The sequence below is a fragment of the Schistocerca gregaria genome, chromosome 8 (genome assembly GCF_023897955.1).
Source record: "Schistocerca gregaria isolate iqSchGreg1 chromosome 8, iqSchGreg1.2, whole genome shotgun sequence".
In the NCBI taxonomy this organism is placed as follows: Eukaryota; Metazoa; Arthropoda; class Insecta; order Orthoptera; family Acrididae; genus Schistocerca; species Schistocerca gregaria.
The window spans coordinates 43,483,659-43,555,747 of NC_064927.1; positions in this window are offsets into that span (position 1 = coordinate 43,483,659).

Genomic DNA, 72,089 nt, shown 5'->3' on the forward strand with positions numbered 1-72,089 from the left:
AACAATATTTAATATTTACAATGAGAACAGCATGTTTGAATGACACTGAAAAGAAAACAAGAGGTTATTAGTCATCAAGGAATTCAGAATACTCATCCATGATATAGAAACATTAATTTAATACTTAAGTTTTATTTCTGACTTAAATTTTTTTGTCATCCATAATTCCCTTGATCTAAATTGACAGTGTGTTATACAGCTTTACTCCATAATGGCTCAACCTGTTTTGAGTTTTTGTTTTTATTTTTCTACATGCAGATTCTTCCTGATGTGTGTTGTACTTTGTAAATCTGAATTCATATGTCAATTACTTGTGTGTGTACTTCTATCAGACATACTTTTGAATATGAACAACAATGGTACTGTAAGTATTATTAACTGCATGAATAAGGGCTTGCAGTGTGTTTGTGGAGAGCTGTATTTAATAATTTTAATGACATTCTCCTGTCATTTCAAAGTATCTGGAAGTGAGGTTTTTTGACACCTCAGAACATTCTTCTATAAGATGCAGCAGACTGGAAATAAGCAAAATACACTAGCGGTGTACATTGTTTGCAACAAATTCCATAAATTATGCTCGGTGCAAAACATGCAGAATTGAGTTTTTTGGATATGTAAATGCTATGGCTTTTCCAGCTGAAGACATGGTCAGTGTGCATGCCCAATAATTCTGTAAACTTTACTTTCTCTATTTCATGGTCACTCAATAAAAACTGGAGGATATACTTCTCATTTCCTTTACTGTACTGTAGGTAATTTATTTTATTTAAATTAAATGTTAACTTATTAGGAAGAAACTGCTGCAGCACGCATTTCACAACTTTTTCAGCAGTAATAAATAAGGATTTTCCATCATCACCAAAGTATGGTTGTATGGTCTGCAAATAACATCATTTTTGACAAACCGTTTGGGCTTTTAATGTCAATTATATAGATCAGAAATTATAGGTGGGGCCATGAACAGTACCCTACAGGACACCTGTTGCCACCCTCTTAGCATCTGATAGCCACTTTATTTTTTGCCTGTTTTGAGACCCTGTGAGTTCCAAAACCTGTGTTCTATGTTGTAGATAGGATTAAGTTAGTTCCTTGCCAATATCTTTGATGCTATAGCTTCCAGTTTCTAATGGAGTATTTAGTGGTTCACTGTATCAAAGGCATTGATAAGATCTTGGTTGATTCCTACAACACTTTTGTTATGGTCTAAATTCCTTCTGGCTCCTTCATGAGACTTGTATGGCTCCTGTGTTATAACCTGTATGAAAGATGTGTTGATTACAATTCAGAAGATTGGAGGTGTCGAGATAGCTTATGATCCTGATTTTCATCAACTTCCTAAAGATTTATGAAAGAGATTGAAGGAGGGACATACGTCTGCAGTTTTCTACCTAGCATGAATACCCATTTTTGAACAGAGTTCTAACCTTAGAAATTTTCATCCTCTGTGTGAACACACCTTCACTGAATGAGAAATTGGCAGTATGTACCAGTGGCTACAAAATTTGTGGAGCAACTTTTTTATTTGTGACACTTGCACTTTATCCATTTCTGCAGACATTTTTGGCCTCAGACTATTAATTACTTCCACATTTCATATTCATTAGTGGAACTTATTCTCCTACTGATGCCTACTTTGGTGCTGTTATTTTCTTTTGTTTGTTAAAGTTCATAATAGTTTCTCAAGTACACTTAGAAAGTAGTTAATAATGTAATTGAGCAATGCTTCTTTTTTTAGTTGATTGTTATCTCCAGATATAAGTATAGTCTCCTGTTCCTTACTGCTTTTCCCAGTTCTCTTTAACAATTTACCATGTTCTGCTTGATTCATTGTCTGACTCCCTTACCAATCTATAATTATGTAATATGTATGCTACATTAATTATCCTTTTTATACACTTAAATTTGCAGTTTCATACTTTTTTTTCCTTTTTAGTGTCAGAAAAATTTTTCACTTCAGTGTAGAAATTTCTCAGTGTGTGTTTGTAAGTGTATGTGAGTTGACTTTCATGAATCTTTATAGACAGCACATTTCCAGATCTATCATGGAAAGAGAGAACATTTCATTTGTATTTGTTTGTGACAATACGTATGCCGAGGATTGGTCAGTCACTGTGGTAGTAAACTGGTGGCAGTTTTCAGGGGAGAAAATTCTTTTGTACCTATGATGTACTATTGTTGTATTTACGGGAAGTGTGAAAACTGTAATGAGTGCATTGTGGTCAGATAAGCCTAGGTCAATGTTCCTTACTTCTATATCTGAGGTTTCTAGATTTGAAGATGTATTGTCTATGAAACTTTTTGAAGAGTTTGTTAGCATAGCTGGGATATTTACACACATGCCGGAAAAGTTTTGCATCATACCAGTTCCAAGAACTCCTGAAGATAGATGTTGACTGTGGATATTGTATTACAGGCACAGTCCCTTTGACTGTTAAGAGATGTCACTAAACCCACCCAAAGATGTATACAACCATGCATGAGCAGCACCTCTTAGACGGAGGGGCTCCGACAGCCAATAAGTTCGAGTCATTCCACCTGGAAGGAGGTAGACAGCTCATGTTGTCTGAAGTTCAGCCATGCCTAGATGGCCAATACTGTGGTTTGATCACATCCACTTAGTTACTTTGTGCTAGGAAGGGCTCTCAACAGGGGAAGTGTCCAGGCATCTCGAAGTGAACCAAAGTGATAGTGTTCAAATATAGAGGACATACAGAGATACAGGAACTACTGATGACAATCCCCGCTCAAGCCACCCAAGGGCTACTACTGCAGTGGATGACTGCTAGCTATGGCTTGTGGCTCATAGGAACCCTGACAGCAATGCCAGAATAATGCTTTTTGTGCAGCCACAGGATGTTGTGTTATGACTCAAACTGTGCACAACAGGCTGCATGATGGGCAACTCCACTCCTGACATCCATGGTGAGGTTAATTTTTGCAACCATGACAACATGCAGTGTCTTACAGATGGGTCCGACAACATGCTGAACAGGCCACTCAGGATTGGCATCACATTCTCTTCACTAATGAGTATCATATATGCCTTCAACCACACAATCATTGGAGACGTGTTTAGAGGCAACACGGTGAAGCTGAACACCTAAGACACACTGTCCAGCAGGTGTAGTTTCACTATGTCGGGCTGATGTATGTTGCTGCTGGTCATGGAAGGCATCATAATGGCTGTATGATACATGAATGCCATTCTCCAACCAATAGTGCAATGATATCCTCAGCATATTCGTGAGGCATTAATTGTTGTGGACGAGAATTCATACCCCCATGAATGACTTCCTTCAGGATAATTATATTGTTTAACTAGAGTGGCCAGCATGCTCTCCAGACAGAATCCATCAAACTTGTCTGGGATGGATTGAAAATGGCTGTTTATGGATAACATGACCCGCCAACCACTCTTGGGGATCTATGCCAAATCGCCGTTGAGGACTGTGACAATCTGGACCAACAGTGCCTTGATGAACTTGTGGATGGTATGCCATGACAAATACAGGCATGCATCAATGCAAGTGGATGTGCTATTGGGTATTAGAGGTACCAGTGTATACAGAAATATGGACCCCCACCTGTGAAGGTATCACTGTATAGTGGTAAAACATGCAGAGTGTGGTTTTTATGAGCAATAAAAAGGGCATAAATGTTGTTTATGTTGATTTCTATTCCAATTTTCTGTACAGGTTCTCTACTCTCCAACTCTAGGGAATGAGGTTATGCAAAACTTTTTTGATGTGTGTATTAGGATAAAAGTTGAAACTACATAGAAAATTAAGGAACGGAATTTTAATTGCACTGTGTACCAACATATTGACATTATAAAGTCCCAAGATACAATTATTGACTTTTTCTCACCACATAAGATGCTCAGTCTAATTTATAAAAATGTCTGGATCACAGATCTTGTTTCTAGAACACTTTCACAGCTGCCACACTTTCTATACCAAGAAGTCTCTTCCATACAGCCTAGTCATCCATGGCTGTTGCATCAGTAGTGATGAGCAGTTCCTCTGAAAATATGCTGAGGATCTCACTGAGGCCTTCACAGACTGTTATTACCTTCCCAGCTTTGTACAACAACACATCCCCGTGCCTTATTGCTCCAGTCACCCACCACCTCGCAAAGATACAGCATTCCACTCATGACATGGTAGTACAATCAGGACTGGAGCAACCATATCATATTCTCCTTCTCCCCTGCAGGTCCGGGGTTTAGAGTAGGCCCGAGGTATTCCTGCCTGTCGTACAAGGTGACTAAAAGGAGTTTCACATGTTTCAGCCCTTATGTGATGGCCTCCTGTAGGGTTTGACTTCCATTCTTCAAACTTTTCCGAAAGAATGAGCCAATTGGAGAAGGGAGCCTTAAAAGGTCCATTGTGTCCTTCGTGAATTAAGATCTTTAGACCCGTGACCACACAGGCATTGTGCTGCTGATGCCTGCACTGTTAACTCCCTGCATATGCCAAGGGGTAGATGCCCATCCTCCTGGGGCACCGGGACTCCCAGCAAAGGCCATCCTATCAGGTGGCGCCTGTTGGGAGGGCTCCTGGTCAGAGTGGGCGGCATCAGGGTGGATGACAAACGATGAAGCGCAGTCCATCATCTCTTGCTGGTGGTGAAACACCAGCAGTTTCTAAGCTATCACAAGCACAATTCAACACACAAAAGTACAAGTAAGAGCTTAAATGTGGTCCAGGGTATCACATTTCACAGAGACATTCTTTTGCAGTCCGAAATTGAGCTGCATGCCAATTTAGAGTGTCGAGCTGTAAATTTCATCCAGCATGTCCACCGGGGTCGGAAGGATAATGAGGTTGCCAGCGGTGCCTTCATATTGGCCTTTGAGGGTGATACATTGTTCAAGAAGGTCAAGGTGATGGTCTACTGGTGTGATGTAAAGACCTGTATCCATCCCCCAACTCGGTGCTTTAAGTGCTGGAAGTTCAGCAATATGTTTTCCCGCACTACTTCCAGTGTCACAAGCCAAGATTGTGGTTGCCCACCACATCACAATACTCCATGTGCACTGCCTTCCACGTGTGTCAACTGCAGAGAGCACCATTCACCTTGCTCACCTGACAGCAGGATTCTCCAGAACGAAAGGAGAACCATGGAGTACAAGACCCTGGACTGAATGACCTACACTGAGGCTAAGAGAAAATTTGAACACATGCATCCTGTGTGTATGACATAGTCTTGCACCACCCCTACAACAGTTCTGACACCATGAGCTCTGCCAAACCAGGTCACCTCTCAGAGCTGGTAGACTCACCTGCCCCCTTGATGTTGGAGAGCATTTCCATCCCTGTTGATCCTGCACCACCTACTTGAGGAGCAACACGCCCCCCCCCCCCCCCCCGCCCCCACCGCCACCATCATTGCGCAACAATCAAGGCTGGAGCTGGAGAAGCGTAAGTGTTCTTCAGCTTCTCTCCCTAGGAGGTGGTCCCTTGGGTCACTCCATTCCTAGGTATCTTCTAGTGGGAAACATGCTGGCCAGGGTAGTTGACTTACACCTTCTAGAGCACGTTGGGTGGCAGGGGATACATGCGGACGTGCATTGTCCTGTTGGAACAGCAAGTTCCCTTGCTGGTCTAGGAATGGTAGATCGATGGGTTTGATGACGGTTTGGATGTACCGTGCACTATTCAGTGTTCCCTCGACGATCACCAGAGGTGTACAGCCAGTGTAAGAGATTGCTCCCCACACCATGATGCTGGGTGTTGGCCCTGTGTGCCTCGGTCGTATGCAGTCCTGATTGTGGCGCTCACCTGCACGGCACCAAACACGCATACGACCATCATTGGCACCATGGCAGAAGCAACTCTCATCGCTGAAGACGACACGTCTCCATTCACGCCTGTCGCGACACCTCTGGAGGCGGGCAGCACGATGTTGGGGCGTGAGCGGAAGACGGCCTAACGGTGTGCGGGACCGTAGCCCAGCTTCATGGAGACGGTTGCGAATGGTCCTCGCCGATACCCCAGGAGCAACAATGTCCCTAATTTGATGGAAGTGGTGGTGCGGTCCCCTACGGCACTGCGTAGGATCCTACGGTCTTGGCATGCATCCGTGCATCGCTGCGGTCCGGTCCCAGGTTGACGGGCATGTGCACCTTCTGCCGACCACTGGAGACAACATCAATGTACTGTGGAGACCTCATGCCCCACGTGTTGAGCAATTTGGCGGTATGTCCACCCGGCCTCCCGCATGCCCACTATATGCCCTCGCTCAACGTCCGTCAACTGCACATACGGTTCACATCCATGCTGTCACGGCATGCTACCAGTGTTAAAGACTGCAATGGAGCTCCGTATGCCACGGCAAACTGGTTGACACTGACGGCGGCGATGCACAAATGCTGCGCAGCTAGCGCCATTCGACGGCTAACACCACGGTTCCTGGTGTGTCCACTGTGCCGTGCGTGTGATCATTGCTTGTACAGCCCTCTCGAAGTGTCCGGAGCAAGTATGGTGCGTCCTACACACCGGTGTCAATGTGTTCTTTTTTCCATTTCCAGGAGTGTAGATCTCGCCAGACCCTCTCACATGATGGATATAAACTATTCAGGCAATAAATCAGTGGAAGCAGGTGACTGTGAGCCGTACAGTGCTTCACTGAATTTTCCGTGCCTTCCCAGTCTCACGATGTCATCGTCCAGTGGAACTGTGGTGGTTTTATCCACTGCCTGGCTGAGCTACAGCAACTGTTGAGGTTTAAACCTGCTATCTGCATTGCCCTCCAGGAAACCTTGTTCCCTGCCCCCCGTCACTATAAGGCATATTACAGCAACCACAGTGACTATAATCGATTGACAGGTGGAGTTTGCGTTTATGTTCTAAACTCAGTCTGCAGTGAACATGTGCCCCTTCAAAACTCTCTTGAAGCTGTGGCTGTCAGAATAAAGATGATGCACGAAATAACTGTCTGCAATGTGTATCTTCATCTAGATGGTGCAGTACCCCTGAATGTATTAGCTGCACTAATTATTAAACTGCCTAAACCTTTCCTTCCTCGGGAGATTTTAATGCCCATAACCCCTTGTGGGGTGGTACCATAGTTACTGGGCGAGGCAGAGTTGTCGAAATTTACTGTTGCAATTTGACCTCTGACTCTTAAATACTGGGGCCACCACATGCTTCAGTGTGGCTCATGGGAGTTACTCAGCCATTGACGTATCAATCTGCAGCCCAGGACATCTCCCATCTATCCACTGAAGGGCACATGACTACCTGTGTGGTAGTGAGCAGTTCCCCATCTTCCTGGCAGTGCCCCAGCATCAGGCACACAGATGCCTGCCCAGATGGGCTTTGAACAAGGCTAACTGGGTAACTTTCACCTTAGCTGTCACCGTTGAATCTCCCCCATATTGTAACATCGATGTGATGGTTGAGCAGATGACTAGCACAATTGTTTCTGTCACAGGAAACGGAATCCCTCGCTCTTTAGGGTGCCCAAGGAGTAAGGCAGTCACTTGGTGGTCGCCGCAAATCATTCAGGCAATCGAGGAGTGTCTGCAGGCTTTACAGCCCGTAAGTGGCACCCTTCCCTGGAGCACATCATAGTCTTTAAATGGCTCCGTGCCAGTGTTCGCTACCTTATCGAACAACAGAAGGAGTGGTGTTGGGAGAGATAAGTCTCCACCATTGGAGGCCACATGTCTTCCAAAGTCTGGAAAAAGATGAAATGTCTCTTTGGGTACCAAGCCCCAATGGCTGTCCCTGGTGTTACCATAAATGGCGAGTTATGTACCGACACAAATGTGATTGCCGGGCACTTTGCCGGGCACTGCATTGGATAATCACCCCCCAAGGTTTCGCACACTGGAATGGTGGCTGAAAGGTAATGTACTCTAATGCACTACATGCTGTGGTGAATCCTATAATGCCCCATTTACAAAGTGGAAGCTCTTCAGTGCTCTTGCACATTGCACCGACACAGTTCCTGGGCCTGACCGCACCCACAGCCAGGTGATTAAACATATCTCATCTGACTGAAAGTGACATATAATCATCATCTTCAACCGGCTATGGTGAGATTGTCTAAAAACTCACTTGATGTTGACAGCTATCACCCCATCTGCCTCACCAATGTTCCTAAAAAGCAATGCCACAAGAGTGAGAATAAAACGGATGAAATGTGTAACACAAAACAGAAAGAAAGGAAAAGCCACAAGAATGAAGGGCACACTATGAACACTAAAAGGAACAAAAGAGGACAAGAAAACAACAGAAGAGAGTAAAACATGAAAGCAGATTACAGTGGCTGGCAACCACGAGGATAGAAAGGCAAAGCCAGTGACTCTGCAACACATTAAAATCTCAACCGTACAGCACTAGGCTGGAGGACACAGAGGGTCAAAGGATACACTAAACCCTACATATAAGTATAAAACCCACTCTCACGGATAAAATGTAAAACTAAAACTGCTGTGGAGTCACTGTGTCCAACACCGAAGGCAGGTTGGTGGGAAAGTTGACAGTCGGTCACAGAGCGGCTAAATGTGAGTAGTCCAGGAAGAGGTGGACAACTGTCATTTGGAAGCCACAGCGACACTTAGGTGGCTTCTCGCAACAGAGTAGTTAACCATGCATTAGCCTCATATAGTCAATGCAGAGCCGGCAGAGGATGACTGATTCCCTGGGAGAGGCCTGCCTGGAAGACTTCCACACATTCATAGCCTCCTTAATGACATGCAGTTTGTTGCGTGTGCTGTTATGCCATTCCATCTCCCAAAGCCAGAAAACCCCATGGTGTAAGACAGAATGTAGGTCAGCTTCAGAGAATGCCTATCTCCAGAAGCAGTTTCCACATCGCCTGTTTGGGAGCCATTCCGTGGTTTTTCAGTGGACCCCAGGACACGTCATTATCCCTGGCCATGAACTTGCTGATAGGCACATGTGAGAAAACGCAAATCACCAAAATGTAAGTAGTTACTCTTTTTAAAAAAAATTTTGAATTTAACTGTTTAATAATATAAAACTAACACAACTGTATCGTTATAAATCCCACTGATGATACCTTAGAACAGGAGAATGTGAAAAGTGTATGGGATAAATAAAGTAACTAGCAGCAGGATAAGGCAGCTTTATTTACAAAACAAATTTTTATATGCTTGCTGCAGAGGATGGCCACACAAACAGACTTGTTATTCATGCCATGCCAGGCATTTCCACATGGCCCATACCAGAAATTCAGAAGATTCATCTGAACATCCATAAAACCATACAACGCACAAAAGTCAACAACATATGCAAATGTAACAATCTGGTACTTAAATATTCAATGTAAAAATTAAAAACAGTTCAACCACCACGCAAAAACCAATGCATTCTTCTCAGAAAATATGGTTAAAATACGAGATAAAATCCCTAAGACTCTAAAAAACAAGAGTTAAATTATGAGTTGTATAAGACATATTTACAACTCGCAGACACCATAAATCATATGAAAGTTTTCTCCCATCTGGTCAACAGGGTCGAAAAGCTTCAAAACTGGTGCACAAAGAATAGAAACAGTTAATAGAAGAAAGATCAACCTACTCAAAAATCTCCAGTTACAACATATTACCTTTACTCACACACACAAATTCTACCCAAGATTAGTGAACCTTACGGACACACAGTTAAACAGTAAAGAAAGACAGCTGTTGGAGAAAGGATGAAAATACAATGTAAATTTAGAAAAAGGTGAAGGTTCCTTAGGAAATCTAATTATAGAAGCATAAAGTGTTTTGACAAGGGATGATAGGAATGAAAATAGCAGTGTCAGCATTGGATTAACTAGAGAACCAGTAAAAAAATAAATCCAGAATATAATAACCAGCATCAAAATGCAACAACACAAAAACAACAAAAACTCAGATCTGCAACACTAGGATAAATTAGGAAAAAACTACAAAAACAAAATGTTATCTTTTTAAAATAATAATTCCAATCCCAAAGAAAGCAGGTGTTGACAGATGAGAAAATTACCAATAAATCAGTTTAATATGTGACAGCTGCAAAATACTAACACGAAAGTTTTACAGACGAATGGAAAAACTAGTAGAAGCCGACCTCGGGGAAGATCAGTTTGGATTCCGTAGAAATACTGGAACACATGAGGCAATACTGACCTTACGACTTATCTTAGAAGAAAGATTAAGGAAAGGCAAACCTATGTTTCTAGCATTTGTAGACTTAGAGAAACTTTTGACAATGTTGATTGGAATACTCTCTTTCAAATTCTAAAGGTGGCAGGGGTAAAATACAGGGAGTGAAAGGTTATTTGCAATTTGTACAGAAACCAGATGGCAGTCATAAGAGTCGAGGGGCATAAAAGGGAAGCAGTGGTTGGGAAGGGAGTGAGACAGGGTTGTAGCCTCTCACTGATGTTATTCAATCTGTATGTTGAGCAAGAAGTAAAGGAAACAAAAGAAAAATTCAGAGTAGGTATTAAAATCCATGGAAAAGTAATAAAAACTTTGAGGTACGCCGATGACATTGTAATTCTGTCAGAGTCAGCGAAGGACTTGGAAGAGCAGTTGAATGGAATGGACAGTGTCCTGAAACGAGGATATAAGATGAACATCAACAAAAGCAAAATGAGGATAAAGGAATGTAATCGAATAAAGTCGGGTGATGCTGAGGGAATTAGATTAGGAAATGAGACACTTAAAGTAGTAAATGAGTTTTGCTATTTGGGGAGCAAAATAACTGATGATGGTTGAAGTAGAGAGGATATAAAATGTAGACTGGCAATTGCAAGGAAAGCATTTATAAAGAAGAGAAATTTGTTAACATCAAGTATAGATTTAAGTGTCAGGAACTCTTTCCCGAAAGTATTTGTATAAAGTGTAGCCATGTATGGAAGTGAAACATGGATGATAACTAGTTTGGACAAGAAGAGAATAGAAGCTTTCGAAATGTGGTGCTACAGAAGAATGCAGAAGATTAGATGGGTAGATCACATAACTAATGAGGAGGTATTGAATAGGATTGGGGAGAAGAGAAGTTTGTGGCACAACTTGACTAGAAGAAGGGATCCGTTGGTAGGACATGTTCTGAGGCATCAAGGGATCACCAATGTAGTATTGGAGGGCAGCGTGGAGGGTAAAAATCATAGAGGGAGACCAAGAGAAGAATACACTCAGCAGATTCAGAAGGATGTAGGTTGCAGTAGGTACTGGGAGATGGAGAAGCTTGCACAGGATAGAGTAGCATGGAGAGCTGCATCAAACCAGTCTCAGGACTGAAGACCACAACAACAACAACAACAACAACATTTTAAAAGGAGACAAGGGGGCCACAATATTACTGATACACCAAGAACAATACATTGACAAAACACAAGAAATCATTTTACAAAATAGCATTACAAATTTAAAATCAGACATGACATTCAGATTAAAGACAAAAGTAAAAAAAAAAAAAAAAAAAAAAAAAAAAAAAAAAAAAAAAAAAAAAAAAAAAACCCTGAAAAATATTGACATCATACTGGATAACATAGAGAAAAGAAAGTTGTCATAGATCAGTCCCACTGCGCTGGTTCTCCGAAGCCAACCAAAAATCCACAAACTGAATCTTCTGTGAGGCCAATACTGGATTTTAGAAAATCCCCCCACATTAAAACTTGCAGGATACATGTTAAAATTTCTGTCTGAAAATTTCAAATTACAAGAAGACAGAACTATTAAAAACACTACACAGCAAATACAACGAACAAAAGATATAACCCTCCTTTCATTTGTTATAGAAAACATGTATTGCAATATACCAGTACCAGAAATGGTTCAAATGGCTCTGAGCACTATGGGACTTAACATCTGAAGTCATCAATCCCCTAGATCTTAGAGCTACTTTAACCTAACTAACCTAAGGACAACACACACACAGTCATGCCTGAGGCAGGATTCGAAACTGCAACCTTAGTGGCTGCGTGGTTCCTGACTGATGCGCCTAGAATTGCTTGGTCACACCGGCCAGGAGTACCAGAAGTAATAGAAATTATACATAAGTACCTGAAAACTTATAGTCACCTTCCTGATGAACAGATTAAGGAAATATGCACAGTAATAAAGCTCATAACACAACAAAATTACTTCAAATTGAGTAATGAATTTTATTTAGAAGAAGATGGATTACCAATTGGGTCCCCAGTTTCAGAAGCCTTAGCAGATATTTTTGTAAACCACATTTAACAGATCATTTTCACAAAAATATTTGCAAAAGAATACAACATATTATAGTGGTTCAGATACATGGATGACATCCTTTGCTTAACAGTTGTACCACAAAGAAAAATTGAAAAACTACATACTGACATCAGCAAGATCCATAAAAATATAAAATTCACAATTGAAAGAGAACAGAACAACCAAATTAACTTCCTGGATATAACAATAAAAAAAACAGAACCATAAGCATATATTTGAAATTTACCGTAAACCCACAGCAACAGACAATATGATTCCTCAATCCTCTAACCACCCGCTCACACAAAAGCAAACAGCACTTCAACACATGCTCCACAGACTCAACACAGTACCACTTGCCAAAGAAGGCTACCAAAAAGAATTGGACATAATGATGCAGGAGGCACAAAATAATGGTTACAACAGTAACACAGTAACCAAGCTTAACAACAAAATTAAAAGTAAAATAAAAGCAGAAAGCTCCAAACCACAGACAACAACACAACAGAACCAAACACAAACATGCAGTCTCATAACAACTGCACAGGATAATCAGAAAAAGTTGAAAGAAAACAGTAGATGATACACAATGACATACAAACGCAAACTCACCTATCAAATCACCAACATTTTCAAGAGATAAGGAATAAACATAGCAGACACAATATACAGTTCTATTCAAAAATACACCCCAAAACTGACAAATAACAGAGACATATACCAGAAAGCAGGTATATACCAGCTACAGTGTAACACTTGTGAAGGCAGTTACATAGAGCAAACAGGGGAACATTTGATGTCAGATACAAAAAACACATGAGAGTTTGGAAATATGGGACAAACCACATCACATTTGCAGAATGCCTAAGAGAAAATGACCACAAACCAACCACTAGAGACAATGACATAAAGTAATTAGAATCGACAGTAAAACAACACCTCCTAATAATGCAAGAAAATTACCACATACAGAAAACCAAAGCAGAAGTGAAAATCCTGTTGAATGACCAAGTACATATGCCAAGCCATTCATTATTTAAAATAATAGAATACCATCTGCAAAAAGGATTAATAGAATAATACAGTCCAATATAATAATAATAGAATCCAAAAAATCCATGAACCCCTCCACAGAATATTGAAAGGAAAAGTCAAATCAGCTGTCGCTGTCACCAAAGTTTTCAACCACTCAGTAATAGCTTGTACTCCCGCCTCCACTGCCCCCCCCCCCCCCCAAATTAAGACTCATCAGCTCTGTCCCCCTCCCTCCCTCTCTCTCAATCATACTCACACGCAGTATAAACATTAGAAATAGAAGTTAGTCTCAAACATATACTTCGTTACATTTGCAACAAATAGGTAAACTTCTCAAAGAAGATGAAACAAATAATGTAGTTGCAATATTTACGTTGAGAAAAACAGTGTACGACGAAATAGTTGTATCGAGTGACAAAAGAACAATAGTCGACCACAAAAAGGTGAGAAATATGGTGAATGGTGTATGGTGTATGGAAGGTGAGAACACAAAGATGTGATTATATGGCAGTGATAAAAGTGGTAGTGTGACCTTCAGACCAGATGTGAGGATAAGCAAATTAGCAAATCATAAGTAATTACTTTTTTTTACAAAGTGAACTGTTTAATAATCTAAAAGTAACAAAATTGTATCATTATATATCCCACTGATGATGCCTTAGAACAGGAGAAGGCGAAACACATATGGGATAAATAAAGTAACTAGCAGAAGGAAAAGGAAGCTTTATTTACAAACCAAAAATATATATCACAGTGCCCTGGAATGGGGAATGTATTAAGCACTATCTTTTACATCCCTTCCACAATAATATTCCACTGACCACTGAACCTAGATATTATCACTACTACACAACCCCTGCTCGCTGCCCTTTACCTCGTGGTTCATGCCCCTGTAATAGACATAGATGCAAGACTTGTCCCATACATCCTCCCTCCACCACCTACTCCAGTCCACTCACAATTGTCACTTGTCCAATCAAAGACAATGCTACCTGTGAAACCAGTCATGTGATCTAAAAGCTAAGCTGCAACCACTGAGCTATATTTTATGTCGACACGGCAACTGACGAAATGTATGTTCACATGAATGACAACCAAAACCCTGTGATGAAGAAACAGTTGGGCCAATCAATTGCTGAGCATGTTGCGCAGCATGATATTTGTCATTTCAGTGACTGCGTCACAGCCTGTGCCTTCTGGATTCTTCCCACCAACACCAACTTTTCTGAATTGCACTAGTGGGAACTCTCCCTACAGTATAGCCTACATTTAAGTAACCCTCAACCTTCATTAGTCACTGTCTACCACCAAACTATACCATTCCTTGTTCCCATTCCAGAACACAATTCCAGTAATGCACCCACAGTTTTTATAGCTACCTCCTTTTCTGATGGCCCTCCCGCCCCCCCTGCCGACATCTGTCTAATCTCCTGACTCCAACTAGCTGCCGTACCCTCTCCCCGCTTTGTCCATGTAACCGTCCACAAGCAGCACATAACTGTCCCCCTACCCTGCTATCTCTCCCTGCCCCATTCTCCTCCTTCCCCACCACCTGTTTGCTTCTCCCACCATGTGCTTCTGCTTGCAGTCTGGTCTTGGGTGCCAGAGCTTGTGTGCTTTTGTGTTTGTTTTCCTTGCTCTGATGAAGATTTGTTATGATTATTAATATGCAGCCAATATGCAAGGTATCAACATTCTATTAAGGAATGGGATTATCATTGTCTACCGTCAAAGAAAAGCTCTACAGTTGGGTGCATTTCCTTGAAGAAGCTTCTGGCTTTGAAACATTTAAAACACTGTGGGCTGAATCTTATTTCTGTTATCTCTCTCTGAAAATAATGCTAATAATCAAGAACATATATTTAAGATTATTTCTATTTCCTTTCATCTGCGATCAGATTCTACAAATTTCCAAAAATTTACTTCTTTTCAGTTTTAATATCTATTGAGCAATAGTGACTGTTTACTAGCACTGAAGTTAACTAAAACAAAACAATAGTTGTTAGCAACACTATCCCACAAGGATTTTAGTGCATGATCTTTCACACAGCACTGAAGATGAGTTCCCACTGTCGTATTTGTAGTCCTCTACTGTTTCATGTTTCAGGTTCAGAACCCACTAAATTATTCAGATGTTCATCATCATGATGATGGTTCAAGTAAGGTTAAACCATGTAATGGATAGAATGGGAACTTCATTGCAGAAGACAATAGAAAATATACCATAGATGTTATGTTACATCAATAGTTGTGATACAAGCCGTTCAGAAGCTGTACAGTTTCAGAGGATCAGCACCTGAAATTGCTGTTGATAGTTCCGTCCTTAAAATGGATAGCCAGAAGTTTCTTTTATAAGGTCAAAATTATGAGCTCACCAATCTTTAATCATGTCTTTAAGATCCTATTGGGGATGACCAGATCTCTTACAGTTTCTAATGATGTATGCAGACAGGTACTTAGTATGGACATCCGTGGAGCACAATACTTATTATGTCTTCAGAAAGTAAATGTGCACACAATACAGATGAAGTGATCAAAAGTTGTTTCACATACAGTTAAGTAAAACAAGGAAAAGAATCGTTGTTGTAAACACAAATATCATTAAATAAAACTGAAACACACACATAATGATATTTATTACTCATAATTGTAAAATAAGTTCTCTCAGCCTGACTTAAATGAATGGAGAGGCAACACAAATAATTCCCAAGAGTGGTCTAGAATGCAGCCTAGCTAAACTGAAGCCATACCTGAAGAAGATTAACAGCAGAATCAAGAGAGTAAAGTGAATGTAGGCCGTAAACAGATTTGTTCTATGGTATTAATGAACTGTGTTAATTTATTATTGTTTACAAAACCTGTGAGCCAGAAGGCTAAGTTTTATTGGCTGTGGATAATGTCATTATATTTTGTTTGTAGCAGTATGTTACTTCGCATGAGCAGCGTCTATTCAAAAGTTCAATTCTAATTTATGCCTATGCATTGGAAATCAAGGGCTTATTATTATTATGGGACCCAACTTGCTTATTAAAATGTAGTTACTGAAAAATCTGTAATTTTTAATTCAGGACTCTTGCTCATTAGTACTGGTGTCAATAGAAATTACAAAAATCAGATGATCAAAAGTGTATCAACAGATCCTGGAAATTCACAGCAATATGTCCATAACTGGCACTACAAATCTGGATAAAGTTAAACTAACAATTATCAATATCTTTTAATGCATATAACAAAGAAAGTTGCTGTGACTTACCAAATGAGGAAGTGCTGGTAGATAGACACAATAAAAAATACACAAACACACACACAAATTCCAAACTTTCACAACCCAAAGTTGAAGCAACCTTGGGTTGCGAAAGCTTGAAATTTGTGTGTGTATTTGTGTATTATTTATTGCGTCTGTCTACCAGTGTTTTATCATTTGGTGAGTCACAGCATCTTTGTTTTTTATGTATATTTTTACCATGTGGAATGTTTCCCTCTATTATATTGGATATCTGTTAAGATAGTTAAGTTTACTGAAAAGAGGAAAAATAGCCCTTTAATTTGAAAGTGATCTTTCCTTCAAAATATACCTATTAACTCGTAAGACTTTGCATAAAGTATGAACTTAATCATCAGAATTTTGTAAATAAAGTTACCAAAAGTCTTATGTGGATCTTAATATATGATACTGGTGTGGTGCCACTGCTCCACACTTCTCTCCAGTGCTAAACTAGTGATCCGTTAACATCTTAGACTGCATCCTGTCCACTAATCCTTTCTTTTAGTCAGCTTGTGTAGGAAATTTCTTTTCTCTCCAAGTCCATTCACCCATCTTATGTTCAGCATACATCTGTAGCACCACATTTCAGAAGCTTCTATTCTCATCCTGTCTAAGCTGTTTGATATCCATGTTTCACTTCGTATATACCAACAATCAATACAAATGTTTCCAGAAAAATCTTTGTAACACCTAAATCTACAAACATGTTGTGAATATTGCAGTTCCATGTTGTGAATATTTCAGTTGTCTTTATTTCTGTGTCTAAGAAAATTAGAGAGAAATTTCCCCTCTCTTTTTTTTCGGGCATGTTCATAGCTGTGTTTTCACACAAACCTGTTTCAGCATTTTCTGTACTATCTGCATCTACATGTCTGAAGATAGCAAAAAAAAGTGCTGAAAAATGTCTCACTGAAAACAAAGCTACAAAGGTGTCTTGCATAAAGTGCAATTACTCTACAACCTAAGTTTATATTCAATGCTCCAAAATTTCTCTTCTTCAGAAACACTTTCCTCTCCATTGTCTGCCTAGATTTTATATCATCTCTACCTTGAACATCATTAGCGATTTTGCTGCCCAAATAGCAAAAATCATCATCTTTAAGTGTCTCATTCATTAATCTAATTCCCTCACATCACCTGATTTAATTTGACTACATTCCATTATCTTCTTTTGCTTTTGTTTATGTTCATATCATATCTTCCTTTCAAGAACTGTCCATTCCGTGCAACTGCTCTTGCAGGTCCTTTGCTGTCTCTGACAGAATTACAATGTTGTCAGCAAACCTCAATGTTTTTATTTCTTCTCCATGTATTTTAATTCCTATTCTGAACTTTTCTTTTGTTTCTTTTACTGGTTGCCCAATATACAGTTTGAATAACGTCACGTATAGGCTACAACCCTGTGTCACTTGCTCCCCAACCACTTCTTCCCTTTCATGCCCCTCAACTGTTATAGCTGCCTTCTGGTTCTGTAAAAATTTTAAATAGTGTTTCACTCCCTGTATTTGATCCCTGCTTCATAATTTGAAGGAGAGTATTCCAGTCAACATTGTCAAAAGCTTTCTCTAAGTCTACAAATGGTAGAAACATAGGTTTGCCTTTCCTTAATGCATCTTCTAAGATAAGTTGTAGGGTCAGTATTGTCACATGTGGTCCTACATTACTCCAGAATCCAAAGTTATCTTCTATGAAGTCAGTATCTGCTGCTTTTTGGTCCTTTTATAAAGAATTTGTGTTTGTATTCTGCAACGACAAATTCCTAAACTGACAGTTTGGGAATATTCACACTTCTCAGCACCTTATTTCTTTGGAATTGAAATTAATACATTCTTAGTGAAATTTGTGGATATTTCACCAGTTTCGTACATCTAGCACAGCAAATGGAATAATTTTGTCATTGTTGTCTCTCCCAATGCTATCGGTAGTTTTGACAGAATGTTGTCTACCCCTGGGTACTTGTTTCCTTGTTTCAGTGTGAGTCTTCAGTGCTCAGTCAAATGCTTCTCACAGTATATCTCCCTTGTTATCTTCATCTGTCTCTTCTACTATTTGTATGATGTTGCCCTCAGTTATATCTCCCTTGTATAGATCCCCTATACACCGATGAGCCAAAACATTATGACCACTGCCCACTGTGATGTCGGATGCCACCTGATAGCGTTACAGGCATATGACACTCTAAAAACAGTAAGTAAGTGGGAAGCAGATGCATATGGGGATCACCCTAATGAAGATACAGGTCCTCACAGCTTTACTTCTGCCAGTATCTCGTCTCCTATCTTCCAAACTTTACAGAAGCCCTCCTGTGAACCTTGCAGAACTAGCACTCCTGAAAGAAAGGATACTGCGGAGATATGGCTTAGCCACAGCCTGGAGGATGTTTCCAGAACAGTTTTAATCTGCCAGGAAGTTTCATATCAATGCACACTCCGCTGCAGAGTGAAAATCTCATTCAGGAAACCAACAAAATGATTGTATTGTGAGGGGGCTTTGTGCAGCTTCTGTCCCATAAAGCACTTAGGATTATGGATGAAATGGGATGACTGTTGCTTTGTAGTAACCATACCAACACAGTGTAATAGAGTGAGAGGAGCTTGCTGGAGCTTCTTTCAGAAATAATTCACATAGGGTTTTGGATGAAGTGTGATGATTGTGGCTTTGTAGTAACTATACCAACAGGATGATAGTATTGTGAGGGGAGTTTTCTCAAGCTCCTTTCAGAAATAATTCACATATGACTATGAATGAAATGCAATGATTGTGGCTTTTTAGTAACTGTACTAAAACTCGTGGTATTGGTCGGAAAGCTTTTTACAGTTTCTTTTGGAAATAATTCACATAGGACTACGAATGAAATGAGATGATTGTGTCTCATTAGTAATTATACTGGAAAAGTGATAGTATTGTGAGGGGAGCTTTCTGCGGCTTCTTTCAGGAATAAATCACATAGGCTTATGGATGAAATGCTAGGATTGTGGCTTTGTAATAGCTATACCAACAGATTGATACTTGAGTGAGAGGAGCTTGCTGCACCTTCTTTCAGAAATAATACACATATGGTTATGGATTAAATGCAATGGTTGTATCTCTTCAGTAACTATAACAACACAGTGATAGTATTGTGAGGGAATCTTCCTGCAGCTTCTTTAAGAAATAAATCTCATAGTGTTATGGGTGAGATGCCCTGTATGTGGTTTTGTTGTAGCTATAGCAACAAAATGATTCTACAGTGAGAGTACCTTTGTGCAGCGTCTTTCAGAAATAATTCACATAGGGTTATGCATAAAATGCTATGGATATGACTTTGTAGTTACTATACCGACAAGATGATAGTATTGTGAGCTTTCTGCAGCTTCTTTCAGAAATAATTCACATACCATTATGAGTGTAGTGCAATGATTGTCACTTTTTAATAACTATACCAACACTTTGGTTCTAGAGTGAATGGAACTTTTTGCAGATTCTTTCAGAAATATTTCACAGCATGCTATGAATCAAATGCAATAATTGTGGCTTTGTAGTAACTACACCATCAAGGTTTATAGTATTTTGAGGGGAGCGTTCTGTGGCTTCTTTCAGAAATAATTCACATGATGTTACAAATTAAATGCAATGATTGTTGCTTTGTAGTAGCTATATGAACAGATTGATTGTTAAGGAAGAGGATCTTACTGCAGATTCTTTCAGAAATAATTCACAAAGTGTTATGAATGAAATGTGATGATTCTGGCTTTATGGTAACTACACCAAGAAAGTAATTGTAGTGTGAGAGGAGCTTTCTGCAGCTTCATCCAGAAATAATTCACATAGTGTTATGGCTGAAATGAGACGACTGTGGCTTTGTAGTAACTAACCGTGAAAGTGATTGTAGTGTGAGAGGAGCTTTCTGGAGCTTCTTCCAGAAATAATTATCATAGTGTTAAAGATGAAATGCGATGATTGTGGCTTTTTTGTAACTATACCAATAAAGGGATAGTAATTTGAGAGGAGCTTTTGTCAGCTTCTTTCAGAAATAATCTTCATAGGGTTATCGATAGAATGCAATGCTTGTTGCTTGTTGCGGACCTTTCCTACAAGAGAGTGCAAGAATTCAAATAGCTAGGGGCACTTTCCACTGTGAACTCATCATGTGATGTAGAGATCAATGCCAGAATACAAGCAGGAAACTGATCTTTCCACAGCCTAGCACAACTGCTTTGGTAGAAATATCTCTCCAGACAGTTCAAGATTCAACCGTACAAAACCTTTATCCAGCCTCTTGTTCTATATGGCTGTGAGACATGGAGTATCCGGAAACAGGGCTTCCATAAGCTCCTTGTTTTTGAGAGAAAAGTGCTTCGGAAGATTTTTGGTACAGTTCTGGATGCAGATACTGGGGAATGGAGGATCAGATACAACGAAGAGCTTGAGGAACTATACCAGCGGCCCAACATAGCAGGTACCCTGAAAGCCAAACAAATGCAGTGGGCCGACATTGTAGCTTGGATGGAGGATCACACCTACAGGAAAGAGACTGCCAGGGAGACCCAAGAACAATTGGAGGGGTGGACCCCATGAAGATTTAATCCAAGTGTCAATAGATGTGGACGAATGGCAGATAGCAGCATTGGACAGTATACAGTGGAGGAGGAAACTTGTAGATGTGTGTGGTCTACTGGGCCTGATCACGTAGTAGTAGTAGTAGTAGTATTGCTTTGTGTAAAATTTCAAACAAAGTAACAGTACTGAGAGAGGTGCTTTTGCAGCTTCCTTCAGAAATAGATCACAACTGAACCAACAATGTGATAGTAATGTGAGGGAATCTTTCTGCAGCTTCTTTCAGAAATAATTTCCACAGGGTTATGGATGAAATGCGATGAATGTGGCCTTGTAGAAACTGTACCAACAAAGTGACAGTACTGTGAGCAGAGCTACAAGCAATTCGTTTCAGCAATAATTAACGTATGGTAGTGGATGAAATCGGAAGATTCTGGCCTTGTGGTAACTATACCATGAAAGTGATAGCAGTGTGGTAGGAGCTCCCTGCAGTTCCTTTCAGAAATAATACTCATAGGGTAATGGATGAAATGTGATGATTCTGTCTTTGTAGTAACTGTAGGATCAAAGTGTAGTAGTGTGAGTGGAGCTTTCTGCAGCTCCTCTCAGAAATATTTCAGGTAGTGTAATGGATAATATGCAATGATTCTGGCTTTTTTGGAATCATACCAACAATGTGAAGCTGCTGTGGTATGAGCGTTCTGCTGATTCTCTTGAAAAAAAAAAAAAAATTCACATATGGAAATGCATAAAATGCGATGATTCTGGCTTTGTAGTAATCATACCAACAAAGTGATGCAAATGTGGGAAGAGCTTTCTGCAGCTTCTTTCAGAAATAATTCTCACAGTGTAATGGGTGGAATGCGATGATTCTAGCTTTGTAGTAAAGATACCAACAAAAGTGTGTCTGCTGTGGGAGGAGCTTTCTGCAGCTTCTTTCAGAATTAATTCACATAGGGTAAAGGATTAAACTGCAATGATAATTTCTGTGTAGTACTCAAGTCAACAATGTGACACAAATGTGGGATTAGCTTTCTGTAGCATCATTCAGAAATAATTCGCATAGGGTTATTCATGAAATTCAATGACTCTGGCTTTGTAGTAATCGTACCAACAAAGTGATGCGAATGTGGGAGGAGCTTTCTGCAGCTTCTTTCAGAATTAATTCACATAGGGTAAAGGATTAAACTGCAATGATAATTTCTGTGTAGTACTCAAGTCAACAATGTGACACAAATGTGGGATTAGCTTTCTGCAGCATCATTCAGAAATAATTCGCATAGGGTTATTCATGAAATTCAATGACTCTGGCTTCGTAGCAATCGTACCAACAAAGTGATGCGAATGTGGGAGGAGCTTTCTGCAACTTCTTTCAGAAGTAATTCGCATGGTGTAATTGATGAAATGTATTGATTCTGGCTTTGTAGTGTTACGCAAGTGTGGGAGGAGCTCTTTGTAGCATAATTTAGAAATAATTCTCATAGGGTAATGGATGAAATGAAATGATTCTGGCATTGTTGTAATCATAGCAACAAAGTGACACAATTGCGGCAGGACCTTTCTGCAGCTCCTTTCAGAAATAATTCACATAGGGTAATCAAAGAAATGCAATGATTCTCACTTTGTAGTAATCATACCAAGAAACAATGCAAATGTGAGAGGCGTTTTCTGGAGCTTCTTCCGGAAAAAATTCAAATAGGGTAACAGATGAAATGTTGTAATTGAGGATTTGTATTAATCATACCAACAGAGTGACGCCGTTCTGGGTGGAACATTTTGCAGCTTTTTTCAGAAGTAATTCACATAGTGTAATAGATAAAAATTGATGATTCTGACTTTGTAGTAATGACACCAACAAAGTAACGCAAATATGGGTGGAGCTTTCTGTAGCTTCTTTCAGAGAAAATGCACGTAGTGTAATGGATGAAATGTTTTGATTCTGGTTTTGGAGTAATCATACCAACAATGTGACGCTGCAGTGGGAGGTTCTTTTGGCACTGCCTGTGAGAAATAATTCACATAGTCTTATGGATGAAATGAGATGATTATGGCTTCGTAGTAATCATACCAACAAAGACACGGTGCTGTGGGAGGAGATTTCTGCAACTTCTTTCAGAAATAATTCACATAGCATGATGGATGAAATGGGATGTTTCTCACTTTGCAGTAATCATACGAACAATGTGACGCTGCAGCCTGAGGAGGTTTCTGCAGCTTCTTTTAGAAATAGATCAGATACGGTTATGGATGAAATGTGACAATTCTGGCTTTGTTGTAATGATACCAACAAACAGATGCTGCTGCCAGAGGAGCTTTCTGCAGCTTCTTTCATAAAATAACCACATACAGTAATGGATGAAATTGGATGATTTTGGCTTTGTAATAATCATACGGAGAAAAAGACGCAGCTGTGGGAGACGCTTTCTGTAACTTCTTTGAGAAATAATTCACATAGGGTAATGGATGAAATGCGATGATTCTGGCATTGTAGTAATCATAGCAACAAAGAGATGCTGCTGCAGGAGGAGATTTCTGCAGCATCATTCAGAAATAATTCACTTAGGGTAATAGATGAAATAGGATGATTCTAGCTTTGTAGTAATCATAACAACAGAGAGGTGGTGAGGTGGGAGAAGCCTTCTGCAGCTTCTTTCAGAAATAATTCACATAGGATAAGGGATGAAATGTGATGATTCTGGCTTTGTGGTAATCATACCAACAAATAGACACTGCTGCCGGAGGAGGGACAGCAGCTTCTTTCAGAAATAATTCGCATAGGGTACTGGAAGAAATGCGTGATTCTGGCTTTGTAGTAATCATATGAACAAAAAGATGCTGCTGTGCTAGGAGCTTTTCTGCAGCTCCTTTCAGAAATAATTCACATAGGGTAATGGATGAAATTTGATGATTCTGGCTTTGTAGTAATCAGACGAAGAAAGAGACGCTGCTGTGCTAGGAGCTTTTCTGCAGCTCCTTTCAGAAATAATTCACATAGTGTAATGGATGAAATTTGATGATTCTGGCTTTGTAGTAATCTGATGAAAAAAGAGAAACTGCTGTGGAAGGATATTTCTGCACCTCTTTTCGGAAATAATACACATATGGTAATGAATGAAATGGAATGATTCTGGCTTTGTTGTAATCATATGAACAAAAAGAAGCTGCTATGTGAGGAGCTTTTGGCAGCTCCTTTCAAAAATAAATCACATATGCTAATGGATTAAATGCCATGAATCTGGCTTTGTAGGAATCATACAAGCAAGGAGACGCTACTGTGGAAGGAACTTTCTGCTGCTTCATTCATAAATAATTCACTTAGTGTAATGGATGAAATGCGATGTTTCTAGCTTTGTAGTAACCATACCAAGAAACAGGTGGTGCTGCGAGTGAAGCCTTCTGCATCTTCTTTCAGCAATAATTCACATAGGATAATTATGAAATGTTTTGATTCTGGCTTTGTGGTAATCATACCAACAAAGAGACGCAAATGATGGAGGAGCTTTCTGCAGCTTCTACATCTACATCTACATCTACATCCATACTCTGCAAGAGACCTGACTGTGTGTTTTTGGAGGGTACCCTGAGTACCTCTATCGGTTCTCCCTTCTATTCCAGTCTCGTATTGTTCATTGAATGATGTATTGTCGGTATGCTTCTGTGTTTGCTCTAATCTCTGATTTTGTAGCCATGGTCTCTCTGCGAGGTACATGTAGGAAGTAGCAATATAATGCTTGACTCTTCGGTGAAGGTATGTTCTCGAAACTTTAACAAAAGCCCGTACCGAGTACTCTCCTGCAGAGTCTTCCACTAGAGTTAGTCTATCATCTCCGTAACCCTTTCGAGATTACTAAATCATCCTGTAATGAAGTGCGCTACTCTCCGTTGGATCTTCCCTATCTCTTCTATCAACCCTATCTGGTACGGATCCCACGCTGCTGAGCAGTATTCAAGCAGTGGGCGAACAAGTGTACTGTAACCTACTTCCTTTGTTTTCGGTTTGCATTTCCTTAGGATTCTTCCGACGTATCTCAGTCTGGCATATGCTTTACTGACGATCAACTTTATATGATCATTCCATTTTAAATCACTCCTACTGCGTACTCCCAGATAATTTATGGAATTAACTGCTTCCAGTTGCTGACCTGCTATTTTGTAGATAAATGATAAGGGATCTATCTTTCAGTGAATTCACAGCACATTACACTTGTCTACATTGAGACTGAATTGCCATTTCCTGCACCATGCGTTAATTCGCTGCAGATCCTCCTGCAGTTCAGTACAATTTTCCGTTGTTACAACCTCTCAATACACCACAGCATCATCTGCAAAAAGCCTCAGTTAACTTCTGATGTCATCCACAAGGTCATTTATGTATATTGTGTATAGCAACAGTCCTATGGATGTCTCTATAGGCCCCCTGGCTCATCAGCTGTTGTCGCTGAGCACCTGAAGGATAATTTGGAAAATATTTTGAGCAGATTTCTCCACCATGTTATAGTTCACGGTGGAGATTTTAATTTGCCAGATATAGACTGGGAGACTCAAACGTTCACAACGGGTGGCAAGGACAAAGAATCCAGTGGATTTTTTTTTTAAGTGCTTTATCTGAAAAATACCTTGAGCAGTTAAACAGAGAACCAACTCGTGGCGATAACATATTAGACCTTCTGGTGACAAAATTACCTGAACTATTTGAAACAGTGAATCCAGAACAGGGAATCAGCAATCATAAAGCAGTTACTGCATCGATGATTTCAGCCATAAATAGAAAAATTAAAAAAGGGAGGAAGATTTTTCTGTTTAGCAAAAGTGACAAAAACCAGATTACAGAGTACCTGACAGCTCAACACAAAAGTTTTGTCTCAAGTACAGATAGTGTTGAGGATCAGTGGACAAGGTCAAAACCATCGTACAATATGCGTTAGATGAGTATGTGCCAAGCGAGATCGTAAGAGATGGAAAAGAGCCACCATGGTACATCAACCGAGTTAGAAAACTGCTGCGGAAGCAAAGGGAACTTCACAACAAACATAAACATATCCAAAGCCTTGCAGACAAACAAAAATTATGCGAAGTGAAATGTAGTGTGAGGAGGGCGATGTGAGAGGCACTTAATGAATTCGAAAGTAATGTTCTATGTACTGACTTGGCAGAAAATTTAAGAAATTTTGGTCTTATGACAAAGCGATAGGTGGATCAAAACAAAATGTCCAGACACCACAGATGACAAAAGGGTAGATACCGAAATAGACGACAGAGTGATAGAGAAAAAATTAAAATCACTCAAAAGAGGAAAGCCCACTGGACCTGAAGGGATACCAGTTCGATTTTACACAGAGCACACTATGGAACATAGCCCTCTTCTTGTAGCAGTGTACCGTAGGTCTCTAGAAGAGCATAGGATTCCAAAGGATTGGAAAATGGCATGGTCTTCCCCATTTTCAAGAAGGGACTTCAAACAGATGTGCAGAACTATAGACCTATATCTCTAATGTTGATTAGTTGTAGAACTTTGGAACATGAATTATGTTATAGTATAATGAGTTTTCTGGAGACTACCAACCTACTCTGTAGGAATCAGCATTTGTTTTGAAAAAGATGGCCATGTGAAACCCAGCTCTTGCTAATCATCCACAAGACTCAGTGGACCATAGACATGGGTTCACACTTAGATGCCGTGTAACTTCTTTCAGAAATACTTCACTTAAAGTAATGGATAAAATTCAATGATTCTGGCTTTGTAGTAAAATTACTAACAAAGAGAAGCAAATGAGAGATTACCTTTCTGTAGCTCCTCTCAGAAATACTTCACATAGTGTAATGGATGAAATGCGATGAATCTGGCTTTGTAGTAACCATACCAACAAACAGACGCCAATGGGGGATGAGCCTTCTGCAGTTTCTCACAGAAATGCTTCACATAGGGTAATGGATGGAATGCATTGATTCTGGCTTTGTAGTAACCGGACCAACAGAGAGAGGCAAATGAGGGAGGAGCTTTCTGTAGCTTCCCTTAAAAAATTTCACATAGGGTAAAGGACAAAATGTGATGATTCTGGCTTTGTAGTAACTTCTCCAATAAAGAGACACCTATGAGGCAAGCGCATTCTGCAGCTCCTCTCAGAAATACTTCACGAAGTGTAATGGATAAAATGCAATCATTCTGACTTTGTAATAACCTTACCAACAACGACACGCCTTTGCGGGAGGAGCTTTCTGCAGCTCCTCTCAGAAATAGTTCACATAGGGAAAGGGATGAAATGCGATGATTCTGGCTTTGTAGTAACCATACCAACAAAGAAACAGAAATGAGGGACGAGCTTTCTGTAATTTCTTTTATATACCTCACATCAGGTAATGGATGAAATGTGATGATTCTGTCTGTGTAGTAATCATACCAACAAACAGATGTAAATGAGGGAGGAGCTTTCTGTAGCTTCTCTTATATACAACACATCAGGTAATAAATGAAATGTGATGATGCTGTCTGTGTAGTAATCATACAAACAAAGAATTGCAAATAAGAGAAGGGCTTTCTGTAGCTTCTCTCAGAATTACTTCACATAAGGTAATGGATGAATTGCGATGATCCTGGCTTTGTAGTAACATTACCAACAAATGTACGCGTATGAGGGGAGAGCTTCCTGCAGCTTCTCTCTGAAATACTTCACGTGGGGTAATAGATGAAATGCGAATATTCTGGCCTCTGTAGTAATTATACCAACAAACAGTCACAAATGAGGGAAAAGCTTTCTTTACCTTCTTTCAGAAATACTACACATTGTTTAATGGACACCCCATGAAAAATGGACCTTGCCAATCGTGGGGAGACTTGCGTGTCTCTGTGATACAGATAGGCATACCGTAGGTGCAACCACAACGAAGGGGTATTTGTTGAGAGGACAGACAAATGTGTGGTTTCTGAAGAGGGGCAGCAGCCTTTTCAGTAGCTGCAAGGGCAACAGTCTCGATGATTGACTGATCTGGCCTTGTAACAATAACCAAAACGGCCTTGCTGTGCTGGCACTGTGAACGGCTGAAAGCAAGGGAAAACTTCCTGACGGCATGCAGCTTTACTGTATGATTAAATGATGATGGGGTCCTCTTGGGTAAAATATTCCAGAGGTAAAATAGTCCCCCAATCGGATCTCCGGACGGGGACTACTGAAGAGGATGTCGTTATCAGGAGAAAGAAAACTGGTGTTCAACGGATCGGAGCATGGAATGTCAGATCCCTTAATCTAGCAGGTAGGTTAGAAAATTGGTGAAGTTCGGTGGCAGGAGGAACAAGACTTTTGGTCAGGTGACTACAGGGCTATAAACACAAAATCAAATAGAGGTAATGCAGGAGTAGGTTTAATAATGAGTAGGAAAATATAAATGCGGTTAGGCTACTACAAACTGCATAGTGATAGCATTATTGTGGCCAAGATAGATGCGAATCCCACAGCTACTACAGTAGTACAAGTTTATAGGCCAACTAGCTCTGCAGATGATGACTAAATTGAAGAAATGTATGATGAGATAAAAGAAGTTATTCAGATAGTGAAGAGAGGTGAAAATTTAATAGTCATGGGTGACTGGAATTCGAGTGTATGTAAAGGGAGAGAAGGAAACATAGTAAGTGAATATGGATTGGGGCTTGGTAGAATTTTGCACAGAGTCCAACTTAATCATAGCTAACACTTGGTTTAAGAATCATGAAAGAAGGTTGTATACATGGAAGAACCCTGGAGATACTAAAAGGTATCAGATAGATTATATAATGGTAAGACAGACATTTTGGAACCAGGTTTTAAATTGTAAGACATTTCCAGGGGCAGAGGTGGACTCTGACCACAATCTAATGGTTATGACCTGTAGATTAAAACTGAAGAAACTGCAAAAAGTTGCGAATTTATGGAGATGGGACCTGGATAAACTGAAAGAACCAGAGGTTGTAAAGAGTTTCAGGGAGAGCATAAGGGAACAATTGACAGGAATGGGGGAAAGAAATACAGTAGAAGAAGAATGGCTAGCTTTGAGAGATTAAGTAGTGAAGGCAGCAGAGTATCAAGTAGGTAAAAATACGAGGGCTGCTAGAAATCCTTGGGTGACAGAAGAAATATTAAATTTAATTGATGAAAGGAGAAAATATAAAAATGCAATAACTGAAGCAGGCAAAAAGGAAATCAACATCTCAACAAACAGATTGACAGGAAGTACAAAATGGCTAAGCAGGGATGGCTAGAGGACAAATGTAAGGATGTAGAAGCTTATCTCACTAGGGGTAAGATAGATACTGCCTACAGGAAAATTAAAGAGACCTTTGGAGATAAGAGAACGACTTGTATGAACATCAAGAGCTCAGATGGAAACCCAGTTCTAAGCAAAGAAGGGAAAGCAGAAAGGTAGAATGAGTATATAGAGGGTCTATACAAGGGTGATGCACTTGGGGACAATATTATGGAAATGGAAGAGGATGTAGATGAAGATAAAATGGGAAATAGGATACTGTGTGAAGAGTTTGACAGAGCATTGAAAGACCTGGGTCGAAACGAGGCCCCCAGAGTAGACAACATTCCATTGGAACTACTGACAGCCTTGGGAGAGCCAGTCCTGACAAAACTCTTACCATCTGGTGAGCAAGATATATGAAACAGGCGAAATACCCTCAGACTTCAAGAAGAATATAATAATTCCAATCCCAAAGAAACCAGGTGTTGACAGATGTGAAAATTACTGAACAATCACTTTAATAAGCAACAGCTGCAAAATACTAACACGATTTCTTTACAGACGAATGGAAAAAATAGTAGAAGCTGACTTCAGGGATGATCAGTTTGGATTCTGTAGAAATACTGGAACACATGAGGCAATACTGACCTTACGACTTATCTTAGAAGAAAGATTAAGGAAAGGCAAACCTATGTTTCTCGCATTTGTAGACTTAGAGAAAGCTTTTGACAATGTTGATTGGAACACTCTCTTTCAAATTCTAAAGGTGGCAGGGGTAAAATACAGGGAGTGAAAGGTTATTTGCGATTTGTACAGAAACCAGATGGCAGCCATAAGAGTCGAGGGGCATGAAATAGTAGCAGTGGTTGGGAAGGGAGTGAGACAGGGTTGTAGCCTCTCACTGATGTTATTCAATCTGTATATTAAGCAGGCAGTAAAGGAAACAAAATAAAAATTCAGAGTAGGTATTAAAATCCACAAGGAAGAAATAAAAACTTTGAGATTTGCCGATGACATTGTAATTCTGTCAGAGACAGCAAAGGACTTGGAAGAGCAGTTGAATGGAATGGAGAGTGTCTTGAAAGGAGTATATAAGATGAACATCAACAAAAGCAAAATGATGATAAGCAAATGTACTCGAAGTAAGTTGGGTGATGCTGAGGGAATTAGATTAGGAAATGAGACACTTAAAGTAGTAAAGGAGTTTTGCTATTTGGAAGCAAAATAACTGATGATGGTCAAAGTAGAGAGGATATAATATGTAGACTGGCAATGGTAAGGAAGGCATTTCTGAAGAAGATAAATTTGTTAGCGTTGAGTATAGTTTTAAGTGACAGGAAGTCATTTCTGAAAGTATTTGTATGGAGTGTAGCCATGTATGGAAGTGAAACATGGACGATAACTTGTTTGAACAAGAAGAGGATGCAAGTTTTCTAAATGTGGTGCTAAAGAAGAATGCTGAAGATTAGATATGTAGATCATATAACTAATGAGGAGATATTGAATAGGTCTAGGGAGAAGAAAAGTTTGTGGCACAACTTGACCAGAAGAAGGAATCGGTTGGTAGGACATGTTCTGAGGCATCAAGAGATCGTCAATTTAGTATTGGAGGCCAGTGTGGAGGGTAAAAATCGTAGAGGGAGACCAAGAGATGAATACACCAAGCAGACTCAGAAGGATGTAGGTTGCAGTAGGTACTGGGAGATGAAGAAGCTTGCACATGATAGAGTAGCAGGGAGAGGTGCATCAAACCAGTCTCAGGACGGAAGACCACAACAACAACAGTGTAATGGACGAAATGCGATGAATCTGACTTTGTAATAACCTTACCAACAATGATATGCCTATGAGGGAGGAGCTTACTGCAGCATCTCTCAGAAATACTTCACATAGGGAAATTGATGAAACACGATGATTCTGGCTTTGTAGTAACCATACCAACAAAGAGATGCAAATGAGTGAAAAGCTTTCTTCAGCTTCTCTCAGAAATACTGCCTATAGGGTAAAGGGTGAAGTGCAATGATTCTGGCTTCATAGTAACTATACCAAGAAAGACATGCAAAGGAGAGAGGAACTTTCTGTAGCTTCTCTCAGAAATGTTTCACATCGGGTATGGATGAAATACGATGATTCTGGCTTTGTAGGAACCCTAACATCAGAGAGATGCCTATGAGGGAGGAGCTTCCTGCAGCTTCTCTTTTATGCTTCACATCGGGTAATGGATGAAATGCAATGATTGTGTCTGTGTACTAATCATTCCAACAAAGAGATGCAAGTGAGGGAGGACCTTTCTGCAGCTTCCCTCTGAAATACTTAACATAGGGTAATGGATGAAAAAGATTATTCTGACTTTCTAGTAACCATACCAACAAAGAGACGCAAGTGAGGGAGGAGCTTTCTTTGGCTTCTCCCATAAAAACTTCACATCAGGTAATGGATGAAATGTAATGATTGTGTCTGTGTACTAATCATACCAACAAACAAAAGCAAGTAAGGGAGGAGCTTCCTGCAGCTTCTCTCTGAAAAACTTCACATAGGGTAATGAATGAAATGTGATTATTCTGGCTTTGCAGTAACCATACCAAAAAAGAGACGCAATTAAGGGAGGAGCTTTCAGTGGCTTCTATAATAAATACCTCACATCAGTTAATGGATGAAATATAATGATTGTTTCTGTGTACTAATCATACCAAAACAGAGATGCAAGTTTTGGAGGATCTTCCAGCAGCTTTCTCTCAGAAATACTTCACTTAAGGTAACGGATGAAATGTGATGATCCTGGCTTTCTAGTAACCATACCAACAAAGAAACGCAAATGAGGGAGGAGCTTTCTGTACTTTCCCTCAGAAATACTTCACATCAGGTAATGGATGAAATGTAATGATTGTGTCTGTGTACTAATCATACCAACATACATATGCAAGTGAGGGAGGAGCTTTCTGCAGCTTCTCTCTGAAATACTTCACATAGGGTAAAAATGAAATGGGATGATTCTGGTTTTGTAGTAACCATACCAACAAAAGACACAAATGAGGGAGGAGCTTTCTGTAGCTACCAACAGAAATAATTCACATTAGGTAATGGATGAAATGTATTGAATGTGTCTGTGCACTAATCCTACCAAGAATCAGATGCAAGTGATGGAACAGCGATCTGCAGCTTCCCTCAGAATAAGTTCACATAGAGCATTAGATAAAATGCGGTTATTCTGGCTTTGAAGTAACCATATTAGCAAACAAATGCAAATGAGGGAGGAACTTTCTGTAGATTCTCTCAGAAATATTTCACATCAGGTAATGGATGAAATCTAATGATTGTGACTGTGTATTAATCATACCAAGCAACAGATGCAAGTGACGGAGCAGTGTTCTGCAGCTTCTCTCAGAAATACTTCACATAGTGTAGTGGAAGAAATTCAATGATTCTGGCTTTGAAGTAACCATACCAACAAAGTGACGCAAATGGGGGAGTAGCTTTCGGTGTCTTCTCTCTTAAATACTTCACATTAGGCAATGGATGAAATGTAATGATTGTGTCTGTGTACTAATCATACCACAAAGCAGATGCAGGTGACTGAGGAGCTTTCCGCAGGTTCTCTCTGAAATACTTCGGGTAGGGTAATTTTAATGATTCTGGCTTTGTAGTAACCATAGCAACAAACAATGCAAATGAGAGAAGAGCTTACTGTAGCTTCACTCAGAACTACTTCACATCAGGTAATGGAGGAAATGTAATGATTGTGTCTGTGTACTAATCATACCAACAAACAGATGCAAGTGAAGGAGGAGTTTCCCGTACCTTTTCTCTGAAATACATTTCAGAGGGTAATGGATGAAATGCAATGATTCTGGCTTTGTAGTAACCATACCAACAGTCAAACACAAATGAGGGCGGAGCTTCCTGCAGCCTGTGTCTGAAATAAATCCCAAAGGGTAATGCATGAAATGCAATTATTCTGGCTTTGTAGTAACCACACCAACAATCAAACCAAAACGAGGGGGACCTTTCTGTAGCTTTTCTCAGAAATACTTCACATAGAGTAATAGATGAAATGTGATGATTATGGCTTTGTAGTAACCATAACAACAAACAAACGCAAATGAGGCACTACGTTTCTGCAGCTTCTCTATGAAATACATCTCATGGGGTAATAGATGAAATGTGACGGTTTGGCTTTGTAGAACCATACCAACAAACAAACGCAAATAAGGGAGGAGCTTTTTGTAGCTTCCGTCAGAAATAATTCACATCAGGTAATGGATGAAATGTAATGATTGTGTCTATTTACTAATCATAGCAACAAACAGATGTAAGTGAGGAAGGAGCTTTCAGCAGCTTCTCTCTGAAATGCATCACATAGGGAAATAGATGAAACGCGTTGATTCTGGTTTTGTAGTAACCATACCAACAAACAAACCTAAATGAGGGAGGACCTTTCTGTAGCTTCCCTCAGAAGAACTCAACATCAGCTAATGGATGAAATGTAATGATTGTGTCAGTGTACTAATCATACCAACAAACAAATGCATGTGAGGGAGGAGCTTTCTGCAGCTTCTCTCTGTAATACATCACATTGGGTAATAGGTAAAATGCAATGATTCTGGCTTAGTAGTAAACTTACCAACAAATGCACGCCAATGAGGGAGGAGCTTTCAGTAGCTTCCCTCAGAAATACTTCACATCAGGTGATGGATTAAATATAAAGACTGTGATGGTGTACCAATCATATCAATAAACAGATGCAAGTGAGGGAGGAGCTCTCCGTAGCTTCTATCCGAAATACACCACATAGGGTAAATAATGAAATACAATGATTTTGGGTTTGTAATAACCATCCCAACAAACTAAGGCAAATGAGGGAGAAGCTTTCTGTAGCTTTTCTCAGAAATACTTCACATAGGGTAATAGATGAAGTGTGTTTATTCTGGCTTTGTAGTAACAATACTAACAAACAAATGCAAATTATGGGGCAACTTTCTGTAGCTTCCCTCAGAAATACTTCACATCTGGTAATGGATGAAATGTAATAATCGTGTCTGTGTACTAATCATACCAACAAACTGATGCAGGTGAGGGAAGAGCTTTCTGCAGCTTCTCTGTGAAACACATCACATAGGGTATTGGGTGAAATGCAATGATTATTACTTTGTAGTAACCATACCAACAAGCAAATGGAAATGAGGGAGGAGCTTTCTGTAGCTTCCCACAGAAATACTTAACATCAGGAAATGGATGAAATGTAATGATTGTGTCTGTGTACTAATCATACAAAAAATCAGATGCAGTTGAGGGAGTTGCTTTCTGCAGCTTCACTCTGAAATACATCACATAGGGCAATGGATGAAATACATTGATTCTGAATTTGTAGTACCCATACCAACAAACAACGCAAATGAGGGAGGAGCTTTCTGTAGCACTCCTCAGAAATACTTCACATAGGGTAATAGATGAAATGCGATGATTCTGGCTTTGTAGTAACCATACCAACAAACAAACGCAAATCAAGGAGGAGCTTTCAGTAGCTACCCTCAGAAATATTTCATATCAGGTATTGGATGAAATGCAATCATTGTGTCTGTGTACTAATCATAAGAACAAACAGATGCATGTGAGGGAGGAGCTTTCTGCAGCTTCTCTCAGAAATACTTCATATAAGGTTTGTTTACTAATCATATCATCAATCAGAAGAATGTGAGGGAGGAGCTCTCTGCATTTTCTCTCTGAAATACAACACATAGGGTTATAGATGAAATGCGATGATTCTGGCTTTCAAGTAACCGTACCAACAAACAAACGCAAGTGAGGGAAGAGCTTTTTGTAGCTTTTCTCAGAAATATTTCACATAGGGTGATAGATGAAATGTGATGATTCAGGTTTTGTAGTAACCATACCAACAAACAAACGCAAATGAGGGTGGAGCTTTCTGTAACTTACCTCAGAAATGTTTCACATCAGATAATGGTTGAAATGTAATGACTGTAGTAACCATACATAGGGTAATGGATGAAATGCTATGATTTAGGCTTTGGGGTAACCATACCAACAAACAAAATCCATAAAGGAAACGTAATGATTGTGTCTCTGTACTAATGATACCGAACAAAGAGATTCAATTGAGGGATTAGCTTTCTGCAGCTTCCCTCAGAAATAATTCACATCAGGTAATGGATGAAATGTAATGATTGTGTCTGTGTACTAATCATACCAACAAACAGGTGCAAGTGAGGGAGGAGCTTTCTGCAGCTTCTCTCTTAAATACATCACATATTGTAATTGGTGGAATGCAATGAATCTGGCTTTGTAGTAACCATACCAACAAACAGATGCAGGTGAGGGAAGAGCTTTCTGAAGCTTCTCTCTGAAATACGTTTTATAGTGTAATAGATGAAATGCAATGATACAGGCTTTGAAGTAACCATACCAACAAACTTATGCAAATGAGGGAGAATCTTTCTGTAGCTTCGATCAGACATACTTCATATCAGGTAATGGACAAAGTGTAATGATTGTGTCTGTTTACTAATCATACCAACAAACGGATGCAAGTGAGGGAGGAGCTTCTTGCAGCTTCTTTCGGAAATACTTCACATAGGACAATAGCTGAAATGCAATTATTCGTGCTTTGTAGTAACCATACCAACAAACAAACACAAATCAGGGAGGAGCTTTCTGTACCTCTTCTGAGAAATATTTCACATAGGGTAATAGATTAAATGCAATGATTCTATCTTTGTAGTAACCATACCAACAATCAAACGCAAATGAGGGAAGAGCTTCCATTAGCTTCCCTCAGAAGTAGTTCACATAAGGTAATGGATGAAATGCAATGTTTGTGTATGCGTACTAATCATACCAACATTCAGATGTATGTGAATGAAGAGCTTTCTGCAGCTTCTATCTGAAATACATAACATATTGTAATAAATGAAATGCGATGATTCTGGCTTTGTAGTAACCATACCAACAAACAAACGCAAATGAGGGAGGAGCTTTCTGTAGCTTACCTCAGAAATAATTCACATCAGGTAATGGATGAAATATAAGGATTGTGTCTTTGTACTAATCATTCCAACAAACAGATGCAAGTGAGGGAGGAGCTTTCTGCACCTTCTCTCTTAAATACATAACATATTGTAATAGATGAAATGCGATGATTCTGGCTTTGTAGTAACCATACCCACAAACAAACGCCAATGAGTGAGGACCTTTCAGTAGCTTTTCTCAGAAACATTTCACATAGGGTGATAGATGAAATTCCATGATTCTGATTTTGTAGGAACCATACCAACAAACAAACCAAATGAGGGAGGAGCTTTCTGTAGCTTCCCTCAGAAATATGTCACATCAGGTAATGGATGAAATGTAATGATTGTAGTAACCATACATAGGGTAATGGATGAAATGCAATGATTTAGGCTTTGGAGTAACCATACCAACAAACAAAATCCATAAAAGATATGTAATGATTGTGTCTCTGTACTAATCATACCAAACAAAGGGTTCAATTGAGGGATTAGCTTTCTGCAGCTTCCCTCAGAAATAATTCACATCAGGTAATGGATGAAATGTAATGATTGTGTCTGTGTACTAATCGTACCACATAGTGTATGCTGCCGTGGTGTGTGCCTCGCCCTTGCCTTCGGCTGTAATTGGCACAGTGCCCGAAGGGCTCAGTCCCTCCGGAGGCCTTGCGCCACCACTGTTATTCCATCTTAGCCACGTATCACGGCTCTGGCATTGTCTACACTGACGGTTCGATGGTTGCTGGTCGTGTCTTTTATGCCCTAACTCTAGGGGACCATTGTGAACAACTTTCATTGCCGGTTGGCTCAGCTTTTACACTGCTGACGTGGTCACCATCTTTCGAGCTCTAGAGTATCTCCGCTCCTGCTCAGGTGAGTCCTTCATTATCTGTGGTGATTACCCGAGCGGATTACCAGCTCTCGACCAGTGTTTCCCTCGTTCTCGTCTGGTGATTCCTATCCAGTTGTCCCTGCATAATCTTGCCCGTTGCGGCAGATCTGTTGTCTTTGTTTGGAACCCAGGCCATTTTGGGATACCTTGCAATGAAACTGTTGACTGCCTGGCGAAAGAGACCACCAGTAAAGCATCTCTGGAGATTAGCCTCCCGGCGACTGATTTGCGGGCACTATTACGCCACGAAGTTTTAGATTTATGGGACAGTGATTGGCGCAACCTGCCCATGCCAAACAATCTCCGTCATAACAAGGAGACGATGACTGTGTGGTGGTCATCCATGCGATCCACCGCAGGGACTCAGTCATCCTTTGCTGTCTCCGCATTGGCCACACCTGACTGATGCACAGTTGTTTCCTGTGTCGTGAGGATCAACCTCTTTGTCGTTGTGGGGCGTCCTTGACAGTGGTCCATATTCTGTTGGAGTGCGCCCTTTTAACTGTGCTCAGGCAGACTTTTGCGCTGGCTGAAATGCTCTCTGCGCTTTTAACTGATGACTGTTCCATAGCGGACTTAGTTTTGCGTTTTATTCGGGCAGGGGGATTTTATCGCTTAATGTAAATGTGTGTGTTTTTGTGTTGATTCTGGCCTATGGGCTACGATTTTAGTCTGCATTTTTTAATGTGTTTCTCGGTGGTTGGCTTTTCCTTTTCTGTTTCTATGGTCGACCACCCACCGTCACACTCCGTGCAATTTTAGTTCGTCTTGTCTGGTCTTTGTCTCAGTTTCTCTCGTTCTGTGTCATCTGTCCTCTCGTTTGTTGATTGTTCTTATTCTCTGTGGGTGTTTTTAGTATTAGAAAAAGGGACCGATGACCGTAGCAGTCTAGTCTCTTTAACCCCCACAAACCAACCAATCCTAAGATGTCTACCTCAGTTGGAGATGAAATGTCAGAAATAATTTTATTCATCAACCATGCCGTCCTCCCACAAGCCAGTCCAGAAGTTTTGACTAATGTGAACAGTCGCTGTGAAAGCCTATGTTGTGTAAATGTGTGCTTGTCTCCTGAAGTGTACCTGGTGAAAGGAGGAGTAGGAGGTGGGTTAAAGCTCGTGGTGTGAGTAGCTTCGCAGTATTATCTATCCTTCACGTAATATGTGTTTTCATTCTTGATAAAACACTGAATATTAGTCATCGACAAAGTTTTTTGTTGTAGCTCGTGTATGTAGAGGAAACAGCACTATACTGGCGTACATGTTTCCTTGGGATTGAACTAGAATGTCTTGAATTTCAGCCACAGTCTCCAACTGTTTTCACTATTTAACTTAAATTATTATAGGACCTGTCTGAGGAAATATGTGTCAAGTAATGTACTTCAAAAGGCCTTTCTGCTGTGCTCTAAGTCCTCATGTTCATATACAGGATTGAAGCAGTTGAGAGTTGAGTGTTGAATCACGGTTCTGCACTATCCCCGATGACCACTGTCAGCACGTGTGGCGGCAGCTTGGGGGACATTCCATTCTTCCAGTGTTTTGGAAAGGCACAGTATGGCCAGAAAATGGTTATGACTGTAGGTTGCAGTTGGTAGTGATTGAGGGAACTGTGACGGAACAACAACCTTTCAGATGTCGATAATCCTCGTGTTACATCTTGTATGATAGTATCGTGATATTATTTCCAACACAACAGTGCTCATCCACACAGTGGCATGTGTATGTATCAATTGTATGCATGGTATTAGCTGCTCCCATAGTCAGCAATATCCTTAGATATGTTCCCTGCAGAGCATATGTGGCACGAGCTTGGACATAAACTCTGCCCCAGTGTCAGTATCCAGAATATTGTGGACCATTACAACTGTTTGAGGCCAGCTTGCCCGAGGAAGGAATCTAGTGGCCTTATGACACCCTCCCAAACAAACAAGTGTATGCAAGAAGGGCAATTGGGTGCATGTCATATTGATAAGTGAGCTCATACTGCCAAGTTCTTTGTAAATCTGACTCAATTTTGTAATCACTAAAGTAACATCACATACCGTCTGAACCCATGGCATTTCTTTTCTTTCTGTGAATTTCAATTTCTTAGCTGGGCAGTGTTTATGAACATCTTGGGCTGAAAGAAAATTAGCATGATATAGAGACGTAAAACTATTAGAGACGTAATTAAATGTAAAAGTGTCACTAAAAACATATTTAAAGTGAAAAGCCTGAAAAAACACCAAGTTGTGTGTCCAGAAAATCTGTATCACAATGGGTTAACAGTGAGCAGCAACTGCAACCAAATGGGAAAATTATCTTCTTCCGGCCCAGGATGTTGTAGCAGATTTTCTTCAACTTCACATTCCTAATGCTTCTGTATATCTTTTCCTGTTTCTACAAAGTCCATTCCTGGCAACTATAATTAAAATGATCCAAGTCACTGTCCTTCTTTGTATACTAAGGTGTCTGTCTGTAAATAATTTACTCTTATTTCTGGAGGCTTGGGCATTCCAATTCTTCTCTTAATATCCACTAGCTTCTGCCCTCAACTATGTTGGCACGGATCTTGAACCTGCATGAATTTTGAGTAGCCCTGAAGCTTATTATCCATGGGAAAAATGGATATAAAGAACTGAAAGTGAAGTTGTCAAAACGATGCAATGGTAAAGAATTGATATGTTTGTAAGCACATATACAGATATTTGAAGTATGAAATAGCAAAACGCCTGGATAGGGGAACAAGCTAGTGGCGTTTTTAATGAAAATACAAAAAATTAAAGAATCTGTAGTTACAAATAAGTCAGTTCTTTACTGTTGCACCCTTTTGACAGTGTCACCTTCAGTCTTTTATATCTGTTTTCTTGCTAATAAGCTTCAGGATATTTATGAACATTCATGTCAATGAAGTCGTTTGCTTAATAAGCTTATCAGTGACAATAGTTAAAGTAATTTGTGAATGAATTCAAGAATGTCTGTGGGTAATGGAATTAAACTGTTAACATTAGTAAGATTTTGGAAAGTTTCATCATCATAATACTATTTACTACTTTTTACTGATTTTTCTCATTTCTGGTCCCGGTTTGTTTTGTTTAGTTTTATAAAACTTCCACTGTCCCGATGTTTTTTTCTTCCAGTATAATGAAATGATGCTTATATGAAACTGAGTTGATCCACATAAAGCACTTGCAGTACCTTGCAGGCCTGCATACAATAAAAAGTATTTAATATTGCATTTTTTGTAATCAGTTCAGCATGCAACTCTTTATACATAACCTGTCAGTAGCTGCCCACAGAGTTATTTTCAATTCTCCTGTAATTAAATAACATAAAACATGATAAATAGATGTAAAAACTTTTTATAATACGGAAAAATGCCTGTACACCATTATTATTTGCAGTATGTAGATAGTCACAGGATATGTGATGCATTCCCTTATGGATCTGAGTTACTGGGTACACATTTGTTTCCATACTATTCGGGCCCACATAGTTAAATGTACAGTTCAGTTTATCATGTTTTATAGATAATTTCACTTCAAAATTTCTCTGAGGGTTGAAATGCTTTTATAAATATGTAATGTTGGATCATTGGCTGTTGTCAGCTTAGCATATAATTTTAATGGTCTTTTATCCATTCTGGATCTTTCTGAACTCAACAGCTGTGAACAAATGTTGATTAAGAATGCAACCAACCATGAGTACTTCTAAGAGTATTAATTTAAATGCCATTACTAGTCTCAAGCTATTATGGCTGTCTACAGGTTTTTATTTTATTTACTTACTTTTTTTAAGTAATTGCAACAATGTGCTAATATACATGTATTTGATAAAATATAAAATGAAATACTTACATACCCTCGATTTGTTTTGTCGGTATCATTTAGGCTTTCTTTGGTCCTTAAGCATTTTCAGCATGACACACAAAGAGTTAAGAATGATAGACAATGCACTTCTTCTAAACAATCCACTGTGTTGTGAACACACTTCACAGTATTTTTCATCAGTTGCAGCCTTTGACAAGTACTTCACATGTAATGATTTTGCTTACAGTGAAAAGTCTATCCACTGACCAAAGATATCACTCATTTCTCAACAAGGAAACATCTCATCTACTGTATGTTAAGTAAAGAATGTGTGGACGATGCAAATCTAAATAACAGAAAAATGCTTTGTCCAGAAAAGTGCACTTCTTACAGGTGAGGAACTCTAATTGTAGCATGTCATAGGAGAAATTAACAAGAAGATTTATCAGGCTACTCTGGAGAAGCAATGGCATGTGTTTTGATTTTGGTCCCTGACAATATCCTTCAATTGATGTTAAGTTGGGCAGCTAGTATAATAAGGATACCCTTGTTCAGAGTCCTAACACAGACCAATCATGTTTAATTTGTGTGAAAAGTGCAATGAACATTTTCAGGATTGTTTGTTAGCCAGCTGTAGTTGCTCATTTAGAATTTGCTGAGGTGAACTGAAGGTGTGAATGCATATTTCTATTTATTTTAAGATGCCCATTTTCCTCCATAAGTTAGTTGTATATTTTGTTTGTAGATTACCTTTAGTGTTTGAAATGCTGTATCTATATTGAGGCATGTGAGTGGCAGTTGCATATGTAGTTAAATGTTTTTAGTCTAAAAGCATCCTTTTATTTATGATATCTTGAAGTTGCTGCCAGTCAGGCCAAGATAAAACCTGATGCAATTGTTACAATCAGTACTGTGTATTCCTCAGTTTTTAGAGACCCAGCCCAATGCTTTTGGTTTTATGTACTATGTTATGTTGCAGCATTTAGTGTGCATCTATAGGCTTAAAGTCGAAATTGTGCAGAAAATATTAGTAAGTTACCAGATTCAACCATAGAATGTTTATGAAATATTACATATGTCATGTTAATTGAAAGAGGAAAGAGTTTTTTAATTAACTAATCCATACATACAGCAATAACATCTTTTACAGTTGTAGATGATGATGATCTGCTGTTAATTTTGAAGTGTTTTGTACAATTTTTTATACACATTGCCAAACAATTTTACAATTTACGTAAAAAAAAATACAGTTTGTGTCGCATAACTACACACTGGTGAGCGAATATTTGTAGTTTGGGCACTGCCTTTCAGCTGTCTTAAGTACCTTGACAATACTTTTAGCATCCCCTTGTATTCTTTGTATTGTCTCTTTAGCCCATTTGAAAAAGCAGAGTCATTAGCTCACAACAATGTTAAGATGACAAAATTGTATTAAGTATGGAAATTATCCATCACAGACACTGCGTGCAGAATTTCACATTATTTCTAATTAAATAATAATAATTTTTTCAATGCCTGCTTGATGTTACATAAATAATCATGGACTTTTTAGTATTAACTATTTGAGAGGTATGCTTCATTTTTTTTAATATCAGGGTATTAATTCATTCAAAAAATTTATGGTGCAGTTTTATTCCTTTGTAGAAAATACTGGCTGCTGTTTTGTTTATCTTGAAACATGAGTCGGACAAAACTGACATTTACTCAGATCATGTGAATACTGCTGTTTGTGAGATAACTGCTTTGTTCTGTATAAGCCAAAAATATTGTTATTCAGTCTGATATTATGTAATTGCCCAAACTATGAGGTTTGTGGTGGGATTATTTGGGACAGAGATGCTACATATTAGTATGTTGTGCAAACAATAATGTTAAATGAATGACTTACAGGGGATGATGTGAAGTTTGCACTGTGTGCAGATTTAGACTGCTCAGCTATAACTGAAGTTGTATTTAACAAATGTTGAAAATTGATCTTCTACCTTAGACTTATAATTACCTTTGATGTTTACATTCTGTATGTAGCAAACATCACTACAGAAATCTGCCATTGCGCTGCTTGTAAAATTTGTAACTGTTTGATAGTAATTTGTCATGTTGACATAATGATTATTCCTTAATCTAGAATGTTTCTAGTTACGTAAGTACTTTTATTCATGTTATATAGTAACCTGTTTATACATTATGTATGTAAATGTTTATTGTTCGCTAGGAAACTTAAGTTTGGGTCAACAGAATTCCCAACAGACAGTTATAATTTATGATAATAATTAAAATAGTTTATGCACAATTATCTTAAAATATTCAAAAATTAAATGTAAACTTAGTAACAATCAGATTAATGCTTAAAGACATTCTTTCCTTTCTTACTGTACACTGATTTCTGCAGGCATTTTTGAGTGTAAAGATGCCTTGCTGGTACCTGGTACTTAATGCTGTAAATGTTAGCTGTGTTAGCTTCAGTTTTGCTTGGTTACTTTATATTTGTATGCATCATATGGGACAAGTCAATATAATACTACTTTTGTGTAAAACAAATGAGCTCTGTATTCGCATGTTAACAATACTATCAGAGGTGATGACATTCTGTGATCATCAGAAACGTCATTTCTATGATGTTTCTGGATGTAACAGCAAAACTAGTGCTGCAATCGGGCTGATTTGACGATGGGACTAGTGCTACAATGGGACTGGCGTGAAGATGAAAACGTTCTTGAGTGGATAACCCTCTCTGGGGTGCAAGAATTTCTCTTGATAGGTGTGCAGCCACCAGGATTACGATCTGTTCATAGCTGTATTGGACATTCCATATTTTTTAGACTCCTGGATCAATCTGTACTGCTATCATGCTGTCTACCACACCCTGTTCTTTGTACCTCCCTCTGCAGGTGCAGTGGGTAACATGACACTTGTGAAGAGGCTACAGTTTCCTTTCCAAGAGAAAATTGGTCCTACACAGACCCATCCTCACTCCACCCATGAACAACAGTTCTCAAATTTTATATGGATATGAATCTGTATGTGCATCAAAGCCCTTCTTATGCAGCACAAGACATGGGTAGCCAACATACGTTTGCGGCACTGTGGACTGTAACTTGACAGCTTACCACTACCTTATCCAAGACTGCCTCTAAAGTGGTGGCAATAAAGGCTGTCCATATGTGGCATGTACTTCTTTTTGAGAACATCCATCAAGGGTTTCAGAGTATTTAATTCTACAGCATTGAATGTGTCACGAAGTGCTCTTTGACCCAGTTAAGTTATAACATTATATAAATAACACACAGCAGAGTGAACAGTATTAATGGCGATGATAACGACATTGATGACATGAACAACACTTATAATAGTCTATTCACTGGACAGTAAATTTGTAATTATTTATTTATTCTGTTAGATGAGTTGATTGTTAATCAGTGCAATGATGACTGCATTACCACCTGAAGCAAGACTGCTTAATACAAATTTCTGCTTTATTCAATAAATTTTTCGTGTGCACATATGTTGCTGCAACAATAAAGTAAAATTAAATGATATGATTGAATTGTTCATTTGATGGAATTCTGTATTCATTTGGATGTTAAATACACCAGTGTATCATTTCTTTAATGCCTCATCTGAATCCTTGTCACTATTGCCATTTTTATCTCGAATTTATGTATAGCATTGCCTAACACTTGTTTGTAATTTAGTTTTCAAAGCTATAATTGTAAAAAAAAAAGTTGTTTGTGTTTAATATGTTATTTAAGTTTAGTATGATGTTTCACTGTTAGTATGTTCTGAACATTAAAGAATATTACTAACTATCCTGAAATACATTATTAAAGTTATCCCCTACTGTCACTCGCAGAGTTTTGTAAGTCATTGTAATATGTTGATGCTGATTTACACTTTTATGGCCACTTACCATTATTTTGTTACTGATCTCTTATAAAAGCAAATTCTTGATTTATATACATCATCTATTTTTATATCTTTATTGCCTGCTGCGGAAAGCGGATGTTAACAATGTTGTTGAATTATAGTGAAAGCGGCTATGCCTTCATCCAGAAAGAAATAAAAATATGTTTGACATGTATAGGTATTTTAATTCATCTCCCTAAGGATATCTCACATATAACTTATTTCACCTCTGGCAGTGTTTATTAATTTGATGTGGTAGTCAGGAAGCAACCTCAAGATGTAAAACAAACTCTTGCAACGTTTTTGTCCATAAAATTTGGAATTGGGAAGAAAGATAATGGTGGCAAGTGCTGTTATCAAATACACAACACTGAAATGGTTGTATTTGAGTGGTTATACACTACATTAGAACAGAATTTTCCAATAATCAAAATTTCTTTTGTGACAGCATTATGGGATAATTTTCTCCTATTCCCACATGAGGGTGCACAGATAGCTTGAGCATTTGGGAGCTTCTTCCATACTCAGTTAAGAGAGTTAGCTCTGCCAGTAACACTGTGACAGTTTTTTACATACAGAGGATGACAGTGTGCGGTTGAACAGGCAGGTCCTGTCAATAACAGAGAAGCTGTTGAAAGCTTGATTTCTCCCTAAAACCTTAAGGGGCAAGTAAATCTGAAAAACATATCTAAAAATTTCATAATCTTGTTCTGATTGTGTAGAAACAATTGTTACTCCTAAGTAACACTCGGACGCAATAAATAAGCCCTGTTGTGGTAAATAAATTTAAACTCATATTTAGGGTACGCTAATTATCACATTCGTTTAGGGAGTGACTCTTTATCATGTTAAGGCACCATTTTCCAAATTTTAAGTGGTATGTAAAATCTTGTGGCTTTTGCAAACTGAAAAAGAGGAACTTGCAGTTTATTCCATGCCATCGACAGGAAAACTGTGAAGGCCTAATGATGTAAACAGAAAGGTATACTAGGGTTTAACCTCCCATTCTTAATGATGCTTTCACAGTGCTCTCCCAGAAAGTGGGTGGTCACAAGTGCATGGCATACTGTCTCATCTGTTCCAAAGCACAAATATTAGGGTATGAGATTGATAACCATTTACCATTCATTGTTCCACAGTGAGAAATATTCATTGGATTTTTCAGATTGGTGCAACAGGTAAATCAAATATACTGGTGCCCGTTGCAATTTATTGCTTCAAAATACCTATAGAAACAACTGTGGGAGCTCTCACACAGAATCTTTGGTTTGTCATCTCTCTGTAGTTATGTCTGGTATAGGCAGCGCACGATCCTCATCTCCATTCAACAACCTGTAGTAGTATTCATGGAAATCCGTAGGAAACCCACCGTTCCATAGTAACACTCTTGTCTCTCATTTGCTGTGAATAGATCTTTAAATTTGCTGCTGCACTTTGTACTTTCTTGATGCAGTGGACCTGCTGTGCAGTTCCAATACTTCTGGCCATGTAATTTTATTTCTGTTTGCAGATGATTGAGGACCGTAAGAAAGCACATATCTACTCAGACTCACGATAAAGTAATGTAACCACTCTTAACAAACTCCTCTAATGAGACGAGTGTTCAACGGAAACAATAGTATTCAGAATGAGATTTTCACTCTGCAGCGGAGTGTGCGCTGATATGAATCTTCCTGGCAGATTAAAACTGAAGGAAGGTAGGAGACGGATACTGGCAGAAGTAAAGCTGTGAGTACCGGGCGTGAGTCGTGCTTCGGTAGCTCAGATGGTAGGCACTTGCCCGCGGAAGGCAAAGGTCCCGAGTTCGAGTCTCGGTCGGGCACACAGTTTTAATCTGCCAGGAAGATTCATTGATGGTATTGTCAGGAATGCCCCTAGGGAAGTGTTTTCTGTAAACATAATGATTTGGCAGGCAGGGTGGAGAGAGAGAGAGAGAGAGAGAGAGAGAGAGAGAGAGAGAGAGAGAGAGAGAGAGAGAGAGAGAGAAGGATGTGTTAACGGTATTTTCAAATGACATGTAAGTTGTACATAGATGCTTTGGGTACTCGTACGGGAATCCCTGGAGAGAAAGCATTATTCTTTTTGAGGAACACTGTATAGAGAAATTTAGAGAACTGTCATCTAAAGCTGATTGCAGAATAATTCTACTGCCAGCAGCATACATTTTGCATATGAATTATAAAGATAAGCTATAAGATACTGGGGCTTACACAGACGCATATAGATATTCATTTCTCCCTCACTCTTTATGCGAGTGGAAGAGGACAGGGAATGACTAGTAGTGGTACAGGGTACACGCACACTACAGCTGCTGGTGGAATATGTATGTAGGTGTGGCCAGGCTCATAACAGGAGCTCTCATTCAATCTTGCTGTGACAGAAAATTTTCTGGATCATTGTCACCAGTGTCCATTTTCTCCACGAGTTCAAAGACACTGCCAAGCCATGACTTCAACCCACAGGTGGACCTCCACAGCAGGGTGGAAGCACAAGCACTGCTGTGCCTTGCTGATCTTAATGAGTTAACTCCACTCTTCACAAATCTATACATACACGACAAAGGGCACACACGGTTGGTTGGCCCACACTTACTGATTACTTAAAATATGTTTTTAACAATTACGAATGTCGTTCCTCGGCGTGAGAGATAATAAATGCATTTCAAGTTCTTGTTAAGATTGATCACACTTATAACATTTCCAGTTAAGGGTAATAGTATGTAATTAATTCGTAAGGACATAGTTTATAACCATGTTTTGGTGGAAATAGTTTAACTGTTCTTTACCATAGGGAGTCACATGCTGATGCTGGGTTCTGTACTGCACTACGTTACTTCAAATCTGATTTGTGACAAATATTAAATGGTGTCTCTGTACAGGTTGACTTGTCATTTTCCAGCTAAGTCTCTTTACTTTTGACTATTTTGGAGACTATGTCATTATTGTGACACAACATCACATTGCAGCTTAAAATATTTGTAGCACCAACATTTACAACTCAATTTTTGGACAGACACTGTGTACATATATTATTTTTGAGATGATATTGTCCCTTCTTTTATACCTCCATTCAAAAATAGTTTAGGTAATTTCCTCTATGTATCCGCCTGACCCCAGGTAACACCATCCCTCCTATGGGTCCGTCTATGTCCCCCTCACTTCCATACATAAAATGGGGTTCACTGAACTTAAAAATTGAAACTATATCTCTTTCTGTGTCAAAAGTGTCTACATAGCATATTTAAGTTTTACTTGGTACATGGGTTTCCTACTACTTTCCATTCTGTCACTCTTACTGTGCCTTTCACTGAGTCATACCTTCCCTCTATGTTATATTAACATTTAATAACGTGCTTTCTCTGATACAAACTTAAGATTAACTACAGACTGTTCATTAAGACCTCATTTGCTGCTACACACGGAAATGTTGTTATCCAGTTTGTTCTTATGAATAGAGTTGTGCACCACTCATTTTGAAATCATGAAGTAGTACTGAGAATACAGAAGTTTCCTTTAATTTGTTACTTTTCCTCTCAACTACTTTGTCATATACTAGGTATATATGTGATACAGCAGCTTTTCACTTTCCACTGAGAACACATCTATCTTTTTGTTAATCCCAATTGAAAAAAAACATTAAATTATCAAACTCAAAACCTTTATTTATTGTGTGTCAAACACTTTATGCCCAATTATGTAACATATGTATAACTATCAGCTTTTTCATACACTTTGACACGTATAAGGTTCACACACAAGTTACTAGCATTTTCGTTTTGCATGTTGCTACGGGTTTCTTTATCAATTGCCATTTTAATTTGTAGTTCACTGTTGCTATCTCAGTTTACATTTTGCCATTTGGAGATACTGAGTGGAGCTGTGGACACTAGAAAGTGGAGTGCCAAATGGAATAATCTGAACATTTTCTTCTTGAGTTCAGTAGAGGGGTGACAGCAGTGAAGGCAGCCAGAAACATCTGCACCATATGTGGGGATAATGCTATTCATCAGAGCACAGCAAGAATATGGTTTTCTCGTTTAAAGGAGGCCCATTTTCACATTAGTGACCCACTAAGTTCATAAAAATGCGAAGGCCTTCCTGAAGATCATGGAAAGATTAATCCACAGTGATACATGCCAGTGTATTCAAGATCTGGGTCATTGATAATCATGATCATTTCACCACTGTGCAAATTTTGCATGCAACAGAAAGGTTACAAAATGAGGTGTATGAGTACCGCATGTCCGAAGTGAAAACAGCGAAAATCAGTTGGTGGTCATATCTATCTCTATTTGCTCATCATCAAGTGGCTCATGAAATACTGAACATTACAATTGTTGTGGGGTTAGGGGTCAAACCCGGGACTCCACATGGCAGACCTGAAGCTGGGACCCACCACACCGTATTTCGTCAGGAGAGCGAGCAAGTTCAAGAATTTTGAGAGGCAGTGCAGAGTGATACAGTGGTATTCAGTAACATTGCTTTATTCAGCTAATTTACAGTATTTGATGGTGAAGCGTAGTGTCAGCGTGCTGCCCGCCCGATGTCCTGGAAGTCCAGCCGGCTCAGCAGACTCCTGGTATGCTGATGCCGCTGCTGTTGTTATCAAGGCTGCCTGCCAACGGAACTTGGCCGCCGCTCTCCCGGTCACCACCCAGCGATGCGTAGCGCCTTGCAACTTTCTCCGCCCCATTAGGCCTGCTCTGTCTGACCAAGGGATGAAGGTGGATGCACTGGTCACCCGTAGCCCTCAGGCCACCGCTGCTCCCAACACGTGACCTGACTCAAACCCACGCGCACCTGGATTCTGTGCTGAAATTTTCGGCTAATGGTGCTTGCCGGATGGCAACACCCACTGCCATCTCTGGCGCTGTCGTAGCGCTGCTCTGCTACCCTCAGGGTACGCCTCGCCCAGTCCCAGTATGCCAGGTGGGAAGCAAACTTGGCCACTACACTAGAGTGGAACTGAGTCCCTCCTGGACCTGCTGCAGACCTCTCTCACTGCCGTTTTTCAGGCAGACCGTGCTATCTCCAAGTGGAAGGATGCCATTCCACCCTCCCCTGGCGTTGTGTCCCCCTATGCAGAATATAGCCCGAGCAACAACATAGAAACAAAGTACAAATTTATACAGAATGCTTATAATATTGCTGCCAGACTGGCCACTATAAGCATAGAGCAGCACAGGTCTGTCCCGACGCTCCACTGACCTGGCAGACCCTGTCAAGCTAAACTTGCCCATCATTGGTTTCTCCCTTGCTTCTGACATAGTGTCAGAGAGAGACAGGAACAATTGTAGGGATAAATTCCTACAGGTCAGCCATTTACAAATATCCACTCCTGGCTCTGGCCTAGTGCCCCACCTCATACATCCACTAACTAAGAGCAACGTTGCAGTTTCCTACCTTGTTGTTGCTCCACTCAAAACAAATCATGCATGCAATACCGCTGTTGCAGCTATGCACCGGCAGATGCCATGTTTACCTTGCCTGGCCTGCTCGCTGTCGTCCGTTACGGGACTCTGCCAGCGGCCCCAGATTTCATCCCCCAACAGCGCCTTCATTGAATTTCGAAAAAATTTCCCTTTCCCTTGACTAGACTGACACTAGTGCAGCACTATCCTGGTGATGAAAAATTGTGTCTGTATTCTAACATAAGGAAAAGAAAGGATTGGTTGAGGCCAAACAAAGGAGCAACATCCCATACAAAAATTAGCATGCTTTCACAAAAGATAATGTTATGCATCTAGTGGGACGACGATGGTGGGGTATATTATGAATTGCTTCCGCAAGATGTAACCGTCGTTGCTGACATTTTCTGTCAACAGGAAAGATGTCTTGCATATACAGTCTAAGAACAGCAACCAGGAAGTCCACGTGAAGCAATACTGATCCATGAAAGAGCCTGCCTGCATTCAGTACAGTATTTTTTTGTCAGTCTAGCAAAAGTTGGGTTGGGAAGTCATGTCACACCCACCTTATTCACCTGATCTTGTGCCTCAGATTTGAGCCTTTTCCACTCTCTATCAAATAACCTTCATGGAACTTCCCTTTCGGATTAAAAAAGTGTTCTGAACATGACTCAATGAATTCTTCACCAGAAAACCATGCCATTTCTATTTCGCAGAATCGAAAATTTCCCCAATGTTTGCTGTCTATTGTAAGCACTGAAGGATGATATATTATTGTACGCTGAAGTCTCTGTTATGTTTATTAAACCTATAGAAAAAGTATACAAACTAATGCACCAGCTACATACCTGCGTTTGGGCCTAGCGCAATGGTTATCATATAAACATGACGTAGAAGGTTGTTGGATCAAAAAACGACAAATGAAACTTTTTTCAATTTATAAATCCGATCAAAAGAATGTGATTGTTATTTTTATTCAATTAATTCATTTACATGTAATTTTTGATATTATTGTTTGTTTTATTTACCCTATTTTTCTTTCTGTCATTCTTTTTTCTCCTGGAATCTGCCTGTGTCACCTATAATGTGGAAATAATTGTTAATGTGTGTGTGTGTCCGTCTCGAGTTGCTTCATAGAGGTTAGCTTTAACCACCATAAACAAAGCAAGTGCGATTTTTAAATCTGCACAGATTGTTGATTGCTATTCTCTCTGATGCATTTCACATCATGGGGTTGTGGTTAGCTTAGGACACAAATTTGAATTCAGGGCTTTGTCTGCCATGGTTGTCATTTCTCACTTAGAATCAGCTGTCCATAGACCATCTCACATTTCCAATGTACCTGGAAGTGGCTGCCTCTGACATTACTTTGCATTAATTGGTGCATAGTAATGAAGTAAAACAAATTAATATTTCTACTTTGACAGTTCTCTGCAATTTATTGCATAATTTGGTAAACCATACTGTTTTTTCTGACATGCTCTGGTGGTTTCCGGTGATTAAGGGTGTCAGTGTGGTACTGGTGTGCAAGACTCACACTCCCTCTTGGCTATCAAACTTACTTGGAGTTGCTTCGCTGATCATCTTTTCAGGATAGCCACCTGTGATGTCCTGCACGACTTCTTCTCTGAATATAGGATGCTACAAGGAGGAAATTTTTTATACTTTAAAATATTCTTGAGTGTACGGAGTTATTTTAAAACTCAATCTCACTGTATTTTCATGACACACAACAGTTTCTGACAGACCGGAAGGTTCCAAGCTTACAAAAAATGTTTTAGTTGTATGAAAACTATCACATTCATTTTTCCATAAATACAGTCTACAAATCTCACAAAGTTTAACAAGACAACTGTCTGGACCTTAATTATTGATTCTTTCTCTTACATTCGTAATTGTCCCTTCTCTTCTTTCAACAACTTTCAAATGTTCACACAGTAATGTTTCACGTCGCACGGAGTACGGCGCGTTTATTCCTTGAGCTGGACGTGTAACTCCAGGTGACTACCTGCCCACGCCGATCATCCGTCCCATACACGTCCGTCCTCCACACACATAACTGTGGTGCAGTAGACACAGTTCTACTCATCTCTAAAATAATACGTGTTCAAGACGGTGGAAATACGAGGGTCTCTAGAATTTACTCCGAAATTCTTTAGGCATTACAATGCCTTCCAGAATTCTGGAAGTTAGAAAAGTATAATTATCAAATTGTCATTACTTCAACACCCCCCCCCCCCCCCCCCAATCAATTTAATAATTTCCTAAATTGCCCATAAAATTCACTATCCCCAGCTTTTGACACAGTCTATTGAAACGTGCACTCTTAGCTAATTTTGGTAAAATATGTGCCATTTGTTCCTCGGAGCTAATGTACTGAACATTCAGATGGCCTTTGTTGTACAGCTCTTGTGTAGAACGGATTTCACATCCACATGCTTCAGTCATCTATGTTCCCATTTCCATAATTGACAGATTCTTCAAGAAGATGCTTAAGCCATGGGGTGTCTGTCATAGCTGTCGCCGAAGCTGGATATTCTGCTTCTATTTCCTAGTGAAACTCATCTGTCTCCTTGTCACAAGAAACAGTTTTTCAAACAAAAAACTATAAGAAAGTGAAGAAGACAGAAGATCTACAACATAACACAGTCAGAATCAACATAGCAGTAATAGCATTTAAAATTTCCTTTTTTGTAACACAGACCAACATCAAGTCTCCCTTTAATATATCAAAGAATTCATTTCAAAAATTTCTACTCTAATTCTGTTGGTTTACTTTGCTGTCTACTAAAATAGTTAAGTGATGCAGTTCGTCTGGTCATAGCTGTCATTTCCTTCATAAAACTGTCAAAAGTTTTTTTTAGTTTGCATACAAGACTTTTCTTAATCTTTACACCAGGTCTCAATGCAGGAATCAATTTTGTACATCTGTTTGTTCCATAAATGAATTATGTTCCTTCACCACACTAAGGAGCATTCTTAGTGTTGTGAATTGAGCAAGTGGAGTATAGTCATATCTCTTTCAATATTTCCAGACATGTCTATTTTTACTTTGAACATCCTCTTACTGTCAGTTATACTTTTATTTGCTGTAAGTGGTGCATAAGTCAAAGTTCCATTAGATGACTGAGAGCCCAATTTTTCCTTTATTGCTTTTTTCCATTCTTCTTCTTCTTCTTCTTCTTCTTCATGATGCCTAACCTGAACGTCTTCAGACTTCTGAGGTAAGATTTCCCACGAATGTTTTTGCATTCAAGGGAAACACTGCATAATCCTTGAAAAACCTAAATTTTCTTGTTATTCTATTGCTTTTCCACAATGTTTCTGCTCGCTTCCACTTCTTCTGACATCGTGGGCCTTGAGTTACCTTCAACAGTTTGCACAAAATCAAGGACTTCAAAACAGAACTAACTTTGAGGAAACTAAAGAATGTTCTGAATTACGTTGTTCACTTGAATGGTCTTCTTCAAGATCCAATCATCACTGCTTTCACCTTCAAATAGAAACTTATCTTTTTCAAAAATACATCTCTCCCAAATACAACTTTGTGTTGCTTGGTGCACCATATTCTGTGGCTAATTAGACAGTTTCCAGTCACGAAACATTTTAATGGGCTAGTTCCTTTTCAATACTTTCCTTGGAATGTGCCACTATGCAACACACCCAAAGTCATATTTGTTCAAATTTGGCTTTCTTCCAGCCGATACCGTTTCTAGAATTTGTGCATCTAAAACTGAAGTATAACTACGGTTAATGATAAAAGTATCTACCAGTAACTTTTGACTAAAATTGCTTTCAAACTTTGCGTCCAAGAATTGTGCAATGAGCCTTTTCAATGACAGTATGATTTAGTCGCTCTGCAACTCCATTTCGTAATTGAATTTGCAAATATACTCATGACCGTTGTCACTTTTTAATCTCCTGATTTTCAGCAAATACATACTTTGGAAATACGAAGCAAGAATTGTTACCAATATTGTATCGACCACCGTGCCATACAGTTCAGTGAGCAGACACATGGGTATTATATACTGTAGGACTGTAGGTTTCGGAGTGTTTTTCTCGTGAATGGCTAGCCATCTGGCCGTATGGCTGGGGCATTGTAACTCTATGGGGTAGTGCTGCCAACACATGCCATCCCACTCTTAACTTCATTTCCCAACCCCCGAACTCCCCTTGTTAGTGTGTGTGTATACACGATTGAATCATTTCTGTGAGCAGCAGCTATAGCTATCACCCTTTTGAATTGAACCCGCTGAATTTTTAAAAACAAGCATCAGCCAGCCATTTATAGTTTATGCACTGACAATCAATTATTTAGTGAACCTGACACTAGAAGAGCACCTTTTAGTTTTAATTTGAAATTCCAGTCCACAAACTATGCTTTCAACATAAATTTCTCCAACCTTTATTCATATTTGATTCACCAGTTCATTCACATTTATCAAAGAACAGATTAATTAACTAAATATCCTGTTATCCTCAAATCCAGAAACCAATCCACTTTGCCACCTGGAAAACTTCCAGTAACAGCTGAGAAAGAAAAATTATTTTCATTTCTGTTTATTTTTTGGAGAGATATAGCTAAATTTGCAGAACTATACTTCTATGCTTTTGTGGCAATCTAACATTGTATTTTTCCCCAATAATGGCATTGTTTCCCACATCTGTAACACATATATTGGGTTGGTACATAAGTTTGTTGCATTTTTCTGTATGTTTGATAAACACAACAGATACACATACACACCCTACTCATCCATAATATATTCTCCTTCACTATTTACAACAGTCTATCAATGCTGAGATAACTTTTCGATTCCATGACTGTAGACTTCGAGTGGTTTTGAGGTGAAGAACTCGTCGAGCCATGGTAGGAGCACCTTTTGCAGCCGGCATAGCTTAGCTTGAAGTTTGTTCGATAGAGAGCAGGAAAAACTGAGGGTGCAAGATCAGTTGAATAAGGTGAGTGCAGAATGACCTCCCAACCCAACTCTAGTATAAGGTTTTTGGTCAGTCTAGCAGAATGGGTGCGGGCGTTATCGTGGAGTAGCATCACTTTTTGCAGTCTGCCTGGTTGTTGTCCTCGAATTGCATCCACAAGATGTCTCAGTTACTGACAATAAATATCATCAGTGATGGTTACATCTCGGGGAAGCAATCTGTACTACACCACACCATCACTGTTCAACTAGATGCATAATATTATGGATGCATGCAGGCTTTTATATGGGGAGTTGCTGCTTTGTTTGGGGGCAACCATTCTTTTCTTTTCCTTATGATCTTAGGATAAAGACACCATTTCTTGTCACCTATAAGGCTATAACGATACAAGTTAGGAATGGTCAACGTTGCTTTCAAGCAAACTGATCACTAACAATGAGAAAAGCACATACATCCACCTGCTGATTTATGTAATTTCGGCTTAGAGCATGTGGTACCTTTTTTCAACCTTCTCCATGTCATGCAAATGTCGCACGATGGTAGAATGATCACAGTTAATAGCATTTGCCAGTTCTCGAGTTTGCTGACATTGATTATTGTGGGTTAATGTGTTTAAACAATCTTTATGAAACTTCGACTGTCTTCCTGAATGTACTGAATCACTAATGTCAAAATGATCCTTCTTAAAATGAGAAAACTGCATTCTTGCCATGATCTGTCTCATGGAATTATCCCCCTCCCACATGTGGCGTGAATGTTTCTGACTGCCTCCGTAGCTGTCATTCCTATTGAACTGTAATAGAAGAATACATCAGAAATATTTAGATTTCTCCACTAGGCACTCCATTTTCTAGTGTCCAAACCTCCACTCATTATCTGTATATAACAAAATGACAATATGTGAACTCATATAGCAACAGTAAATTTCAAAGTAAAAAATGACAACTCCTAGCATCCACAATATCAACTAAAATCTTATTTTTAGACAAAGCTTTGGCTGCATCATACATAGCTTGAGACTTGGTTGTCTCTGAATACATCCTTTTACCTTGCTGTCAGATGCTGTCGACGATGGCAATTCATTTACTGTCCAGTTGTTACCTTTAGAATTATTAAGTTTTGCTTCTTTGTCTAGTAATCTACCCTTTAAGAAATTCGGTTCCAATTCCTCACTTGAGAAGGTATTCAGAGCAGTAACAACTACTTCGGATTCTGGTGGAATTGTTTGTAAGAAACCGCATACTATATCAGTTCCTCCAATATTATCATCCGATCTTTCAAATTACCCATTAACTTACGAAACTCCAAAAAATTAATTTCAAGAGTTATTGTCATTTGCATTAAACTTTAAAGGTCGTTCTTAATAAAAGCCACACCTTTCAGCTCAAATGTTTGAATTAATGTATTTCTCATTTTTGGTGTAGGCCTACTCCAAGCAACTTTGTGAAATTCTTTGGATTACTTGAGACTTACACTTCTTATCGGTTTTGCCATTCAGCTGTCTCAGCCATGTCCATGTATCTCTTTCAGACAAAACTCACTTCCAGCTCACATAGAAGTATTTCAGTCCTAAATTTTCAGTTGCTAAAGTTCTTCCCATTAAATAACAGTATCTTGTATTCCTCCTCCTCTTGAGCCATGACTCTAAATTAGGTACTGGATTAATTTTTTCCACCTTTATTTGTTGTACTGTAACACCTGGCACCTGGGTCCATGACCAGTTGCTAAGAAAATAACAGTTATTTAGGATAAGTAATTTCAACTCGTTACTTCACACAATTTACAATTACAACCACGGGACAACAATGAAGACAAAATACAAACAGAGCGAAGAAACACAGAAAAAACACATAAAAAAGACAAAGAGAAAATAACTCAAAGGATTATTATTACATTATCATCATTTCAACACACTTTGTATTAGATAGGAAACTCCATGTCCAAACAATGAACAATGGCACCATTTAACCAAGATACAGAACAGCCTACCACCACAAGTATAAAACATAGCCTTGATTTTAGAAATCTGAAATCATTAACTGATCATTGCTCTGAATTGTGTGAATTTTTGGTCCATATGTGTACAGTGAAATATCAAACAAGCTGCAGTGCATGAATGATTTTTATAAAATTAATAATCACTGTGAATGAGACCTTTATACAATGTGTAGCTATCTCCATACTGTTGTCTTTGTCCATGTTTGTACTGTATTGTAACACTCTTTTGGTCTCCTTCAACTATTATTTATGCTACTTGTCAACTCAGATTATACAACCTGGGTCCAGCAAAAATTGTCATTTTAACAGCCCTGGACATCTGCTGCCATTTAGGTTACGGAATCTTCTTCTTGATACAGTTATGAAGTGTAGTGGCATGACCGAGAGGGAATTTGTTCTCGCTTGATATGGCTAATCACTATATGACATTGTTTGTCGTCTATCTTGATATATACACTCCTGGAAATTGAAATAAAAACACCGTGAATTCATTGTCCCAGGAAGGGGAAACTTTATTGACACATTCCTGGGGTCAGGTACATCACATGATCACACTGACAGAACCACAGGCACATACACACAGGCAACAGAGCATGCACAAGTCGGCACTAGTACAGAGTATATCCACCTTTCGCAGCAATGCAGGCTGCTATTCTCCCATGGAGACAATCGTAGAGATGCTGGATGTAGTCCTGTGGAACGGCTTGCCATTCCATTTCCACCTGGCGCCTCAGTTGGACCAGCGTTCGTGCTGGACATGTAACCACGTGAGACGACACTTCATCCAGTCCCAAACATGCTCAATGGCGGACAGATCCGGAGATCTTGCTGGCCAGGGTAGTTGACTTACACCTTCTAGAGCACATTGGGTGGCACGGGATACATGCGGACGTGCTTTGTCCTGTTGGAACAGCAAGTTCCCTTGCCGGTCTAGGAATGGTAGATCGATGGGTTCTATGACGGTTTGGATGTACCGTGCACTATTCAGTGTCACCTCGACGATCACCAGGGGTGTACGGCCAGTGTAAGAGATCGCTCCCCACACCATGATGCCGGGTGTTGGCCCTGTGTGCCTCGGTCGTATGCAGTCCTGATTGTGGCACTCACCTGCATAGCGCCAAACATGCATACGACCATCATTGGCACCAAGGCAGAAGCGACTCTCATCGCTGAAGACGACACGTCTCCATTCGTCCCTCCATTCACGCCTGTCGCTACACTACTGGAGGCAATATGCACGATGTTGGTGCGTGTCCGGAGCAAGTGTGGTTGGTCTGACACATTGGTGTCAATGTGTTCTTTTTTCCATTTCCAGGAGTGTATATAAGGCTGTAAAAATGAATTTTACTGCAGATGTTTTCCCCAGTATTCAGTAAATCAGTATCGCCTGGCGTAATGGTGTACATTAGAGGTGACAAGAAAATAACATAACTGATAGAAATAACTGGTTATTGAGATGTAGCAGTTACTGTGATAAGGGCTCATCTGATACTAGCAGTTACTTAAATAACAGTGCTTTGCGTCACCTGTTTACAGAAGATCATACTATGCTTTCACGTCAACTAATCTGAGATCTGGCTATGATAGAGAGCGATATGCCATCTGGAAGATGTTCTACATGTCATGGAAATAACAGAGACTACGCGCCATCTATTGATACAACTATGTGTTACTTTGTGCGCTCTCGCTACTTTCAGCACAAAAATTAAATAAAGTTAATGTCAGAATGGTTGCTGATAGGAGCAAACTTAAAGGCATTGTACATGTACTAGAGTTCCCTTGCGTCATTAGTTTGGGCAGTTAGTACAAATAAAGCAATTGGAGCGACAATGGAAATAACTGTCAGAGGTTGTTATTTTTCTCTAGCTGTTATTATTCTCTTTAAGTTTCATTCTCTGACACTTAACAGGCTACCACTACAGGTAAGCCAGTGACATTTCCGGAGAGAATATTTACTGGAGTGAGCAAAATATTTTTGTACCGCTATGGAAATAACTATCTAGAACCCCCAGTGTCCAGCAGTTGACAACTAATGGGATTCTGTTCTTTCCATTTCTTGTAGTTCCTGTAACAGTTGACCTTCTATCTGGCCTTTGGTTGTGTTAGAGGGTATTGTTAATGGTTTTTAGAGTTTTACACATATTGAAATATTTGAGCATTGTACATGATCTAAAAATGGAAAATAGTGGAGTACCTTCTCAAAGAACACCATAGCCCCAATGCCTAGCGGCGCCATTATGATGAAAAAACGCTGGTGCTGTATGTAATTAGTGTATCTTATCAACTTGAGTACAAAAAAAAAACTTGTCTAATTTCATAAAACTTGTCTATGTGGCTTTACTAAGAAAAATGAGCTTTCTCAATTTGTACATATACACTGCAAATAGACTTTTTTTTATTTAATTAATTATTGGCGACTGATTTTGAATCATTTTCCACATAGTATTGAGCACATCAGTTTTATACAGGGAAATTGTACAATGGAATATTTACACTTCACATACAAGTATGGAAAATTAACCATTTGATCGCAGCATAGATGGAATGAATACAGGTATGCTTACAACAATAGTCAGATCAGGTACTTTGTCAGGAGCATTCAAATAAAAATATAGATTTACTTATATTAGGGTCTACTTGTACTTGGGTATTCTACATGAAATTTTTTGAATAATATATGCTCTTTCTGTTTTGAAAGAGGCCAAGGGTGTTCACACACACACACACACACACACACACACACACACACACACACACACACACACACACACACACACACACACCAACATTGCATGATGGGAGTGGCAACTGGGTGGGGGTATGGAGGATACTGGGGCAGGGAGGGAGGGTGAAAGTGATGTAAAGTGCTGCAGGCTAGACCACGGGTTTGGGAGAGGTGGGGAGGGGGGGCAGAAGTAGCAGAAACAGAGGGAAATAAAAAGACTGGGAGTGGTGGTGGAATAATGGCTGCATAGTGCTGGAACGGGTGCAGGGAAGGTGTGGGATGGATGAGAACAGTGACTAATGAAGGTTGAGACCAGGAGGGTTATGGGAATATTGGATGTATTGCAAGGAAAGTTCCCACCTGCACAATTCAGAAAAGCTGGTGTTGGCGGGAAGGATCTATACAGCACACACTGTGAAGCAGTCATTGAAATATCATGTTTGGCAGCATGTTCAGCAACAGGGTGGTCCATTTGTTTCTTGGTTGCAGTTTGTTGGTGGCCATTTGTGTGGACAGACAGCTTGTTGGTTCTCATTCCTACATAGAATGCAGCACAGTGGTAGCAACTTAGCTTGTAAATCACATGACTATTTTCACAGGTAGGCCTGCCTTTGATGGGATTAGTGGTGATGGTGCCTGAACTGGAGTAGGTGGTGGCAGGAGAATGTATGGATGTAGGTGTGTTACAGAGGTATGAGCCATGAGGTAAGGGATTGGGAGCAGGGGTTGTGTAAGAATGAGTACATTATGTACGTTTGGTGGATGACAGAATACCATGTGAGGCATGGGAAGGATAGTGGTCTGGATACTTCTCATTTCAGGCCACGACAAGAGGTAATCGAAACCCTTGCAGAGAGTGTAATTCAGTTTCTCCGGTCCTGAGTGGTGCTGAGTTATGAGGGGCATGGTCGTCTGTGGTCAGACAGTGGGATTTTGGGAGGTGGTGGGAGACTGAATAGATAAGGCACGCAAGATTTGTTTTTATACAAGGTTGGGAGGATAATTATGGTCAGTGAAGCCTTTAGTTAGATATTTAGATTGGGGCTGCTCATCACTACAGATGCGGTGACCAAGTGGGGATAGGCTATATGGAAGGGACTTCTTGGTATGGAGTGGATGGCAATTGTTGAAGTGGAGGTATTGCTGGTGGTTAGTAGGTTTGATATGGACGGAGGTACTGATGTAACCACATTTGAGGTGGAGGTCAACATCTAGGAAGGTAGATTGTTGGGTTGAGTAGGACCTTTTGAAGCAAATGGAGGAGAAGTAGTTGAAGTTCTGGAGGAATGTGGATAGGGTATCCTAATCCTCACTCCAGATAGCAAAGATGTAATCATTGAATCTGAACCAGGAGTGGGGTTTAGGATTCTCTGTTTTTAGGAAGGGTTCGTTTATATGGCCCATTAATAGGTTGGCATTAGATGGTGCTATGAAGGTGCCCATAGCCATACCCTGGATTTGTTTGTGGGTAATGCCTTCAAAGCAGAAGAAATTGTGTGTGAGGATAAACTTGTCATGGTGACTAGGTTGTTGGTTTGGAATCTGTCAATCTTTGGGAAAGGGAGTGTTCAATAGCAGGAAGGCCATGGGCATTAGGGATATTAGTGTACAGGGAGGTGGCACCAATAGTGACAACCATGGCACTTTGTGGTAAAGAGTCAGGAACTGTGGAGAGTCAGTGAAGGAAATTGTTCAAATGCCTCTGAGCACTACGGGATGGCTACAGGACAAATGTAAGGATGTGGAGGCTTATCTCACTTGGGGGAAGATAGATACTGCCTACAGGAAAATTAAAGAGACCTTTGAAGAAAATAGAACCACTTGTATGAATATCAAGAGCTCAGATGGAAACCCAGTTCTAAGCAAAGAAGGAAAGGCAGAAAGGTGGAAGGAGTATATAGAGGGTCTATACAACGGCGATGTACTTGAGGACAATATTATGGAAATGGAAGAGGATGTAGATGAAGATGAAATCGGAGATAAGATACTGCGTGAAGAGTTTGACAGAGCACTGAAAGACCTGAGTCGAAACAAGGCCCCAGGAGTAGACAACATTCCATTAGAACTACTGACGGCCTTGGGAGAGCCAGTCATGACAAAACTCTACCAGCTGGTAAGCAAGATGTATGAGACAGGCGAAATACCCCCAGACTAAAAGAAGAATACAATAATTAAAATCCCAAAGAAAGCTGGTGCTGACAGATGTGAAAATTACCTAACCATCAGTTTAATAAGTCACAGCTGCAAAATACTAACGCACATTCTTTACAGACGAATGGAAAAACTAGTAGAAGCTGACTTCAGGGATGGTCAGTTTGGATTCTGTAGAAATGTTGGAACATGTGAGGCAATACTAACCTTATGACTTATCTTAGAAGAAAGATTAAGAAAAGGCAAACCTACGTTTCTAGCATTTGTAGACTTGGAGAAAGCTTTTGACAATGTTGACTGGAATACTCTCTTTCAAATTCTGAAGGTAGGAGGGGTAAAATACAGGGAGCGAGAGGCTATTTACAAATTGTACAGAGATGGCAGTCATAAGAGTCGAGGGGCATGAAAGGGAAGCAGTGGTTGGGAAAGTAGTGAGACAGGGTTCTAGCCTTTCCCCGATGTTATTTAATCTGTATATTGAGCAAGCAGTAAGGGAAACAAAAGAAAAATTCGGAGTAGGTATTAAAATTCATGGAGAAGAAGTAAAAACTTTGAGGTTCGCCGATGACATTGTAATTCTGTCAGAGACAGCAAAGGACCTGGAAGAGCAGTTGAACGGAATGGACAGTGTCTTGAAAGGAGGATATAAGATGAACACCAACAAAAGCAAAACGAGGATAATGGAATGTAGTCAAATTAAATTGGGTGATGCTGAGGGAATTAGATTAGGAAATGAGACGCTTAAAGTAGTAAAGGAGTTTTGCTATTTAGGAAGTAAAATAACAGATGATGTTCGAAGTAGAGAGGATATAAAATGTAGACTGGCAATGGCAAGGTAACCATTTCTGAAGACGAGAAATTTGTTAACATCGAGTATAGATTTATGTATCAGGAAACCGTTTCTGAAAGTATGGAGTGTAGCCATGTATGGAAGTGAAACATGTACGATAAATAGTTTGGACAAGAATAGAATACAAGCTTTCGAAATGTGGTGCTACAGAAGAATGCTGAAAATAAGGTGGATAGATCACGTAACTAATGAGGAGGTATTGAATAGAATTGGGGAGAAGAGCAATTTGTAGCACAACTTGACTAGAAGAAGGGATCCGTTGGTAGGACATGTTTTGAGGCATCAAGGGATCACAAATTTAGCATTGGAGGGCAGCGTGGAGGGTAAAAATCGTAGAGGGAGACCAAGAGGTGAATACACTAAGCAGATTCAGAAGGATGTAGGTTTCAGTAGGATCTGGGAGATGAAGAAGCTTGCACAGGACAGAGTAGCATGGAGAGCTGCAGCAAACCAATCTCAGGACTGAAGACCACAACAACAACAACAACAACAAAACATTTTTCGCAAGCTCGGAACCTTCTGGTCCATCAGAAACTATCACATTCATTTTTCCATAAATACAGTCTACAAATCTCACAAAATTTAACAAGACAACCCTCTGGACCTTACAAAAGTAAGAGAAAGAATGAATAAGTAGTTGTTCCTTCTCTTTCAACAACATTCAAATATTCACAAATAATGTTTGACGTCGCACTGAGATGGGGCGTTTGTTCCTTGAGCTGGACATGTAACTCCTTACAAATCGAAGGCCTCAGACACGGCCAACCGATTCGGCTCAAATTTGGCAGGTCGCTTGTGTACAACCTAAAACGGAGGAATCTAAGATATTTTAGGTCAACACCGCCGCGTTATTGAAAAAATCATACCTAAAAGTTATGAAGAGCAATCGACTCAAAATTGGTGGGATCGATAGATAATTGTAAATAGAGCATTTTTCAGTATCAGCTATGGTATCCGAAAACGCATACTATTCCAGAAACCGAGGAAAGAAAGTTTTACAACTGTCGCTTCTGTTCCAACTTTTTAAACGGTTTTTGCCGACAGCACTGATAGCGCAACAGCCAAGGTAACTGGCTGGGAATCTGAGAACCCGGGTTCGAATCGCGAGGAAACCCAGTGGATGTTATTATTTTCGTTTGTATTTTTCCATATCTCACTTCATAGGAATAGGAGGTTTAATAAGGTAAATCTATAAGGAACGATAAAAATAAGGTAGGCAAATAAATTTCTGAAACTTCTTGGGGTAGTAAACAACTAAAATGTTACTCCAGGTCACTTTAGAATGGCTCTTCCAGTCACTGTTACTTGTCCTCATTTTTCGTCGAACAACTAGATGGGTGGTAATTGTCACATAAAAATTTGAAACAAATATACTCACGGCACCAAGAACATCTAATGAATGCAATCTTTCGAAAGCTACACTGTTCCTTCCCAAGAGTAGGCGGAAAACAAACTTGGTTTACATTTAAAAATGTCTTTTTCGGGAATTAATTTTGATGCGTACCACGCATACGATATCATTGCGTGAAAAATCGATGCTGAAAGTTGGTTATGAATTATGTTGTAAATAGTTATTGTATCCGTGCGGTTGTCCAATTCCCGCTGTGTTTCCAGAAGCACACTGCAATCCTGAAGCCTGGAAATAAAGTTTTTAACCTGGCGATAGAAATCAACATCACACGGCTGGTACACAGGTGTACAATTGGGCGGTATTACTTTTACCGTGCACGTCGGCTGACCCTCGCCATTTATAATCATTGTGTCATATAATATAGCATTACTTTGTCCACTCCAGGAATCCACTACTAGAAAAAACTTGCTATCGGGAACGTATGGTCTTAAAACATTCTCAAGAAATGTTCTGTAAATCGCATTCGTCAGTTTGGAGAAGGTAATGTAAACATTTTTCAACGAGTCGGTTAAACGGTTGACCTCTTCTATAACCTGAGGACCAAATGTAACATTCGTTTCTTGTAAACATAGGAAAACCTTACGTGACAGTTTTCCAGAGGCTGTAGCGGCATGTTGCGCCGTGTACGAACGTGTTAGTAGGTTTTTACTGCCAACTGCGACAAGGATTCGTTTTTCTCCCTTATGCGATAACGTGCGTCGAATGTTCACCCAATACTCGCATCCTGTATGACCGGTGTTGATCACGTAATCACTATTAAAACCGGTCATAAGTGACGCCGTTTGCCTGTTGAAAAGAGCTCCCACTTTCTGTATATCTTCTATATCTTGTACCTCCTTATGAGAGACGTATTTAGTGACTCGCCGTTGACGAATTTTATACCCCGATCTGAAATTTTTTGCCCAAGATAATGATGCAGCAGACGTAGAATCCTTGTTGGCCGTATATTGAAGCGCTGCACCTGCAGCCCACTCCTGAAGTATTCTCGCTGTTACATTCTCGTTACGTCAACAAGATTCGACAATTCGGTCGTATGTCCACATATTTATCGCCTGGTATTTGTCGTATCTTGTCCCTCCTTTAACGATATCACTTTCCCACAATTTCAAGTCCTTCTTCTGTTCCAGGGCTGTTGTTGCTCCATTCTTTTGCAGTGTTTGTAAGTTCAAATTTGGACGATTCCTGGCTAGCGCTACCGCCTTAACTTTTACTTCAAGGGGTATAGAGCTGTAGTTAAGTCGTTTAGTAACCGGTTCGTGATACTCATCGGGAACGGATGAAGCACATATTCCCAGTGACGTGGAGATTTCTGAAATGTTATGACAATTTAGCGATTCACTAGTCGGGATATCTTCCACTGAATCACCTTCTGCTTCGTCTTCATGGTATAGTACCTCAGTATCAAGAAAAGTTATTTCGTTCGTCACCACAAAAATCTCTCGACCATAGCCGTTCCTATCAACCTGGAACGCTGAGAAACAGACCTGGCTGCTTCCAGTAGTGCGTTGATAATGCATCTGTATTTGGCAAACCAAAACACAGCGACGGTAACTTCCCGCTTGCCATCGTCTGTGACAGGCTCCCAACTATATATTACAACGCTAGTCGAAGGGTGTACATCCTCCGTTACTCAGATTATGCACCTGAAAGATATGACAACAAATAATAACTAGTTACTACGGCATAAACAGACGAGCTAATTTCTACAAACTACATACAGCACTCGTCATATGTTACTTACAGAATAACACTGTATTCATTCACGAAACTTATTTCATTCGGCACATTAATGATGGAAAAATCACTACTGTATCCGCCAGGATCGCGGCAGCCAAATGACGGAAAACAACTCTTTCCGATTTACGTCTATAAGGCTCGTGCTGGACACCTTCTCTCTTCCAGATTCACAACTATGATATGACGAACAGGCAACCGGGACAACATAACTCTCCCCGCGTGCATTCTGTCCCGTGCCTCGCTGTAAACAAGCGTCGCGCGGTTGGCTGTCTGTGATCCCTCGTGAGGAATTGGAAGCACTCTTACAAGGGGAGGCCGCCAACTGTGAAATTCAGATTCAATTCATACTGCGCATAATAAAAGCTCACGGCCAGAGGTGCTATGTGGGAAAGCACCAAGATGTACTTCTCAGCCGTTGTCGAGAAAATCGACAGTTAAAAGGAACCGTTGCGGTGAAATACTCACTACGATTAATAGTTTTCTACAGCGTCGTCACGCAGCGGTAAGCTCTCGGATTCGGGTTCGTAATTCCGAAGTGCGCCGGATCGAATCTCGCGCCATGCAACCATTTTTTTTTTTAGTATTTGTTTTTTGTAATTCAAATGTGTGTACATACACACAATATATATATATATAATTCCCAGCAATCAGTTGCAACAATTATGCATATAATAAGTTGTTGAAAGTCGTTTGTCGTGGAAAAACTGGCAACTTCGAACATCATTATGTTTTCCGCAAACAAAGTTGTATTTCATTAATGTTATTAATTGTCTTCATAATGTTAACCAAGTGTAGTTAACGGAAGACGTAGAAACGATATTCCGAAACGAATACGTATAGCGTAAATCAAACGGTCGAATTAGAATAGAAACCCCACGTACACAAATTTGCTGTGGCAGGTATGAAATATAAACTCCGTTACTCACTCGTTACACTCGAAGGACAGATGTTGAATGGACCGAAACGAGCCGCCGCATAACAGCGTAGTTGCCTGCCAACTTCGAAAGAAGGTAGGTGCGGTCCCTAGCGCAACTTATAACATCGTCGAAAATCAGTGCGGACGTGAGAGCTTTGGTACACCCTGTTAAACAAACGGAAAAATGGAGGCGGTACAATTGGAGAGCGATCCGCCTTCACCAACATGTGTAAGCAATTCATATATGAATTACAAAGCACTAATAATAAAAAATGTAGCATGGCGCGAGATTCTTTTTTTTATTTTTCCGCCTCTCCCGACACGCTTCATATACCCTGCGCTGCTTGTGCTGCTAGTTAGTTGGTTAGGCGTTCCATAGATTTTTTTATTTTGTTTATTTTTTTATTTAATTTTTGTTCATTGTATCTGCTCGGGGCGGACGTCGCAAGACACCCGTTTCAGTTCGTCGTTGATCCATTAACTCAGTTTTTTTATTACAGACGGCAGCTAACACACTGACCGAACACGCTAAGCTACCGTGCCGGCTGTTCGATCCGGCCACCTTCGGATTACGAACCCGAGCGTTTACCGTTGCGCCACGACGCTGTAGAAAACTATCAATCGTAGAGAGTATTTCACCGCAATGGTTTCTTTTAACTGTCGATTTTCTCGACAACGGCTGAGAAGTGCATCTTGGTGCTTTGCCACATTACACCTCGGGCCATGAGCTTTTATTATGCGCAGTAGGGATCGAATCTGAATTTCACAATTGGCGGCCTCCCCTTGTTAGTCGTAGTTGTGGTCATGTGACAAGGCTTAAAAGTTTAATACTTTACTAACCAACGGCGTTGGGGTAATTAGTTTGCCTACCTTATTATTATCATTCTTTATTAATTTACTTACCTTATTAACCATCCTATCCCTATCAATTGACATACGGAAAAATACAAACGAAAATAATAACATCCACTAGGGTTCTCCGATTCCCAGCCAGTTAGTTACCTTAGCTGTTCCGCTATCGCCGCTGTCGGCGAAAAGCGTTTACCATGTAGGTACATGAGCGACAATTGTAAAAGTTTCTTTCCTCGATTTTTGGAAAAGTTTGCGTTTGCGGACCCCATACCTGATGATGAAAAATGCATTATTTACAATTATCTATCGATCGCTCTAATACTGAGTCCGTTGCTCGTCAAAACCTTTAGGGTTGATTTTCTCAAAATTGCAGGGGTGTTGACCCAAAATATCTTGGAGTATTTCATTTTAGGTTCTACACAAGCAACCTGCCAAATTTGAGCCGAATCGGTTGGCTGTGTCTGAAGCCTTCCCCTTGTTAGCCAGGATCGGCGACTACCTGCACGTGCCTATCATCCGTCCCATACATGTCCGTTCTGCACACACATAATTGTGGTGCAGTAGATACATTCTACTTTACCACACTCGTCTCTAAAATAACCCGTGTTCAAGACGGTGGAAATACGAGGGTCTCTAGGATTTACCCCGAAATTCTCGAGACACTACAATGCCTTCCAGAATGCTGGAAGTTAGCAAAGTATAATTATTAAATTGTCATTACTTCAACACCCCCATCAATTTAATACTTTCCTTAATTACCAGTAAAATTCACTATCCCCAGCTTTTGACATATTTTACCAAAAGCAACTAGGACTGGACATTTCAGTAAACTGCCATTTGTTCCTCAGAGCTAATGTATTGAACATTTAGATGGCCTCGCCCTGTATAAAGACCAACAGCCGTTCTATCACATTTCGTTGTCTCTGATGAACCCTCACCGTCGATGACAACATACTGCGTACTATTATTCAAGAAGTTTTCGAGCCATTCACATATCTGTGAAGTTATTCGATATGCTCGTAGTTTCTTTAACAATCTGCAATGGGGCACGATGTCAAATTCTTTCCGGAAATCTAGAAATATGGAATCTGCCTTTTGCCCTTCATACATAGTTCTCAGTATGTCACGTGAGGAAAGGGCAAGCTGAGTTTCGCACTTACGATGCTTCCTAAAGCCATGTTGATTCGTCGACGTAAGTTGCTTAGCGTCAAGTAAGTCTATTATAATCGAACTGAGAATGTGTTCAGGGAGTCTGCAGCAATCAGAAGTTTTGGATATTGGTCTCTAATTTTACGGGTCCGTTTCTTTACCTCTCTATATACTGGAGTCATCTGCGCTTTTTTTCCAGTCGCTTGAAACTTTGCGCTGGGCGAGGGATTTACGACAAATGCAGGTAAGGGACCAATGACGTATAACACTCCTTGTAAAATCCAAAACCTATAACAATATTAATATACAGAAAAAACGCTGCGATCTTATGCACCATCCTAATAGCTTGCGATCTCAGAATTTGCGGCGTGAGGCACCGTCACACGTCGCGAGGGCCAGGGAAGACCACCCTCCCTTGGAAAAAGCACTTGCATTAACGTGCCTGTATACTAGACTTGCAGTCATTACGACACTCGCTTTCTAAGTGGCGCACACATTCCGCCAGTATCAGGGTTATCGCCTGCTAGTTAGACAGCAAGCTATACACGCCAGCTCCTATCTACACTCCTGGAAATAGAAATAAGAACACCGTGAATTCATTGTCCCAGGAAGGGGAAACTTTATTGACACATTCCTGGGGTCAGATACATCACATGATCACACTGACAGAACCACAGGCACATACACACAGGCAACAGAGCATGCACAATGTCGGCACTAGTACAGTGTATATCCACCTCTCGCAGCAATGCAGGCTGCTATTCTCCCATGGAGACGATCGTAGAGATGCTGGATGTAGTCCTGTGGAACGGCTTGCCATGCCATTTCCACCTGGCGCCTCAGTTGGACCAGCGTTCGTGCTGGACGTGCAACCACGTGAGACGACGCTTCATCCAGTCCCAAACATGCTCAATGGGGGACAGATCCGGAGATCTTGCTGGCCAGGGTAGTTGACTTACACCTTCTAGAGCACGTTGAATGGCACGGGATACATGCGGACGTGCAATGTCCTGTTGGAACAGCAAGTTCCCTCGCCGATCTAGGAATGGTAGAATGATGGGTTCGATGACGGTTTGGATGTACCTTGCAATATTCAGTGTCCCCTCGACGATCAGAGGGTGTACGGCCAGTGTATGAGATCGCTCCCCACACCATGATGCCGGGTGTTGGCCCTGTGTGCCTCGGTCGTATGCAGTCCTGATTGTGGCGCTCACCTCCACGGCGCCAAACACGCATACGACCATCATTGGCACCAAGGCAGAAGCGACTCTCATCGCTGAAGACGACACTTCTCCATTCGTCCCTCCATTCACGCCTGTCGCGACACCACTGGAGGCGGGCTGCACAATGTTGGGGCGTGAGCGGAAGACTGCCTAACGGTGTGCGGGACCGTAGCCCAGCTTCATGGAGACGGTTGCGAATGGTCCTCGCTCGCCGATACCCCAGGAGCAACAGTGTCCCTAATTTGCTGGGAAGTGGCGGTGCGGTCCCCTACGGCACTGCGTAGGATCCTACGGTCTTGGCGTGCATCCGTGCGTCGCTGCGGTCCGGTCCCAGGTCGACGGGCACGTGCACCTTCCGCCGACCACTGGCGACAACATCGATGTACTGTGGAGACCTCACGAACCACGTGTTGAGCAATTCGGCGGTACGTCCACCCGGCCTCCCGCATGCCCACTATACGCCCTCGCTCAAAGTCCGTCAACTGCACATACGGTTCACGTCCACGCTGTCGCGGCATGCTACCAGTGCTAAAGACTGCGGTGGAGCTCCGTATGCCACGGCAAACTGGCTGACACTGACGGCGGCGGTGCACAAATGCTGCGCAGCTAGCGCCATTCGACGGCCAACACCGCGGTTCCTGGTGTGTCCGCTGTGCCGTGCGTGTGATCATTGCTTGTACAGCCCTCTCGCAGTGTCCGGAGCAAGTATGGTGGGTCTGACACACCGGTGTCAATGTGTTCTTTTTTTCATTTCCAGGAGTGTAGTTTAGGCGACAGGACTTCATAAACACTGACTGCGTGGAAAACTACCATATCATGCAAGACGTTTAAATCTATTACTTAGTTGCTACTTATTCTATTCGCAACATTTTTTGCAGACAATATCTACATTTGTACCTACAATATATCATTCTACAACTCATCTCAGTATTTGACATGTCTCCTGAACCATGAGTGAAAAACGTTCAGATTATGCATGACATTTTAATTTATCACTTATTAGAAACCAACTCTAGTCGCAAACATCATTCATATATGGCGCTCAACGTACCTACAAAAATATATAATTTTATAACAAATAGTTCAAAAGATATGACGTCATAAACAGTGAGATGCGCGAGAAACTGTCAGATGATCTGTGACGTTTTAATTTATTACTTCTTTACTGCCAACTGTGTTCACAACGCATTTCGCAGATAGTGGCCACGTATACTGCTGGATCTACCTGGAAAATTATCTCATTGTACAACACATATTTCAGGATATACGACGTCATAAACATTTAGCTATATGAAAACACAACAGCAGGGTGAAAATTCGCTAGGCATACAGGTGAAATATGTATACAAATATGATCGAAATTTGTCTGAAATTAGGTGACGTGTACGTATACGAGCAAACTAGCGGTAAAATGCTCATCCTAATCCTTGAAACGACTTCAGTCATATTTGGCACACATATTTGTCCCTGTCTAGAATGAAGAGCTAAAATCCACCAGCTTCCTGCTGGGGTGAGCGTGATAGCGTGGAGAGAGACGAGGGGAGGAGGAGGAGGAGGAGGACATGGACAGCAGAAGAGAGGAAATGGACCGAGAGAGGGGAGAGGACGAGATGGCAAGAGAGAGAGGGGAGATGTGGAGGCCGTGGATAAAGGAGGGACGGGAGAGAAGAGTGGATAAAGAGAGAGAGAGAGGATGGCTAGAGAAAGGGGGGGAAGGAGGTGGACAGAGTGAAGCGGGAGGAAGAGATGGAATAACAGAAGACTAGAAAAATAAATACCTGCTCAATGCCTGGTTTCTCTTCTAGTTAGAGTACTTAATTTTTTGCTCATTCAGGCTTCGAAAATTAATAGACAGTGAAGCTACATCAGGCAGTGACAAGCGGCA